At 40.2% G+C, this 67,225-nt stretch overlaps 1 protein-coding gene across 1 annotated transcript; it reads left to right on the top strand.

The window, feature by feature from the left end:
- Positions 1–29,523: 29,523 nt before the first annotated feature.
- Positions 29,524–51,915, top strand: PTCHD3 (patched domain containing 3). Its single transcript, XM_075211232.1, has 4 exons — positions 29,524–30,276; positions 39,940–40,061; positions 40,668–40,813; positions 50,199–51,915. The coding sequence occupies exons 1-4, from the start codon at positions 29,524–29,526 to the stop codon at positions 51,902–51,904; spliced, it is 2,727 nt and encodes a 908-aa protein (XP_075067333.1). The 3' UTR covers positions 51,905–51,915.
- Positions 51,916–67,225: the final 15,310 nt, after the last annotated feature.

Here is a 67,225-nt window from a genome sequence, read left to right as displayed (position 1 = left end):
TCAAACATAATAAAATGGGTACAGACAGGATAGAATAACAAATGTTTGGATAAAGTTAATAGAAAAAAATTGCATGGCATATAGAAACATGACAGGGACTACAAGGAAGACATCAGTGTGGACAGGCATGAGACATGGGAAAAGGGCTCTAACCATGAGAGCTTACATTCTATGGGGACGGGGGGTGATGATCAATAATAGGGGCAGATATGAAATTAGGCTCAGTGGTTGGTCAAGTTGGGTAATAGAGAAGTTGTAGGAGGGTAGAGTGATGGGTGATGGAGGACTGGGGTAGGTATAACGGACAGGTGGGATGTGGAAGAAGTGGGGACATGGAAGGTGAGGTAGGATAGGAGGGAGTCGAGGATGAGACAAAGTAGAGGATATAGAAGAAATGGGGGGATCTGAGGAACTGGGGCACATAAATAAGCATTTCATGTGGACACATTTTGCAGTTCATCAAATACCCTTCATGTAGGAAGTATTTAACAGGGGTTGATGTATTAGCATAGCAAACATTGTTACAAATACTGCATATAGCCAGAAATGACAAAATACTAATAATATTGACTTCCTGGTAAGCTTATGTTACTTAGTTACAGACAACATACAGGGTATAATGAAAACACCTAACCAATATCCTAGCCACTTTCAGGGACTGCTGTCTATCCATTCAAGCTTCTCCCCCTTTAGTATTTAAAGGCAGAAATGAACTTCCTTTGTGTTCCAGGACGTGCCTGATTGATCTGTTTCTGTGTTTACCTTTTCACAGATAGCAGATGATTTGCTCTTGATACAATTAGGGACAGGTATTGTTCTGTGGCTATACAGCAGAAGTTGTTGAAACAAGTAATGTTACAATCCAGAGACATTGCATTTAAATATATAATGTGGTCAACTATGTGTTGACCTTTTCCCTATGGTAGCACACACACAGACACACAGCTAAACAAAGACAAGTGACCCCCCTGGTGTGATGTACATTCATACAGGACTGGTGGGCCTGATTAAGGGTTCCACCAGTGGCCAGTTCATGACCCACCAGCCATTTCATCACACACCAATGGACAAATTATGACTCCCCTGGCAATTTCATCACCCACTTCACAATTTATGTCATCACCTACCCCCCCAGCCAATTCATCATCCACCTTCGCTCACCCCACATACTTTCTACTTAACAATTTATAACATTAGTAAAAAGGATGTATCCATAAATGTTTTTGCACACCCTCTAGCGTCCTAGGCTGCAGCATGATCAGCCTATTGGTTGATCAGGTCCTTTGGCGAGGTTGGTGGATACACTCAGCACACAGACACATAGAGGTACCAATCAGTCAGTCACATCTGTGGGAGAAGTGGTGGTATGGCACACCACCGTATACCGGCCATGTCACACTACATAATCTAAGGTATCATGTCAGATGATATTTTTTTCCATATGCTTTCTATGTAGCTTTGTATCCATTTTACAGATTTTGTACTCAGACATTTTTCCTCTCCAAATAAAGAATTTATATATAAAAACGAACAAACAAAAAACACATGTAGTTACCTGGCGTCCTATGCAATCCCAGATTGTCTTCACTGATCAGCTGCAGCTCATGATTGATCAAAAGGTGATAGTCTGCATATTATTGCAAAATATATGAGTCAATGGCTCTCTTGTACTCTCTATGAGGCACGCCAAATAATATGTATTCCATCCTGGAACTCCTAAACCAAACTGCCAAACCATAAATACACAAAAGTTTTTTCACTATAACAACCAAACTCAGCGATTCCTAGGTGAGTCACTGGGATAGCTGCCTAGCAGCTATGTATTCCTTATGAGTACCTAAGACAAGTACCAATGAGGTACAATAAAGCACCTCCACTATCAAATGCACACTCCGGCACTATACGTTGGAACGCATTAACTTCCGGTATAACATGCGCTTTGATTCCATATTTTCTTGGAAATCATGTTTTTTCCTCATTTTCAGATCCAATTTTGAAGCAAACAAAGAAACAAGTCGTATTTTGTATTTACCCGGAACCCCAAATCTCGGATCTGTCGGATTTCTCAGAATCCAAAATGCTCATCTCTATTTTATACATATAATGTGCATAACCTGTGCCCCTATTTTCAGATGTACTTACAGCTCCTTGTGCTTTGAGTGGTGGTTTGGGATTGTTCATTTTAAAGTGCAGTATAGTAAAGGCATGCAGCACAAGTTAACCACACCATTTCTAATGTGTCCTTTGTTGGTTGACAAGTATTTTTAAATATCCATTCTAGGAGGTGTATTTTTGTATTTTCCTTGCCCATAAACTGGGAGTAAGTTTATGAGTTGATGATGATGACTATGATCTTTGCTACAGATGCATCTATGCACTCTTCTTTATTTAAGCTGCATGTATACCATACATACAACTCTAAATATAGACGTAACAACATAAGTATACAGATGCATACATGGCTGGAGTGGCATCTCCAGCACCACCCTGCCGAAGTTTGAGGGGAATCGGATATTAAGGGGGAAGGTATCAGTGCCAGAAAAAAAAAAATCTCACACAGGTGGGCTGGCATGGTGCCCCGCTATGCGGGCTCCTCCTGTCACTTGTCATGTTCCAAAGACCATGGGTGCATATTTGCTCATAAGCAAAATGTGCATCATTTCATGTAATGAGGATAACAATATCCCCCACACACTTTGTTCTACAGCAGGAGGCTGGCACTTACTCTTCCCATAAAGACTAAACCATCAGTCTTTGTCTTCATTAATCCCCACCCCAGGAAACCTAGATAACATGCCATTATAAAGTAATTCATGTTTATTTGTTTTAAAATCACTAACATTTAACAACTCTCTTCTGAAAAAAATGGGTATCTCTGAAAAGGTCAAAGTCCAAGCCATAAAAATATGAACAACTCCCTAGATACTTGTCTGTTTTACATAGGACATTTTACAGTTAGGGTCTGATTCAATAAGGAAAGTTAAGCAATAAATTGAGTAAGTTTTCTTACTTAACTTTTCTGGACAAAACCATGTTATAAAGCAAGGGGTGCAAATTAGTTTATTATTTTGCACATAAGGAAAATTCTGGCTGTTTTTCATGTAGCACACAAATACTGGATAGCTTATTTGTACCCTGAAATTTAAAGTTGATCTAGGAAAAAAAGGCAGTATTTTCCTTATGTGTGAAATAATAAACTAAAATGCACCCCTTGACTTGTAACATGGTTTTGTCCAGGAGAAAACTGAAGTAAAAAAAATGAGTACTTTCCTTAATGAATCAGGAATTTAGGGCTAGATTTGCTAAACTGTGGGTTTGAAAAATTAGAGATGTTGCCTATAGCAAACAATCAGATTCTAGTTATCATTTATTTAGTTCATTCTACAAAATGACAGTTAGGCCTAGATTTACTAAGCTGCGGGTTTGAAAAAGTGGGGATGTTGCCTATAGCAACCAATCAGATTCTAGCTTTCATTTATTTAGTATTATTTAGTAGTTTATATTCTACAAAATGACAGCTAGAATCTGATTGGTTGCTATTGGCAACATCCCCACTTTTTCAAACCCGCAGCTTAGCAAATATACCCCTTAGTCTTTATAATTTCTGCTTTTACTTCCTTATACAATTAGTCTTTAAACTTTCTACTTTTACTTCCTTATCTAAATATATTTGTTCATAGTTTAACTTTTTACATGGCAATGACAATGTTGGGTTTTTCTTTCATGTCTTTCATTTGTGAGATAACACGGAATCGATAATGTCACAGAGTCTCACAGACTGTGTACAGATGTTCACTGACCCCCGTGTTCTGGTTTTGGTTCTGGATCTGGATTAACTTTGTGTTTTGGTTTTGGTTTTTTCAAAAACGACCTTGTGTGTTTTGGTTTTGGATCCCTATTTTTTTTCTAAAATCCCTATTTTTTTAAAAATCACATAATTTTTCTTTTATTCCCCTACATTATTATTAACCTTAATAACATTAATTTCAAGTCATTTGCAGTCAATTTGGACCATCTCATAGGTCACAATACTATTTTCATATACTCTCAAACAAAGACTGCAGCGACCTGGCTGGATGCTAAGCGACAGAGCAATGACTCAAACACACGGCAGTTTCTAGCACCTCTAGGAAACATTGCCACACAGCAGTATCAGTAAATAAAACTGGTGCAAGATGGAATTGTCCTTGGATTGTAAATCAGTTATGGTTCATTTGATCGCTCCACCCGTTCCTTGGATAACTGTGGTAATTCTACAGCTAATACATGGCGACGAGCGCTGACCCCCCGGGATGCGTGCTTTTATCAGACCCAGACCAATCCAGGGTGTCAGACAATGCACTAAAAAAAGTCATTGTAATTCACAGCAAAAAGCAAGTTCATCACTGAGCTTCGAATCAGCCCCAATTCACAAAAAATTATAATATAGTTAGGTACCTTTGATGTGAAGTGCAGATTACAAACACTATGTGCAATACTGATGAAACAGCAGCAAAGTGGAAGGTAATACATATACACATCTATTTAAACATCCATGCTTACATTACTTCTGCAAGCAACATTGTTCTTTGTTAATAAAACTGTTGTCTTTATAACATTCAAAAAAATTAAAAATAATCCTCCACCATTCTTTGGATGTTGATAGTTGATAGTAGGATCAGGTGGAGTTACAGCAGAGGTGTCACTAATTCTGATCAATTCTTTTACAGTAGACAAGACCAGATGTCAAAATGTTGTGCTGAGTCACCTGCATCATCAATGGGTGTCTAAGACTTTTGCAAAGCACACAACAGTGTATAGCACATGTAGGTAACATTGACACACAGTGGTAGCTGAAGGGAAGAGTGATGCAATATGGAATTGTGCTTGGGCCCTCCCACCCACCCTTATGTTGGATCTTAAAAAGGACATGCACACTTTAACAAACCAAGCACTTCAGCGACAAGGAGTGCCAATTTTGAGGCTGATGTGCTTGGTTTCTGGGCGATTGTAGTGCGTGTGCGCCATCCTTCAACAGCATCTCACAGAGGGACTGACGAGAACATCTACCCGGAGCAGGGCAAGTAACCAGATCCCAAACTGTAGGAGAAGGACACCCTGGGCTGACGGAACCACCGACCGACCCAAATGTGAGTGTACTTTACAACTTTTTGGTTCTACGAAACTATAATCACTCCACTCGTTGGACGTGTTTGGAACCTATACGGACTTGTGAATACTTTTTCTTTCATCATTGGAGCTACCAAAGCACATTTGGATTAATCCTAGTGTATAATCCATATGGATCTGTTATTTCTTTCCACCCCTGTTTATGACTCTATTCAGTCACTCCACACAACATTGGAGTTACTAGAAACACTATTGCTCTGTGATTTCTTTGCAATTATTACAAGCTATACCATACTGCAGTTGAATATATATATTTTTGCAAATTGCACATTATGTATATATATAATATATATATATATATATATATATATATATATATATATATATATATATATGCACTGTCTCGGAATTTATGTTTTTAATTGTTCTGGTCAGAATATGTGTATAGCACATTATTGAATAAAACTATAATCTTTGATATTTACACATTGATATGCGCCCAGGTACCTAATATACTTTTGTATTTATTATCATCTCCTTCCTCGGAGGGTGGGGACTCCCACAGAATTTTAGGTCTGTTTGTGGCAGCATCCACACATACCAGGAAGCGCGACCTCACTCATCTTTTTAATTCTTTTAGACCAGACCAGGGGGTAAATGTATCAATATGCGGGTTCTTCAACACCCGCGTGTTCAGCCTCTTCTGCGATTAAATTTCAAGCGGCGCTGCATTGTAAAGGGTTAACTTCCCTTTACAATGCAGCGCCGCTTGAAATTTAATCGCGGAAGAGGCTGAACACGCGGGTGTTGAAGAACCCGTATATTGATACATTTACCCCCAGATGTCAAAATGTTGTGCTGAGTCATCTTATCATCCCTGGGTCTCTTGGGAAAGCTAAGTTTTTTCCTAGCAGCAGTTGAGTGAGAAACTGATGAGGAGACGCTGTCCTGTCGTGTAACACTTGAGCTGTCACCTTGCTCACCAGGACTTCCTTGCATCTCTTCAGATCTGGGCCAGTTGGAAACAAAGAGAAGACAAAATGTGGTGATCCGATTTCAAGATTTTGATAACTCTTTGATCCTGGCAAAGCGAATAAAGTACTTGATCTACAAGTCCAACATATTTAGCATAATTTCTTTGTTTAATCTCCTCCTTCAGTTTCTTAAGCTGCTTTTCCAAAAGTATAATTAAGGGAATCACTTCACTCAAGCTAGCAGTGTCTGAATTCGTTTCCCAGGTGACTACTTCGAATGGTTTCAGCACCCTGCATAACATGGAAAGAATTCTCCACTGCGCTTGAGTAAACTACATCCACCCTACTTTCCCAATGTCATGGCTTGTAGAGTAAGGGTTCCTCCATCCGCTGAAGTCTATACAGGGTGGAATTCCACCTTGTCACCACCTCTCGCTTCAGTTGATGACAGGGCAAATTAAATTACTCTTGTAGCTGTTGCAATCTCCTACATGCTGTTGCTGAATGACGTAAATGTCCAGATATTTTATGCACGTCCCTGTCATTTTTTAAAAAGCTCTGCACCAACCTGTAATTCTCTCACAATACTGGTGGCGTTATCAGAAATGAAAGTCCAAGCAGGATAAGCCATGTTGCAATGACATTCTTTCGTTTTTGTAACAGATTGTCAGCTGTATGCCTCTTAGTGAAGCCAGTGATACACAGAGTAGCCTGCCTCTGAAATATGTGAAGCACTTGGGTACATGCTGCTGCTGTTCCTGCTGGTGAAGGCAAATCACCAACCCAGTGGGCTGTCATAGTCATAAAATCTTTAGTTTGCCCAGTTTCGCTTGTCCACATATCTGTGGTTAACTGTACAGTAAGTAGAATGACATTTTGTAGCCGAATAATTGCATTTTTAGGAACCTTCTGGTAAAGGTGAGGAATAGCTTCTCCAGTAAAATGGTGTCGTGATGGAAATTGGTAACGGGGATACAAGAGCTCAAATAATTGTCTAAAACCAGCTGCATTAATAATGGATATTGGATGCAGATCTAATACTAGCATAGACGCCAAGGCGTGTGTTTTGCTTTGCGACTGGGTGAAAGCTTTCATACTTGCTTCTTCTTGCAAAGGATTGTTTAACAGTCAATTGTTGTAAGCTACTAGTAGTCTTCTTCTTGGTCTGCTTCTGGGATGAAGATTCACCCCCAGTAGCAGCAGCAGTGGGACTAACGTTCAAGAATTCTTCTGAAGAATCCAGAATAGTGGAGGAGTCATCTAGCCTTAGCAACTTGGAAGCAGGACTAACTACGTTCACTTGTGAGGATATTGATGATTAAGGTGTTGGGGGTGTAGATTGCAGGTGCTGGGATGTAGATAAGAGAAGTGAGGCAGCTGATACTGGACTGCTTGTTGTTATTTTTTTAGCATACGTTTCTGATTTTCTCAACAGCTTGCCATGAACTCACTTCAAAAGGCGTAACAAGGATGAGGTTCCTAGATGGTTAAGGACCCTACCTCTACTGACTGTGGCTTTACAAACGCTACAAATGGCTAGATAACTGTTGTCAGGATTTGGATAAAAATAATTCCACACATAAGAGGTGGATTTTTTGGTCTTATGACAATGGCCTTCTTCTTATCACGTGCAAGAACTGCTTTCACTGGTACAGGACTTACACAACAACAACATCCTCATCCACACCCTCATTAGCGCCCTCATCAGCTACACAAATATCCTCCTCATCCTGTTGCAATTCCAAAGTGACATCCTCAATTTTTGTATCACCCGCTACACTTGGGCTGTTCATGCACACATCTGCAGAAATGCTGAAAGGGGCCTTCTTTATGGGTACACTATCAGAAAGGTCAGGATTACACATAGCACTCGTGGATAGACTCTCCTCAGGGATTTGTGTAATTTCTGAATCTGAACATACATATTCCTCTAATGCCTTACTGTTTTCTTCCAACTCAGCTTTTACACGTAAAAGTATTTTGACACTGGTCTTGTTTGGTCATGACTGACCATGCAAAAAGATGCCTCAGTGACAGTTGCAGAACTAGCACTCAGAGAAAGGCGAAAGCCTCATTCTTTCCTTGCCACTGCGTGTGTAGAATGGCATGTTGGCAATTTTATTGCAGAAAACATTGCCTGGATTACAGGTATTTATTTCTTGACAAAGGTAAACGGTGTTTTTTTACATTTTTGTTTCCCTTACTTAAAAACACTATGCACTTTAACTTAAGTGAATCCATTTTGATAACACAGTACAATGTGACTGCAGATTAAGAACAACACTGCCAGCCCTATTATTTCTATTTCAGCAATGAAAATTAGCAATGGAGCAATGGAGCTCTCCTCTTTGTGTTTTACCTATAAAAAAACAGTACAATGTGACTGCAGATTTAGAAGACCAAGCCTACCAAACCTATTATTTTTATTTCAGAAATGACAATTAGCAATGGAGCTCTCCTCCTTGTATGTTACCTATATAACACAGTACAAAGTGACTGAAGATTTAGAAGACCAAGCCTGCCAGACCTATTATTTGTATTTCAGCAATGACAATTAGCAACGGAGCAATGAATTTCTCCTCTTTTTATGTTACCTATATAGCAAAGTACAATGTGACTGCAGATTTAGAAGACCAAGCCTGCTAGCCCTATTATTTCTATTTCAGCCATGACAATTAGAAATGGAGCAATGGAACTCTCCTCCTTGTATGTTACTTATATAACACTGTCACAACTCCGAGTGGTTTTTGTAGATCCCTTGCCTCTGTCTATAGGACTTGCTCAGAAGTGCAGAGTCTAACAGATAGGAGGTATCCACCAGGGATCCCCGCAAGGGGATATGGACTCTGCTACTCCTATTCCGCAGGTCGCGGTCTCCCAGACAAGGACTGACAGAGGATAGTGGAGGCAACACACAATGACACGGTGCATGAGATGACACAGAGTAAAGAGTTCAGGATTCACAGGCTTCAGCAATAATAGTAATAAAACACTGGAGATGGTAGCAATGCTGTAAAATAGTATATTGATTGATGGTACAATGGAGATGGAAGAATATATATAACGGCAGGTATTGAATACACAGAATTAGGACACAAGCAGGATGCAGATCACATTATGCCACTTCATAATTGGTAACTCTTGACAACTGTATGGGATGAGTAAACCATAGTTCAAACATAAGATGACAAATGGAGAATGCGTGGATCCGATAATGTAACACACGGCAGATAGATGTGAATCACTGGTCAATAACAGTTCCGAGAGAACGAAAATGTAGAACTGTTGATCCGGAGATAAAGATGATTCTACGTAGTAGGTGGGTTAAAGGTATCACAATAATTCTTAGAATAGAACAGCAATAATTGTTGAACTAACGTTCTACTAATAACAGTCCCAAAGATATAGTTGAACAGAAGAAACTTCAAACAGTTCATTACCTAGAAGTATCAAGAATGAAGAGTATCCTAGCTGTGTATAGGACTACAGATGACTGATGTCTTCCAATAAACATATGAATGAAGAAAGCAGCACTGTTAGGTCAGTAGGGTAAAAGCAGAAACTTGAACCATAGAACTAGCTGCAGACTGTAGTACTTCCGCGGGTAGATTAATCACAAGGAAAGTCTCAATAGAACCCAGCATTGAAAATACAACAGCAGGTGTGCAGGTTTAACCACAGGTGCAGCAATCAACTCACGGTGAATGTTCAACATGAAGCTTGATAGCAACAGAGGAGTTCAGCAGACCAGCGTGGAACTACAGGTACCAGGTACAGTGATGGTAGATTGCAGAAGTCCAGCGAACAGGTAACAGCAGTGAAAGGTTCAGCGGGACAGCGTGGAACTACAAGTACCAAGTACAATGGTTGTAGATGCAGAAGTCCAGCAAACAGGTAACAGCAATGAGAGGTTCAGCGGGACAGCGTGGAACTATAAGTACCAGGTACAATGGTTGTAGATGCAGAAGTCCAGCAAGCACATAACAGCCGTGAGAGGTTCAGCGGGACAGCGTGGAACTACAAGTACCTGGTACAATGGTTGTAGATGCAAAAGTCCAGCAAACACAGAACAGCTACGAGAGGTTCAGTAGTAGCAGCCAGGACCAAGGCAGGTAGAGTAACACAAAGAACAGGCCATGAGCCAAGGACCATGGATAGTTTAAGTAATACTCTAGAACCAATGAGAATCGAAGGGAGGTCCAAAGAAGTAGTCAGGAACATCTGTGCAAAGGTAGTATCATAGAAACAGGAATAAGCTCAATCACAGTTCCCAGAGGCAAGTCACAGTGCCGGCACCTATCTATGGGACCGGCGTGTGAAAAACACAGTACAATGTGACTGCAGATTTAGAAGAACAAGCCTGCCAGACCTATTATTTGTATTTCAGCAATAACAATTAGCAATGGAGCTCTCCTGAATGTTACTGGAGACTTTGAAGAGCACTGCTACCCCTCTTCTTTCTTTTCTACCTATGACGCTGCCCAACTGCACTAGAGACTGCGAAGAACTGTGCTACCCCTTCCGTGTCCCTCTGTGAAGTGGAGCTGCATCGCCGTGGAAGCCGGTATTTATAGAATCCAAAACTCGCGAGATCCGACGATGTAGCAATGACTGTTTGCCCCGTTTTCAATTCCGAGAGCGCGCGAAAGTACCGAGCCGGCTCGGCTCGGTACTTGGATCTGCTAAGTTCAGGTGTGTTCGGTTCTCTGGGAACCGAGCCTGAGCGTCTCTAGCACAGAGACCTCTCTCCAGTGTATTCTATTTACTTGAAAATTCTAGTGACAATGTACCCCTGATGATGCATATATATTCTTATTACTTTATCTCCTGGGTTGGAAGCTGGCATATATTTTTTTATCTCAGAGATAGATAAATGATATAGAATGTCTATTCATACCAGTTTCAGGTCCAGCTAAATCTGAGTGAGAATTGTAAAGGTGCATTTTACCAGAAATTATTTTCCATCCAAGACCAGTTTTCTGATCAGTGACTGCATACATTAAGATTAACTGTCTCTCTCATCTGTCAGTGTGTTCGAAAATGCTATAGATTTTTACACATTCATGGGCTTATTTATGAAGCATGAATCCTCAGGTAAGTCACTGAAAACTGATGTTTTCGGAGATTAACCGCAAAATTGTGATTTATAATTATTGCATTTTTCTTCGTTTTACTGAGCAGTCCCCATAACAGTGTATAACAGTGTATGGGGACTGCTCAGTAATACTATTTATCAATGTACAAAAATATTTTTGTTTCTCTCTTTTCCCATGAAGCTGGCATACATTTTCGTAGATGTAAAGTTATTATAGTCTCTGTGCACATGCCTGACACTTACGGTCGGAGCATGCGCCGTAGGAGTTCAAGGAAGATGCCGTCATCATCGCAAGTTTCTTCACACTGAAAAGGCAGTTAAAAGGTAAGTGATAAACTTCACAGGGACAGCAGTTTATCGTGACTGCTGTCCCTGCTGAAGTGTTTTGATAAATATGAAAGATAGTTCAATCCTTATCAATGTGATAAGGACTGTGTCAGTCAGTAATGAATACACCTGTACTCCAGCAAGGAGATATGGAAAACATGTACTGCTAGGGGGTCCTGAGGACTGGAGTTGACAAAGACTGTATTATGCGGTGCTACATGAATATGCCCCTTAGAGAGCTGTTGAAGCTGGATGAGGTGGGATGCAGTTTAGGTTGAGTTGTTCTAAGTTGTTTGCCGTCACAAATCTATTACGTGTTATCAACAAATAAATGCAAATATTTTTATATTTTTATTTTGTACAATACTAAACGTCTTTATTGTTAATTACATTTTAGACAATATAATGTATTCAATTTAATTATAAGGAAAAATATTATTCATTTTAAAAAGTGATCCAAATATCAAGAAATAGCACACTCCAGCATACAACATAGCATAGATGCAATTATCTGCTCCTTGTCCACAGATACAACTTGCATTAATATGGCAGGATACATAGAATAATAGCATAGTTCTGAATTTCTCATATTGTCATAGCATGCATGATTCCAAGAAATAGTACTTCTGTTTATCCTTTCTCAATAAAGTATTTACTCTCTCCTGAAGATCGGACAAAGAATGCTTTTTCCTTTGGTGGTACTCCAATGTAATATGGATGCAGAAACACATGCAACACACATAGTTCGATATTTCCTCTCTGACAACTCATAGCTCCTTTGATGATCACCTGTACAACAACCAGGGACTGATTAAGGGTCCTAGGCTAATATACCCGTAGCAACCCCCCGCCCCCAACACACACACGCCCTCAAATCATTAAAGGAAAATTGAGGAGAATTGTCCAGCAAACAAATTTAGATAATCTTACCTGTGCATGCTGTACTTTCTTGCTTGTCCTTGCAGCTTTGTTGTCGTTAAGATGTCTTCTGGAAAGTTGGGGTTCTGTTTTGAAAATGTACAAACATTACAAACCCTCCATGGTTAGGCACTTTAGAGAGTGCCCTCATGAACATGTCACAAGCCACGGGTTTACTACTGAACGCCACGGCTTGCTCTCAGCTGCCTCTCATGTCCCGGCCATCACCATGATGACCGACACGTCATTTCCGCCCACACGTCTCAGCTGCCGCCAGGGCAACAGCCGAGGCGCTTCTCTCCTCCACCACTGCAGCGAGGCTGAGTTGGGCACGTGCGCACCAGCTAGGGATTGATTACAGCCTTATGGGCTGATTAGAACTGCTGTGTATGTTCTTCTCTGATGGGCCCATCTGTGTATATAGGGCAGGGAGGTCTTAGCCTCCCTAGCGGTTATAGCGTCCAGTTTCCAGTTAGCTTGCCTGCTCCTGTTGTGTTGCTGAAACTTTGGATTTCTTCTCTGTGTATGACCCTCAGCTTGTTTTTGGACAGTGATTGTTTGCTTTTTGCCCTGAGCTCTGCTTCATTTCTGGACTTCCTTTGATTGCTTCCAGCAGTGCTGCTGCCACCTGACAACTTGCCTGTTCTTGACCACGATACCTGCTTCAGACCTTAGACCTCGGCCTGTTTCCTGATCACATTTTGCTTCTCATCACTCGCTATTCCGTGCTTTGGTACCTTCATAAGCTTGTAGTACGCTGAATGTAAGACCTAGGGGCATCTGAGTACCTGTGAGCGTAACAAGTTCTATAGGAAAGGCGGTTACTATAGGTGAAGACCTCTACATCTGTTCTACAAGCTCATGATAGTAACCGTTAGCCGTAACATTATAACCGACCAGTGAAGAATTTGGAAGCACTCATTTTCATGGATGAAAGCGGGACGAATCCTTCTCCAGCCCCGGATCTGGCGGGCCAGATTCAAACATTATCCCAGATGGTCCAAGTTTTGTCACATCCATTGTCTGTGCAGGAAGAAGGCTCTAGAACTTCACAAGCTGAGCAACCTTTCCTGGCACCAGCGGTGGAACCCAAACTAAATCTGCCAGAACGGTTCTCTAGGAATAGAGCCTTATTTCGCAACTTTAAAGAAAGTTGTAAACATTATTTTCGTCTGAGGCCTCATTCGTCAGGCTCGGATGTTCAAAGGGTTGACATCATAATATCCCTTCTCCAAGGTGACCCCAGTCTTGGGCATTTAGTCTTGCTCCCACAAGCCCTACGTTACAGTCTGTTGATGCAGTCTTTAATGCACTAGGCCTGCTCTATGATGACCCCGACAGGTTGGCTTGGCTGAATCTCTTCTGAGGGCCCTGAAACAAGGCTGATGCACCACTGAAGAGTATTGTACAGAGTTCACGCATTGGTCCACGGACAGCGAATGAAATGACATGGCACTTCGGAGCTAGTTCTGCCTGGGCCTCTCTGAACAAATTAAAGACTCAGTGATGCAATTTCCCATACCAGCTACCCTGGAAAATCTTATGCAGTTAGTGATCAAAATTGATCGTAGATTCAAAGAGAGAAAATCTGAGAAGGATACATTGGTTTCTTCCTACTCATTACCGGCAGCATCTACTGCACCCTTGGAGGATGCTGAGCTCATGCAGCTATGAACGTTCTTTCCTCAGAAGAACACTCCAGATGATGCACCATGGGTCTTTGCATGTATTGTGGCAACAAGGGTCATCTGCTCCGCGCTTGTCCTAACAATCTGGGAAACGGCAAGACCTAGGAGCTGGAGAAGAGGTGTGCCTAGGTCTCCAAATAATCACTTCAGAAAATTATGTCTTGCTCCCTGCTTGTTTTGTCTTTGGCCTTCAATGCTCTAATGTCTCCGTATTTCTTGACAGTGATGCAGCTGGTAACTTTTTGGATTTCCAGGTGGCTCAGACTCTTGGTATTCCTTCCATTAAGTTGCGGATTGGATGGTAACCTCCTAATTGGGGGGCAGAATTCTCACTAAGACTCCACCTATTAATTTGTCAGTGGGTGCTCTACATACTGAGGTGCTATCCTTCTACTTGATCTCATGTCCTTCTGCTACTTTAATTCTAGGGCATCCTTTGCTTCAGAGCCATACCCCTCACATTAATTGGAAAAAAGGGGAGATCATTAGTCCTGAGTGTTTCTCTACTTGCTTGAATTTGCCTCTCAGAGTTCTGCAGCCTGATCTGGAACCCATTCGTGCACCATATCAAAAATTTTGTGATGTATTTTCTAAAAGGAAGGCAGATTGTTTCCCTCCTCATCGGGAGTATGACTGTGCAATCGACCTTATCCCTAGCTCTAATTTGTCTAAAGGACATTTGTATTCCCTCTCTATCCCCAAGACCCAAGCAATGGAGCAATATGTGAAGGAGAATCTCCAAAAAGGTTACATTCGACCTTCTAAGTTTCCAGTAGGAACCGGTTGTTTCTTCGTAGCTAAAAAAGATGGCAGCTTGAGGCCTTGAATTGACTATCGCAGTCTGATCAAAATCACGCTCAAGAAGACATATCCACTTCCCCTGATTTCTGCACTTTTTGACCAACTCAAATCAGCCACTATCTTTTCTAAAATTAACCTCTGGGGTGCCTATAACTTGGTGCGGATAAGGAAAAGATAAGAATGGAAGACAGCTTTTAATACTCACTCTGGGCACTATGAGTATTTGGTTATGCCATTCGGTCACTGAAATGCTCCAGAGGTGTTTCAGGATCTCATCAATAACGTCCTACGGGAGTTCTTAGGCAAAATGGTCTATCCAGACGACATTTTTATTATTCACAGTCCCTGGCTCAGCATCGTCAGCATGTTCGAGAGGTTCTACAGAAACTGCGCCAACATCAGTTCTATGCAAAACTTGAAAAATGCGAGTTCGAGGTTTCCAGCGTGATCTTTCTGGGATATTTGATCTCCTCCTCAGGAATTCTCCATGGATCCTGACAAAGTCCAGGCAGTTCTGGATTGGGTGCTCCACACCAATTTGAAACCCATCCAGAAATTTTTGGTTTTGCCAACTATTATCGGAGGTTTATATGCTCATTTTCAACCTCAGTGGAACCCATTACTGCTCTCACTCGTAAAGGTGCTGACACGGCTAATTGGTCTCCAGCCACACTGGCAAGTTTCTCAGCTCTAAAAAACGCTTTTACCTCTGCTTCATTACTTAAACATCCAAACCCAGAGCTTCCATTTATAGTTGAAGTGGTTGCCTCAGACGTAGGAGCCGGCGCTATCTTTTCTCAGAAAGACCCGCATACTCAGAAATTGCACCCCTGTGCATATCTCTCCTGGAAATTCTCAACCGCTGAGATCAACTATGATGTGGGTAACCATGAGGTACTGGCCATCATCAAATGGGCCCTCGAAGAATGGCAACACTGGCTGGAAGAAGGTACTCAATAAATTACCATATTCACTGTCTATGGCTTGTCTATGGTCATGTTTTTTTTGGATGTCCAGGATGTTTTGTTATTGTTTGTCGACTTTGGTTTAAGTGCAAGTACCGCCATTGGGGGCCAGCTTGTTGGTTGCATTCCTTTTAACCCAGAGGATTCTGGGATGCCTGGATACAGTCATCCCTAAATTAATGTTAAGGATAAAGGTGAGCCAGGGTGAAAATGTTACCCAGTTTGATTGACATCCAAAGGGCAAATGATCTGCGTGGGGATATCCAGGTTTATGGGCCTAGCCGTACTGCCTACTGTTTTCTCCTCCACCATACAGTGTTTGCTTGGTGCTAAATAAACTCCTTTTATTGCCACAATTATGGCTTGATGTAAGTTATTTATAGTTGAGTTTTAATAGGGTAACAGAGGTTATCTAGGGTAAGAACATCAACCGTTAAACATTTATTATACAATTAGTCTTCAAAATGTCTGCTCTTACATTCTTATCTAAATATATTTGTTATAGTTTAACTTTTTACATGATAAGGACAATGCTGGCTTTTTCCTTTCCTTTCTTCCTACTTTGTGAGATAACAAGGAAATGATAATGTCACAGAGTCTCACAGACTGTGTACAGATGTTCACTGACCCCCTTGTGTAGAGAGACTTCTCCTATATATTCCTATTACTTTATCTCCTGGGCTGGGAGCTGGCATATATTTTTTGCCTCAGAGAGAGATAAATAATATAAAAGGTCTATCCACATCAGTTGGAAGTCCAGCTACATCTGAGGGACACTTTGTAAAGGTGCATTTTCCAACCTATGACTTATACAAAAGGATCATTTGTCTCTGTCATCACTGTCAGTGTGTTCGATAATGCTATAGATCTTGGCACCTTCAGAGAGCCGTTGAAGCTGAATGAGGTGGGATGCAGTTTAGGTCAAGCTGTTCTACATAATACTAAATGTCTGTATTGTTAATTACATTTTAAACACTATAATATATTCAATTTAATTAAAAAGAAAAATAGTATTCATTTAAAAAAAAAGAAATAATATAGTGTGTATCATAAAAATAAATGAATTAATAATGTGCAGAAATTTTGCATTTACATCTGGCAGGTGAAAGATAAGCCTGAAAATCATCAATTTCTGTTCTTCCTAGGTGCAGGAGATTATCATCAATGTAAGTCCACATGAAACAAAAAGAGAGAAACAAATAGTGTTATCTCTTTATATTAAAATCTGCATTTAATGAATTAAATCACATTGCACACACTGATTTCAAAGTGTGGTGAAGAGTTTCTTATATACTGAAACACTTGTCTCCATTAGTGTTTACAAGGAGTGAAAGGGAAAATATTGATCTCTTTTTCAGCTAAGACATCATGGACAATTCATATAAGAAGCACTTAACTTAAGGAGTCAGAATTGCCTTATACACTATATAGAGATGTAACATCCACATGGCCTGTTTATCTAATAGGCTGACTAGTCTGCAGCCTGGGGTGCAAAGTTTGAGGGGGGAGCAAAATTGTGACAGGGGTGAGATGTACACGGACATTCACATTAAAATATAAAATTATATGTGTTCTCCAAAGTCAAAAGGAAACATGAAAGAAAAATGTAATATGGTTTTAATGTTGACGTATTCCCATGGTAAAGGCTGAAGACAATGAATCATCCTTGGACGGGTGCTTGAGGATAAGCGATTGGCAAAAAAGCAAAAATGTCCCCTCCACCTTCACATCTTCAGCAGCGTTCTATAATGCAGTTTTGATTTTAATGTAAACTAAATGAGTGACAAAGATTGCTGTGACCCTTTTAAAAAGCCAACTGGAGCTGACTTTCATACGGGAACATAAACATTGGTAGGTGGATAGGGGGTGAAGGAAGTTGGATTTTAAATTACGGACGAGTTCGCTTTTACCTACCGCATATTAGTCTAGGAGGCAGTGAAGTCTTTTTGTATTTGGAAAAAATACAATAAAAACTCATGGTGCAGTATTTTCCAAATGACTCATGTATAACACATATGCACTTACAAATCACCAGATGATTATAACAGTCTTGTTGAATTAGAACTCCAGCCTATTCAGTATCATTTTATTCACAATTGGTCTGAAACTTGAGTACTCTTTCCATTTGTAAATAGATTGTGAGTTTCTAAGGTAAGGGAAAAAAGCCTATTCTAAGCGTTTGACAGGTTGCCAATCTGCTTCCTTAGTTTCCTGAAAGATTCACATTTTTGCTAGAGATGCTCGGCTGGGTTTTCGGAAAACTGAGCACACCCGAACTTAGCAGATCCGAGTACCGAGACGAGCTGGCTCAGTACTTTCGTGTGCCCTTGGAACTGAAAACGAGGCAAAACATCATTGTTGCGTCATCGGATCTCGTGAGTTTTGGATTCTATAAGTACCGCCCTCCCCAGGAGATCCAGCCCCATTTTTGTAAGATGGGAGGGCATGGTGTTTGACGGGCTACATTTTAATAAAGCTATTAAGCTGAAATTTGGCATGCGAATGGAGAACCGTCCCTAGGTGCCGCATACCAAATTTCAGAAAAAAAATGAATAAAAAATGACAAATTAGGAATAATCTAAAGTTGAAAATCTCACTGTTTTTTTCCACTTCCTGTTTCACAAAAAGTCACCTTTATTCTGTTTTTTTGGGAGAGCGTAACTCAGTGTACAGGGCGTTTTAAAACTTGGGGTTTGTTTTGATAGAAAGCTATTAGAGCTGATATATATCACTTTTTTTCTCATATATATATGTTAACTATGGTTTTTTGGATAATCAGCTATCGTTATTGTTAGTGTATCTTATGTGCGGCCCAAACCAACTCGTCGTCTTCCAATGTGGCCCAGGGAAGCTAAAAGGTTGGACACCCCTGATTTATATGATGCTGTGAGTATGAGCCTAGATTTGGAGTATAGAGCAGTTGGTACAGATAGCAGTGCCTGTACTCCTGAGTTACAGATCAGGTTGTGCAAGGTTGTCTGACAGGCACCTGTGTACAGCTTTACAGCTGTTAGTAATTAATCGCTAAACTACATCTCTTCAGGGAGGTTTTGTTTATTGTCAAGAGAGTGCTCCATGCAACCCCAGTCTTCAACCCAGCACTCTGATTGATGTCCTAAATGACCAGCCCTGTGGCTCCCACCATCTCCCAGTGTAGAAAAAAATCTGGTTTAGAAGTGATGAGTATTGTATTTTGACATCTAAGAACTGTATGGTGATGAATAATGCCTTTTTCAGCTTGATGGATCACCATAACGCAAAAGTGATAACTAAGTGGCTCGGGTATCAAAACATCAAAAATTTTGAGTCCATGGCCAGGAAACTCCCCAGACCTTAATCCCATTGTGAACTTGTGTTCAATCCTCAAGGTGCGGGTGGATAAACAAAAACCCACAAATTCTGACAAACTAAGTATTTATTAGAACTTCAATATATTTGACTTGCCTGGAGCCTCTGAAGTCTTGGTACTACTCGTTTATTGTTCTGTACTGTTATTCCCTGTACTGTCCATTGTTTGTACTGTGAACGGCGCTGCGGAAACCTTGTGGCGCCTTATAAATAAATGATAATAATAATAATAATAATGTATTGTTGAACTGTATTCTTAAATTGTTGTTAAAAGTCAGCTTAGGCCTTATAAAGGAATGAAATGGCAAACAATGCTCACTGAAACCCAAACTAAGCAGAGACTTCTACACCAATTAAGTGTAGTTGAAATATATTGTTACTTTGCTGTTCTACTTTTTCATGAAGTTGCTCTACTGTCTCTTTCTAAGACACCGAGGCCCTAAACTATCATAATGGTAAACTAAGAAAATGTAATAGTGCTGCAGCTCCACCATTTTGTAAGTGACAGCAATCTCACTCCATGATAGTGCTGAATCTGCAGCTAACCACAGGATGTGACAGCATACCATGTCTGTATCGCGAAAGGAACACGTCCATTAAGGTTTGTGTCTTAATCTGTGTAATTTCATTGCTTTTTGAAGATTGAGTGGAAGAGTTTCAAAAGTTTTCTTACATTATAGATGATGTGTAATTGTAAGGAACTTTAATCGGGTTGGGTACGCTTGACCGATGAGTAAAAATCTGACATCGACAAGCCCTACAAATAAAATCCAAAATGATGAAAAAAACCAGACTTACCTTGAACCCGTTGCTGGACATCTCCGATTGGATCTCTATGCTGACAACAAGTTATTCCGATTGGACAAGTGTTCGGCACTGAAGTTTGACTTCATCGCAACGTCTGTCAATTTCAATTTAAAGCGGCAATGTGGGGACCCCTCAGGTTAAGTGTTTAAACACTTAACCCGACATTGCCGCTTTAAATTGACAGACGTTGCAATGACGTCAAGCTGCAGTGCCGAACACTTGTCCAATCGCAATAACTTGTTGTCAGCATGGTGATCCAATCGGAAATCTCCAGCGTCGGGTTGAAGGTAAGTCTGTTTATTTTCCAATCGTCTTTTCATAAATTCGGATTTTATTTGTAGGGCTTGTCGATGTCGGATTAGTGGTAAACTTGAAAATGATTACCACCGCCCTCATCAGACATGTTAAACCGTAAAGGTTTTTTGTTTATGGAATATATATATATATATATATATATATATATATATATATATGTGCGTATATATATATATATATATATATATATGTATATGTATGTATATACATGTATATAAATATATATATATATATATATATATATATATATATATATATATATCACAGTGGCATATTGGTTAGCACTTCTGCCTTACAGCACTGGGTTCATGAGTTCAATTCCCAACCAAGGCCTTATCTGTGAGGAGTTTGTCTGTTCTCCCCGTGTTTGCGTGGGTTTCCTCTGGGTTCTCTGGTTTCATTCCACACTCCAAAAACATACTAGTACAGTGGTTCCCAAACTTTTGCAGTTTGCGGCACCCTTAGAGTCTCCAAATTTTTTCAAGGCACCCCTCCAAAATAATTATTGAGCAGTCCTGTTTTAGAAGTAGTTGGGTCAAAAAATTGTAATAAGTATTTAGGTCAGGACAGATATACTTATTTAGTTGTATGCAAAAATGCCCCCTATGCATCCAGACACTCTGCCCCCTCTTCATCCAGACACACTGCCCCCTCTGCATCCAGACACACTGCCCTCTCTCACACTGCCCCCTCTGCCACACTGTCCCCCCTCCTCTGCTCTGTCATGCTGTCCCCCCTCCTCTGCCCTCTCTCACAATGTCCCCCTCCTCTGCCCTCTCACACGCTGTCCCCTCCTCTGCCCTCTCACGCTGTGTCCCCCTCCACTGCCCCTCTCACGCTGTGTCCCCCTCCTCTGCCCCGCTGTGCCCCTCCTCTGCCCCATTGTGCCCCTCCTCTGCTCTCTGTCCCCCTTCTCTGCCCCGCTGTCCCCATCCTCTGCTCTCTGTCCCCATCCTCTGCTCTCTGTCCCCATCCTCTGCCCCTCTGTCCCCATCCTCTGCTCTCTGTCACCATCCTCTGCCCGTCTGTCACCATCCTCTGCTCCCTGTCCCCCTCCTCTGCCCTGCTGTCACTATCCTCTGCTCTCCTCCTCTGTCCCGCTGTCACCATCCTCTGTCCCGCTGTCACCATCCTGTCCCCCTCCTCTGTCCCACTGTCACCATCCTCTGCTCTCCTCCTCTGTCCCGCTGTCACCATCCTCTGTCACCAACCTCTGCCCCGCTGTCACCAACCTCTGTCACCAACCTCTGTCACCAACCTCTGTCCCGCTGTCACCATCCTCTGCTCTCCTCCTCTGCCCCGCTGTCACCATCCTCTGTCACCAACCTCTGTCCCACTGTCACAATCCTCTGCTCTCCTCCTCTGTCCCGCTGTCACCATCCTCTGTCACCAACCTCTGTCCCACTGTCACCATCCTCTGCTCTCCTCCTCTGTCCCGCTGTCACCATCCTCTGTCACCAACCTCTGTCCCACTGTCACCATCCTCTGCTCTCCTCCTCTGTCCCGCTGTCACCATCCTCTGTCACCAACCTCTGTCCCACTGTCACCATCCTCTGCTCTCCTTCTCTGTCCCGCTGTCACCATCCTCTGTTACCAACCTCTGTCCCACTGTCACCATCCTCTGCTCTCCTCCTCTGTCCTGCTGTCACCATCTTCTGTCACCAACCTCTGTCCCACTGTCACCATCCTCTGCTCTCCTCCTCTGTCCCGCTGTCCCCCTCCTCTGTCCCGCTCTCACCATCCTCTGCTCTCCTCCTCTGCCCCGCTGTCACCATCCTCTGTCCCCCTCTCACCATCCTCTGTCCCCCTCCTCTGTCCCGCTGTCACCATCCTCTGTCCCCCTACTCTGCCACGATCCCTCTCACTCTGCCCCGCGCCAGGCGCCAGCCATAAAAAACAAACAAACACAGAAACTTACCAATCAGTCGGGCACCGGGACCCAGCAGCCTCCTCTCTCCTGCAGCTTGTTACTGATGTCGATATTCAGTGACAGCTGCAGGAGAGAGGAGGCTGCTGGGTCCCGGCGCCCGACAGATTGGTAAGTCTCTGTGTTTTGTTTTTTTTTATGTCTGGCCCGCGGCACCCCAGTGACAGCGCCGCTGCACCCCTGGGAGCCGCAGCGCACATTTTGGGAACCGCCGTACTAGTAGGTTAATTGGCTTCTAACAAGTTGACCCGTGTCTGTGTGTGTCTCTGTGTGTCTGTGTAACTGGGAATTTAGACTGTAAGCCCAAACGGGGCAGGGACTGATGTAAGTTCTCTGTACAGTGCTGCGGAATTAGTGGTGCTATATAAATAAATAGTGATGATGATTTATACATCTGGATCTGTCACGGAAATTTAGGATTCTTCGACCCTGATCTGCCAAATTTGCTAATGTTCTTACCGGAGGCACGGAGTCTATCGTAGCGGCTGATCTTCTCCAGGAACCCTCGCAAGAAGGTATGGTTTTAGCGACTTCCGCTACGCATGTCGCGGCCCTCTAGTGAGTATGGCGAGATCAAAGGAGCTCAGCACAAAACGGTAGTGGGGTGAAGGTAGAGGGATCAGACTATGACTGCAGACTATACCACTGGAATGGTGGAGTGATGATCTGCGGATAGGAAGTTATTACCACTGGAATGGTGGAGCGAGAGAGATCCAGAGCTTGTTCTCACCATGAGAATGATGACCAAGAACAGGCACAGAAGAGGGGAGAACTTAACTAGTGGATGGCAGCCTGAGGGCCAATGAGAGGGCAGAGAAGGTCTTAAAAAGAAATTGGGTCTGCGCATGCACAGACCCGACACTAAGATGGCGCCCAACCGCAGGGAAGGGAGGATGCCAGCGGAGAGGTAAGTGAGCCAGGTCTCGGTTTAGAAGTACCAAAGACCTGGCGTATGACAGGATCAACTTTTTTTTGTTTTGGTCTGGTGCGGATAATAAATGATGTGTTTTGCACCCTCAGTACACAGATGGTTTCATGCGATCAATGATATGCTCATTAATAACTATGAGCACTCAGCTGTACACATCCTCCTTTTATGTTTCAGCCACTGGTTCCTCCTGTGTCCTTGTTATTACCTCCTCTTTTTTGGGCCACTCTTCCCTTTTCTTCCCGTATACAAGCTGTATCCTCCTTCTGTGATCAACCCCTCCTTGTTTATACTAGCACATGTAACTGGGTGCCACCTGATTTCAGGTTGGGCTTTAAGGTATCAAATCAATAATCAAATGGGATGTTGATTTCCGAGCCCTCCAGCATGGGCTAGTTCTACTCATCCTCACACAGCTAGAGGTAGGAAAAGATAACTTAAGCCCATAGGCATATATGCTTGATTTTGATTAGCCAGCCTCAAAATGCTACAAAGTTTAGCCAAGTTGAGTCTTCTCTATGGAGTGGGGGGCTAAATTATTGATTAGTTATTGATGACTTATATTGCAAAAGGAGGACCGGTAACCACAAGCAAAATTTGTAAAGTCATCTGATTGGAGGATCACAACATCTCTCCAATTATGTGCTGCCTTCAATATTAATTTCATTATTTTTGAATATGTTGTCTGTGTGAATGATTATCAGGACTCAGCGCTGGGGCTATGAAACATTGGATCTGAGATAAGGATAATGGCCTAGAAGAGGATATGCCTAAATTGGTTCTCTGTAGGTGGAATTCTCCATTAAGATCATACTAACTATTATATTAATATAGGGTCTCAGTTAGTGTTGTACATAAGTGCATTTTCACATTGTAACTTTGTATTATGCATAAAATGTGCACAACTTGCTTCCCTATTTTCAGTTGCACTTACAGCTCCTTGTGCTTATGAGAGGTGGTTTGGCGGTATTCACGTAAAAGTGCAGTATGCAAGGCAAGAAAATGCAAGCTAAGTACACCCTTCAGATGTGTCCTATTTTGGATTATGAGTATCTTTAGATAAACATTCCAGGAGGTGTATTTCTGCATTCTCATAAACTTGGTGTAATTTACAAGTTGATGAAGACGACTATGATATGTTTGCTCCAGATGCATCTATGCACTCCACTTTAGGTTACATGTATCTAACAATCCATGCAACTCTATATACAGACATAACAAAACAAGTATGCAGGTGTATATTTGCTCATAGGTCATTTTTTAATGAATCGTCAAATGAAGTCCATGATGTCAGAAAATCAGTCCTATCTGATATTTTTAAATATTATTATTAATTTATTATTAAAAATATATATATCCCACTCACTTTGAACAACAGGCTGACACTTACTTTTTCCTCTTACATTAAACCATAAATCTTCATCACTCTTTCCGACTGCAGAAGTCCTAGATGAACATGCCTTTGTAAATTAATTCATATCTGTTTGTTTCAAAATGACTAATATTTAACAACTGTCTTCTGAGGAAAATAGATATCTCTGCAGACGTCAAAGACATTTGCTTAACCATCACAATATCAACAACTCCCTAGATACTAGTCTGTTTTACATCTGTTTATACCTTTAGTCATCAAAATATATGCTGCTTCTTCCATATCTAAATATATTTGTTATAGTTTAACTTTACATGGAATTAGCTGTGCTGGATTTTTCATTTCCTGTTTTCCTAATATGTGAGATTACAAGAAATCCCCAGTACCAGTGTCGCACAGACTGTCTACAGAGACCTTTTTCTTATGTACTCTATTTGCTTGGAGAACCGGGGGGATAAGGTACCCCTGGTGATTCCTTTTTTATTCCTATTACTTTATCTGCTGTGTTGGGAGCTCAGAAGGTCAATTCTCACAAGTTGGAGGTCCAGCTACATCTGAGCGAGACTTTGTAAAGGTGAATTCTCCAACCAATGACTGAGGACAGTTTTCTGCTCAGCGACTGTATACAGAAGGATCATTTGTCTCTGTCATCACTGTCAGTGCGTCAGATAATACTATAGATCTTGACACATTCAGAGAGCTGTTGAAGCTGGACGAGGTGGGATGCGGTTTAGGTCGAGTTGTTCTATTAAGTTCTGTGCAGTCACATATCTGTTGTGTACTATCAACAAATACAGATATTTTTATTTTGTATAATAAAAATCGTATTTATTGTTAATTCCATTTTAAATGCTCTAATGTGTTTGATTCAACTCAAAGGAAAAACTATTTTTCATTTAAAAAAAGCAATGCAGGCTTCCAGAAATCTATTAGAACACTCCAGCACTGAGGGACCCCAAGGAAAATTGTTATAATAAATTAATTAATGATGTTATTAGTCTTTACAAACTGTCATTTGACTATAGCTGTTGATATTATATGAGATTACCTTTTTTCTAATTAATACCCTACATTTATGCACCCTAATAATCATTGACTGAAACAGCTGTCTCAGTTTGTCAGAACACAAAGAATAGGTGGGAATATTTTTATTTTGCACAATGCTAAATCTCTTTATTGTTAAATAAATTGTAATCACTAAAATGCATTTGAATGAACTAAAAAGAAAAATATTATTTTGTACCAAAAATTCATGCAGGCTTTCAGAAATATAATAGAATTCTCCAGCGCACATGGCCCGCAAGGAAAAATAAATAGAATATAGTGTGTATCCTAAAAATAAATGAATTAATAATGAGTAGAATGATTTGCACTTACATCTGGCAGGTGAGAGATACGCCTGAAAAATCATCAATTTCTGTTCATCCTAGGTGCAATTGAGGGTGACATCAGCTCCTGATTGTGTTATTGTTTTTCAATATAAAATTCTTCATGGAATTTAGAAAATTGAGTACTGATCCCATATACGAAGAGATTGTAAATTTCAATGGTTAAGGAAAAAAGCCTATTCTAAGTATTTGACAGGTTACTCATCTCCTTCCTCAGTTTCCTGAGATATTCCCATTTTTACACAAGATTACAAAGAAGAAATAAACAATGTTTGATCATATAAGTATTCTCCACTTTATGATAGACTCAAAAAGGCTGTAGTGTAATAATCTGTCTTCAGAGGTCTAATTATTAGTTATATGGGACTACCTGTGAACAATTAAAGACTCAATTAATGTCAGTAAAAAAGCACCTGTCTGTGAGAGGCCCGACAACAAGATAAGAAGTTTTACAATGTTTTATAATGCTGACTACATTAAATTATATGCAAAATACTATGGCTAAGTGGTTAGCACTTCTCCCTCACAGCGCTGGGGTCATGAGTTCAATTCCCGACCATGGCCTTATCTGTGTGGAGTTTGTATGTTCTCCCTGTGTTTGCGTGGGTTTCCTCCGGGTGCTTCGGTTTCCGCCTACACTCCAAAAACATACTGATAAGTTAATTGGCTGCCAATAAAAATTGACCCTAGTCTCTCTTTCTTTCTCTCTCTGTCTGTGTGTGTTTGTTAGGGAATTTAGACTGTAAGCTCCAATGGGGCAGGGACTGATGTGAATGAGTTCTCTGTACAGCGCTGCGGAATCAGAGGCGCTATATAAATAAATGGTGAGGATGATGATGAAAATATCCAAACTATATCCATTAATAACCATGAGCACTCAGCGGAACACCTCCTCCTGCTATGTCCCAGCCACTGGCTCCTTCTGTGTTCTTGTTATTGCCTCTTCTTCTTTGTGGTCCATTTTTTTCCTTTGTACAAGCTGTAACCTCCTTCTGTGTCCTGGTCACCCTTTTTCTGCTTTAGCTGCTGTATCTGTGTACCATCTGATTGCATGCAGGGTATTGAAGAACCAAACCAACAGCCAAGCGGGAAATTATTCTATTGACACATTAACAAAAATGATTGACTATGCTAGTGAACATCTATGCTAATAAGTAGCGCTTTTAATCTACTCACTTAAGCTGCATTAAGACTGCTCCTAAGAACATGCTGGGTCATTTCTACATTGTTTTATTTTTTCAGACCTGTCAGTTGCTATTTAAATTGCATACAAACTATCTGGCATTCAGTGTGCAATTTTAAATAATACTACAAACCCAATGATGGGTGATATATACACTATATGGACAAAAGTATTTTGCCACATGTGTTAATTATTGAATTGAGGTCTTTCAATCAGACCCGTTGCCAGAGGTGTATAAAATCAAGCACCTAGCCATGCAGCCTTCATTTGCAAACATTTGTGATATAAATTAGGTCATTCAGAAGAGCTCAGTGACTTCAAGCCTGGTACTGTGATAGATGCCACCTTTGCAATAAGACGGTTCGTGAAATTTCATCCCTGCTGGATATTCCACGGTCAACTGTAAGTGATATTATTAGAAAGTGGAAGCATTTAGGAACAACATCAACTCAGCCATGAAGTGGAAGACCACGTAAAATCAGAGAGCGGGGTCAATGACTACAAAGGCGCATGGTGCGTAAAAGTCGCCAACGCTCTGCTTATTCCATAGCTGAAGAGTTCCGAACTTCCACTGGCATTAATGTACGCACAAAAATTCTGCGGCGGGAGCGTAATGGAATAGGTTGCCATGGCCGAGCAGCTGCATGTAGGCCTCACATCACCAAGACCAATGCCAGGCGTCGGATGGAGTGGTGCAAAGCACACCGACACTGGACTGTGGAGCAGTGGAAACGTGTTCTGTGGAGTGATGAATCACGCTTCTCTGTTTAGCAGTCAGATGGGCGAGTCTCGGTTTGGCGGATGTCTGGAGAACATTACCTGCCTGACTGCATTATGCCAACTGTGAAGTTTGGTGTAGGAGGGATAATGGTATGGGGCTGTTTTTCAGAGTTTGGGTTAGGCACCTTATCTCCAGTGAAGGGCAATATTAATGCTTCAGCATACCAAGTCATTTTGGACAATGCTATGCTTCCAGCATTGGGGCAACAGCTTGGGGAAGACCCTTTTCTATTCCAACATGACTGTGCCCCAGTGAACAAATCAAGGACTACAAAGACATGGTTTGATGAGTTTGGTGTGGCCCGCACAGAGCCCTGACCTCAACCCCATTGAACACCTTTGCGATGAACTGGAAAAGAGATAGAGCCAGGCCTTCTCATCCAACATCAGTGACTGACCTCATAATTTCTCTACAGAATGAATGGGCACAAATTCATACAGAAACACTCCAATATCTTGTGGAAAGCCTTCCAAGAACAGTGGAAGCTGTTATCGCTGCAATAGAGGGACCAACTCCAAATTAAAGTATATGTATTTGAATACAATGTCATTACAGTCCCTGTTGGTGTAATGGTCAAACGCCCGAATACTTTTGTCCATTAAAGTGTATTTTATGATTAATAACAAAACAGTGATTTAATTTTACACTGTATCAATTTGGTTTGCATTTGTACTCCAAACAACTCGGCAACAGAGAGGAGAAGCGACCCACTGGATTTGATCCAATGTGAGTACATTCTGTTCCTCGCACATAGAATCATACTATTGGATAAGTCATTATCCTAATTAAAAAATCATCTTTTCTGATTCTTTTGAGGTAAACTACTTTTGGATAAAGTGGACATAAATTAAGGAGACTAATTATTGGAACAACCACATTGAGAAAGACATCTTTCTAAACAATTTAGAGTTTGTACTTTTGGACAGTTGTACATTTATTACCAGGTTCATGATGAATAAGTAACTCGCATGAGCACTAAGAATATCTTTGGAAATCTGGTTATATGGTTCATTGGAAATTTGGTTTGAGGCCAATGAACAATCTCTCTTCACATTGTTTATTTATAACTAATTTAGAAAAGGTGCTGTTCCCTTCTTATGAAACTCCAAGTGATGTCAGGAAACAGGTCTGAAATACTTAATGATTACTGCACTAAAAAGATTAACTTTTTTATATATCCCATACACTGTGTACTACAACAAGAGGATGGGCACTTCTTACCTCATAAATTAAACCTGCAATCTTCTTCCCTCATTAATCCACAATTTTCTTCCCCACCGCAGGAATTTGACATGATTATGTCTTTATAAAGTAATTCATGTTTATTTGTTTTAAAATGGCTAATATTTAACTCTCTTCTGAGGTAAATAGATATCTCTGCAAATGTAAAAGACAATTGCCAAGCCACGAATTTATCAATAACTCCCTAGACACTGGTCTGTTTTATTACTGTTTATTGTACAATTAGTCATCAAAGTAGTTGCTGCTACTTCCTTGCCTAAATATATTTGTTAAAGTTTGACTTTACACACGGTATTGACATGCTGGCTTTTTCCTCTACTGTCTTCATACTCTGTGAGATGACAAGGAATTGATAATGCCCCGGTGTCACACAGACTGTGTACAGAGACCTCTCTCTCGTGTATTCAGTTTGCTAGGAAAACTTGTTGCAAGGTACCCTTGGTGGTTCCTATTGATTCCTTTTATTTTATCTGCTGGGTTGGGAGCTGGCTTTTACTTTTTACCTCAGAGAGAGGCAAGTGATATAGAAGGTCAGTTCACACCAATTGGTGGTCCAGCTAAAACCGAGAGAGATTTTGTAAAGGTGCATTTTCCAACCAATGATTCAGGCCGGTTTTCCGCTCAGCGACTGTATACAGAAGGATCATTTGTCTCTCTCATCGCTGTCAGTGCGTCAGATAATGTTATAAATGTCGACACATTCAGAGAGCTGCTAAAGCTGGATGAGATGGTGCAGAATCTGAACATCACAATAACACAATCAGGAGCTGATGTCACCTACAATTTCCAGCGTCTATGTGCAGAAGCCCAGGGACAAAAATGTGTTACAGCCAATCCGCTCCTATCTGAAGTGCAAGGTAATGTGAGTCTGATAGAGACAGTAAATATAACTTACCCCATGTTTCAGGGCAGAATATTCCTGGGAACATACCTGGGTGGGGTGACATTGAAGTCAGACAATACTGTGGAGAAAGCCCGAGCAATAAGATTAGTATATTACCTGAGAGAAGACAATGAGCAGGACCAAGACAACAGCCTGCAATGGATCGACCACTTTATCAAATCCATCCAGCTGAATATAGACACACTACAACTCAAACAAATTCAGGTAACAAATGTATTTTTTTATATATTAGTGTTATCTTGTGAATATGTTTTGTTTTCATGCATTTTTAAAATATGTTTGATGTGTCAATCAAGAATGTATTTTCAATGGTGCACACAAATGTTTAGTAAATATACCCTTATTTAAGTATATTTATTTACTATATGTATTGCTTTATTGTGCTTGGTATTCCGAAAGATGGTGGTATCCTATTTACTATTTTTCATGAAAGCACAGGTTATCCTTTTTATTTTGCTGCTTCAGGCAGCAATTGAAGTTAGGCTCTACTCATATCTTATAGAAACTAACATAAACATGTGTATAAATACTGCCACTCTATCATTAATTATAATAATAGTAATATATATAACAATTATAATTTAATAAACTGTAATTTAGACTTTTGCTGCAAAGATATTTGAATTTTTTTATTTATTCCCTACATTTATGCACCCTAATAACTACTGCCTGAAACGGCTGTCTCAATTTGTCAGAACACAAGCAATAGGTGGGAACATTACAAACTCTTTTTATTGTTAAATAAATTTGAAACACTAAAATGCATTTGAAAGAACTAAAAGGAAAAATATTATTCCTTTAAAAAATTACATGCTTCCAGAAATATAATCATATTCTCCGGCGCAGATGGACACCTAGGAAAAAGAAAGCATATAGTGTGTATCATAAATATATATTAATTAATAATGTGCAGACTGATTTGCACTTACCTCTGGTCAGTAAGGGCTAAGCCTGAAAAATCATCTATTTGGTTCTTCCAGGTTCAGCGGATTATTCTCAATGTAAGCTCACATAGAAAGAAAGATATTCGTGGTTAGTTGATTAAATCAAATTGTACACACTGATTGCATTATGTAGTGTAGTATTTTTATATGCTGTCTCAGGAATAATTCCAGGGAAGGAAAGAAAAAAAAAAGAGAAATGCTCTATGTATAAGCTAAAGTGAAATGGATAACTCGTATAAGAAACACTCAACATGAGAATGAGTCAAAATCGAATGATTGTATATAGAGATGTAACATTCACCATTGACATGTATTAATAAAAATTATATATTCCTAAAAAAAATACAATGAAAAATCATAGTGCAATATTTTCTTAATTATTGGTGTGAAACATATATGCAATAAAAAATCACCAAATACATAACAGTGTTGAAAATTATATGGCGTATAAAAGTCCTCAATGAATGTAGGTTCTCATGAGAAGAGCTCTCTCTATTTTTTTCTTGCATAATCATGTAATTTTGCCGTTTGCAATTATGTCATTATGTATATTTGTTTTTATTTTTGTCACTTTTGAACTTATGTTATTTTATCAGTTTATTGTATGTTCTAAACCCCTATGTATGGCACTGTGGAACCTTTATGGTTCAATTTAAATAAAATATAGTAATAATAATATTAATACTAATATTATTAATATAATTTAAAAAATCGAGTACTTCTCTGGTCCTGTGTGTGAATAGACTGAATTTCTCAGGAAAAGGAAAACAGCCAATTCTAATTATTTGACTGATAACCAATCTGCTTCCTCAGTTTCATGAAAGATTGACATTTTTACACATAATTACAATGAATGAGCCGCCAATATATGATTACAGATGTATTCACCACCCTTTCATAGACCTAAATAAACCATAGTGCAATCAGTTGTATTCACATTTTTTTTATCTATATGGTTTAGTATATTATATATTTTACTTGTATATTTTTTGATTAATTTTCCATAAACATGACATGAAAAAACAAAACATAAACAAGCAATAGAGAAAAAAACAAAACCGAATTCATCATAAGAAACAATTTGTAGATATGTGTTCATAGATTTTTGATTATATTAAGATTTCATATTATTAATTGTTAGGGGCCACATGTGTACAAATATAGTGCTTCATTTGATTTCATGATAAATGCTCCTCCCTGTGAGAGACCCCACAACAACAGGAGGATAGCAGGTTTTATAATACTTCTCTGCCTAATCTAACTAAATGATATTGCTCCCTTGACAAGAGTTATTAAACACACTCTACCTACATCTACTCTCAGGTAACTCTGTTGGTCCTGCAATGCTGGGGCCGCATTTCAGTCAGATTACAATGCCTGATCAGTGAGGTCATTGTTAGTCGCTCAACCTCAGTCTTATGGCTGTTGTTTAGAAAAGAGATAGTATTTAGCCAAGTAAAGAATGAACATACTAGACCTCCCTCCCCTTTTTCAATGATATGAGCCCCGAGAAGTTATTTTCTGGTGATCAGTGTTATCACCAGAAAATATTTAAAGAAATCATTAAGAAGTACAGGGATGGGGGAGGATCCCTCCTGTACTAGCTTAAAGAAACTCAGATGCACTCTCACTTGAAAGAGGGGCATTCTCTCTTTCAATTGATGTGACGCTTTAGTAGTTATTGTTAGCAAATTACTTATTATAATGTTTGAACGTGACCAGCCAAAAATTGCCAAAATAGGTTCAGCACAGTGGTGAGAGAGGCTTTAGCAGTGAAGGGGTTAAAAATGTTCAATTAGTTTAATGCTAGTGTGTTTGGGATATGTAGTTAGCTAATTTTCTTCATAAAAAGAGATGGGCAGTTCAGATTCGGAGAAATACGACAGATACTAATTTTGGCTGCAATTCTGTGCTATGAAAATCGCTTTTAGAGAGTTGGACAGGGTGCAAATTTATATTACAATTGCTGTGATTTTACTGCAGTTTATTTAGAAATCATTCTGATAGAAATGTGTGTAGATCAATTGGTTGTAAGAGAGTAAATAGAAGACAAGCAATAGCTACTGGTTCTTGTAATAGAATATTATATTATATATACTAAATTATATAGTGTAGACTAATGAACTATTTAATTGAGAAAAAGCAGGGTGCTATATGACACTGAGGAGGATGCTCCAAAAAATATATATATTTCTTGCTATTAAAATTCCAAGTGTTTCAAGCTGAATGCAATTATGTGAGGGACAATATTAGTATCAGTGACATCTTTAGTAAGCCGACTGTGATCACTTATATTGTAGCTGGATAACTTATATTGTAGATATTTATTTTAATTAGGAGTGCAGTCCACCTCTGTATATCATTGCAAATGTACTTATCTGTTTATATTGGTATGTTTTTTGTATGGAAATGTGCTGACTTCTGAGACAGTGTGTCATGTTTGGGTTTTCAAACTGGAGACAGGTAATCTCATCTTGCAATTTTGAATAAAGAAAAGGGACGGTGGCAAGGCAAGCCCAGCCGTTCCCCAGCAACACACAGTGTGTTCTTTGACTCTGAGTAGCACACCCACCAAAAATATACATTTATTTAAGAACTAATTGTCTAAATTTGAATTATATTGTGGAGCAGTGTCAGAAGAATTGTAAAGTAACATTTTCTCCTTTCCCTATCTCATTGGGTATTTACTTGGTGTGGTGGCAGCTACAAGTATCTCCAACCTCAAGTAGCATTATTCCGCTTGTCCACCGTGGATTAGTCTACCGATCAGGAGTATCCCAGTACTAGTACTGGAAGTAGTAGTACTTTTTCTCTACCAGTAAAAAAGTTAATGCCGGAACAAATTATAATAAAGTGTGCTTTATTCAAAATCCAAACACTGTTTGCAGTCTAAAAGAAAACATCAGCTCATGATGTAAGGATTAAGGGAATAGTTTCTGATGATGTGGTATTTTGTCCAAAAAATTTAAAATAGCTAACATGTGATACATCACCTTTTCGCTCAGAGCTTAGGTCTGTCACCTCCAAAACAGCCATATCAGTGCATGAAAAGAACACTGAGGCTGACGAATAACTTACACATCAAACCATGACATATGGAGAGGGGGACATGTTACTTTACTCCAGCACACTGGACAATCCTTTCTGATTTATGCAAGCTACTGAAACCATTTCATTTTTGCAACAAATTAAGTGAGTGCAGACACTGCAAACCTACGTTAAGTCATTCCCCTAATCAAACTACTGAAAAAGCAGCTGGAGAAGCTGGAGGAGGAGATGAAACTTAGTGATTCTTGTTGCCTTGTAGATCAAGTTCTTTATTACTGTGCCAGGACCCAAGGATTTGCAGTATCTTGAAATTGGATCACATTTTGGCAACCATGCTTAATCCTAGGTTTAAGTTATATATAATGTCTTTCTTTCAACTGACACAAATCTTCCCAGATGCAAATAGCTCCCTGTAAGCAAACTGTCAGCTCCCATTTTGCATTATTTTACATTATGGCCTTGGTCTATCATCTTGTGTAAAATGCTATGTGGTCAACAGATATACAGTGAATTGGTCGATATTCAGAAAGTCAACGACATTTGGTCGACAATTCAGGTGTTGACAGTGTTATTAAATCAACAGTTCACATGGTGGACAGTATTATTAGGTTGAAAATGTTAACAGTATTATATGGTAGTGTTAGAGTTGGGAACAGGGATAGCTGTCACGAACGCCCAGCCTGTCCCAGATACAGCAATCTGAACAGCTGGCCATCACTGGCGTCACCTTAGTCATTTAGAAATGAATACACCTTTTCTGCCACCACAAAGGATTTATTATGGTGGTTTTACCTTCACCTGAACCATTTAATAATGTTTTACATTTAAATCACATACACATGTAATATGAGCCTCCATGGGCTTCGTAAGTTCACAAAAAATCACAGAGAATACACTAGATAAAATTTATTTAATCTGAAAAATGTTTCCAAGGCTTAATTACAAAAACTAATAACAAGACATACAATATATTGCACAAGTAAGTTTCAGAAAATAAAATTGAAAATAAAATTCACTAAAAGTCACTACTTACTAGTTAAATCCTGATGTGTGAGGGAACACAATTGAGGAAAATGAGACATTTCAGTCATGATAGACTCCCTCATGAAAATGAACAATCTGATGTCTAAAGCAGAAGATTTTAAACCTTTTTTTCCTCCTAGCCCTCACCCCCCACCTTTGAAGTTTAGCTGTCAATTAAGACAGATTGTGTCAAATGTCAAAGGGCTTTCAAAGTGAGCTATGGATGTCCTGAGATTGGAATGTTCACAGGTCCTTTAGTTCTCATCAGTGCTCTTTCTGCTTGGCTAGATGGTTTACAATTTTGGGCTTTAAACTCCTCCAAGACACTTATCTATCCTTGGTCTGGCTAATTTCAACAGATATTGCCACTTGCATAGATTACAGACTCATGTCATTTAGCAAAGCACACATTGAGATTACATTACAAGGTTAAATAAATTATTTACATTGTCATACATGAATTCAACAGAAAATAACAATCAGTCATTAGATATACTACATAATCGTCACAATTGCATTAAGGATTTTTAAGCGCAAAGAATATGTGATCTTCAACAACTAGAACCACTTTTTGAGATGTTCACCTATAATAGCCCACTCTCAGTCACCCCAAGGATGTAAACTCAGGTAGTAGAAGTTGTTGATTTACAATTGCTTAATGGAATGGACAGAACATTGTAGGAGGTAGTGATTAACCTAGATTTAATAGTGCTGTAAACTGAGAATCAGACTGTCAGGAGTTAATGCAGATAGCAGACAGGTCAGGTCAAGGGTATGAGATGACAGCAATTCCTTTAGACAAGCCACAGGTCAGGGCAGGTAGAGATATATATGTAGAAGAGATACATATGTAGATCCGTTAAATAAGCAGAGGTCAGGTGTAGGGAAAGATAGCAGTTCCCCTAAACAAGCCAGGGGTCAGGGCAGTAAGATATATATATACAAATCTTTTTAGGCAAGCCAGCGACAGGAGTAGAAGAATACAGAGAATCCTTAGAATAATCAGAGTCAAACATAATGTCACGAGAGCCAGATAATGAGAGTGGTCTTGATCTCTGCTCAAGTGACAGCTTACCCCCAGAGAGGTGCGGAGTCGTACGGAGGAGTGGTATTCACCAGGGATTCCCACAAGGGAATATGGTCTTAGCTGCTATCAACCGCAGGTCGTAGACCATTCTCAGTCACCGCAAGGGGCGCAGAGCAGATAATGCACTGAACCATTAAGTAGTTGTAATGCAGAATAGATGTAGCAGTGAGGAGATGAACTGCAGAGAGAAGGAGTACTGAGATTCACATAGGTATTATAACTCTGGAACAGGACCGATGATGAGCGATGCTCTACAGTTAAGCCACAGTTCTTGACTGCAAGATGAGCTGAACAGGTAATGCTGAGAAGCGATGAGCTGCACAGGTAATGCTGAGAAGCGATGAGCTGCACAGGTAATGCTGAGAAGCGATGAGCTGCCCAGGTAATGCTGAGAAGCGATGAGCTGCACAGGTAATGCTGAGAAGCGATGAGCTGCACAGGTAATGCTGAGAAGCGATGAGCTGCACAGGTAATGCTGAGAAGCGATGAGCTGCACAGGTAATGCTGAGAAGCGATGAGCTGCACAGGTAATGCTGAGAAGCGATGAGCTGCACAGGTAATGCTGAGAAGCGATGAGCTGCACCGGTAATGCTGAGAAGCGATGAGCTGCACCGGTAATGCTGAGAAGCGATGAGCTGCACAGGTAATGCTGAGAAGCGATGAGCTGCACAGGTAATGCTGAGAAGCGATGAGCTGCACAGGTAATGCTGAGAAGCGGTGAGCTGCACCAGTAATGCTGAGAAGCAATGAGCTGCCCAGGTAATGCTGAGAAGCGGTGAGCTGCACAGGTAATGCTGAGAAGCGATGAGCTGCACAGGTAATGCTGAGAAGCGATGAGCTGCACAGGTAATGCTGAGAAGCGATGAGCTGCACAGGTAATGCTGAGAAGCGATGAGCTGCACAGGTAATGCTGAGAAGCGATGAGCTGCACAGGTAATGCTGAGAAGCGATGAGCTGCACAGGTAATGCTGAGAAGCGATGAGCTGCCCACGTAATGCTGAGAAGCGATGAGCTGCACAGGTAATGCTGAGAAGCGATGAGCTGCCCACGTAATGCTGAGAAGCGATGAGCTGCACAGGTAATGCTGAGAAGTGATGAGCTGCACAGGTAATGCTGAGAAGCGATGAGCTGCACAGGTAATGCTGAGAAGCGATGAGCTGCACCGGTAATGCTGAGAAGCGATGAGCTGCACAGGTAATGCTGAGAAGCGATGAGCTGCACAGGTAATGCTGAGAAGCGATGAGCTGCACAGGTAATGCTGAGAAGCGATGAGCTGCACAGGTAATGCTGAGAAGCGATGAGCTGCACAGGTAATGCTGAGAAGTGATGAGCTGCACAGGTAATGCTGAGAAGCGATGAGCTGCCCACGTAATGCTGAGTGTGTCTATATTAGGGAATTTAGACTGTAAGCTCCAATGGGGCAGGGACTGATGTGAGTGAGTTCTCTGTACAGCGCTGCGGAATTAGTGGCGCTATATAAATAAATGATGATGATGATGATGATGATGAAGCGATGAGCTGCACAGGTAATGCTGAGAAGCGATGAGCTGCCCACGTAATGCTGAGAAGCGATGAGCTGCACAGGTAATGCTGAGAAGCGATGAGCTGCACAGGTAATGCTGAGAAGTGATGAGCTGCACAGGTAATGCTGAGAAGAGATGAGCTGCACCAGTAATGCTGAGAAGAGATGAGTTGCACAGGTAATGCTGAGAAGCGATGAGCTGCACAGGTAATGCTGAGAAGCGATGAGCTGCACAGGTAATGCTGAGAAGCGATGAGCTGCACAGGTAATGCTGAGAAGCGATGAGCTGCACAGGTAATGCTGAGAAGCGATGAGCTGCCCACGTAATGCTGAGAAGCGATGAGCTGCACCGGTAATGCTGAGAAGCGATGAGCTGCACAGGTAATGCTGAGAAGCGATGAGCTGCACAGGTAATGCTGAGAAGCGATGAGCTGCACAGGTAATGCTGAGAAGCGATGAGCTGCACAGGTAATGCTGAGAAGCGATGAGCTGCACCGGTAATGCTGAGAAGCGATGAGCTGCACAGGTAATGCTGAGAAGCGATGAGCTGCACAGGTAATGCTGAGAAGCGATGAGCTGCACAGGTAATGCTGAGAAGCGATGAGCTGCACCGGTAATGCTGAGAAGCGATGAGCTGCACAGGTAATGCTGAGAAGCGATGAGCTGCACCAGTAATGCTGAGAAGCGATGAGCTGCACAGGTAATGCTGAGAAGCGATGAGCTGCACAGGTAATGCTGAGAAGCGATGAGCTGCATCGGTAACGCTGAGAAGCGATGAGCTGCACAGGTAATGCTGAGAAGCGATGAGCTGCACAGGTAATGCTGAGAAGCGATGAGATACACAGGTAATGCTGAGAAGCGATGAGATACACAGGTAATGCTTAGAAGTGATGAGCTGCAGCGATAATGCTGAGAAGCGGTGAGCTGCACAGGTAATGCTGAGAAGCGATGAGCTGCCCAGGTAATGCTGAGAAGCGATGAGCTGCACAGGTAATGCTGAGAAGCGATGAGATACACAGGTAATGCTTAGAAGTAATGAGCTGCAGCGATAATGCTGAGAAGCGGTGAGCTGCACAATCCACAATGTCAGGAACAACGGAAGTATATGAACAGGAGTCAGAGGAGACGCTTCCTATCAGGTACAGAGACCTGATGATCTGACATCCATTAAACGGAGGAGGGCCTTTATAAAGGGAACTGGCTGAAGATGCTGCAATCACTGCGGAGCAGAGGTCTTAAAGGTTCCCAGGGTAGCGCATGCGCAGAACACTTGGCAAGATGGCGTCCGATGTAGAGCAACACCAGGCTGAACAGCAGATAGCGATAACCAAGGGAAACCAAAGAACACAATGAACAGCACAAAACTAAATGTGTGAGATGCGTGATACACAGGGATCAGTGCAAGTCAGGATATCAGGCACACTAAATCAAGCAGGAACTATCACCAGCATTGGTATGTTGACAGGAAGAGGTTTTGAAAAGCAGCAGCACCAATCAGAAACTGTAGGATGATTAGCTACATGAGTGCAGCAGTAATTGCGCAGCTGATGCTACAAGACTGGTAGCGAAAGGGTTGCTGGTTGCTGTCTTCTTAGCAACCAGCTGAATCACTGAGATGCTAGCTGCATCAGTGGAGAGGAAGCAATGTGATTGATAGGCAACAATTCAGAGTGCAGCAGCGAACGTTCTGCAGGTACACAGAACTTAGAACAAACACTACCGCTTACAAGGGCAATGTTGTATTTGATCGGACATGTGGTGGAGAAGAACTATGCTCAAGTTGCATACTTTTAACTTGGGTGGACATGAATCAAGCCCATTATGTATATAATATAGATGTTTGCTTTTACAACTACAGTATATTCAACAGGAATGCTGATGTTGTACCCTGAAAACTGGTTATGTATTTGTTGTGTGTGGAGTTGTTGTTTGTGGCTACTCAAGTTTGGCAGTAACAGATACCCATCCAAACACAACTGTTTACTGAGTAGACAGGAGCAGCCACAAACCTCAAATGTTTGAGTATTCTACCCATTAATATGAGTCTGAACTGAAAATGGTGAAGCACTCCTAAAATATAGATCAAAAAACTTCAACAAGGCACAACTGTATGGTAAACACATAATAAATAAATAAATGAGGCAGCACACTAAATATATATTGATATTTTGAAAAGTACTTATTGTATTATTGATGTGTCCTCGGCTGAATTGTACAATAACACTCTCCCTTTTTTATGTCAGATATCTTATTTCACATCAGTATCACGACAACAGGAATTTGAAGGCACAACAAAAACTGTGATTCCGCTTTTTTCCATTACATACTTTGTCACCATATTCTTTTCAATTGTGTCGTGTATAAGGTAAGATTATATGTCTTCATACACACAATAGTATATTTTAGTGCAAACCTTATAAATGATATTTAACTTCCAGAGATTTGTTTATGTCTACTTTTTAATTAATCTAATAATTAATTTTAAAAATGTCAGTTTTACTATGTTTAAGTTGAAGTGTTAAAATTAAGTTTAAGTGGGATGAAAAGTTTTTACATAATTTAATTAAAAATACAATATTTATAGTAGATTTGTATTTGTATTTTATATTATTTAAAACAAGAATCATTTATGTAATATAAAAAATTAATAGCACCAAAACAACAGGAAAGTAAGTGTAGTGTTTTAATTTACTTATTGTAGTTTAAAAGGGTGTTCTTAACCTGTCTGACATAATACCATTGATGGTGGGTTCCTTCTGTTTTATAAAAATATACTAAATTACATTAGTGATTCAGAAACACATAAATATGTACAATTTTCATAAAACACAAATTAAATTTCACTCTTGGTTATGTCATTGTGTAATATATGTTTTTTTGCTTTAAATGTATTGGAAAATAAGATAACAATTAAAATGTTTCATTTGATGTTTTTATTATTTACATTTATCTAATGTTTAATTCTTTACAGACTTGATTGCGTGAGAAATAAATGCTGGGTTGCTGCTTTTGGAGTAATTTCTTCCGGATTAGCCGTTCTCTCCAGCTTTGGGCTGTTATTACTTTGTGGCGTGCCCTTTGTCGTTACCGTAGCAAATGCTCCATTTCTTATTCTAGGTAAGTTTACAGATATCAACATGTGACGACAGCACTTTAGGATTAAGCAAATTGGGCCTGAGTCATTAAGGAACGTATCTGCCGGTTTTGTGCATATTGTTCGCAAAACGCATGCCGCGCATGCTCAGAACTGGCTGATGCACAACGGAATGTAGCCACGTCCAAGTCAGCTTCAAGCACGAATGACACTTACTACAGCCTACGATTTAGGGGAGTGAGCCTACAATTTAGATTTACAATTTACAATTTAGTGAGTGGCCTACAATTTAGGGGAGTGAATAGGCGGATTCATGTGGGCAATATACATTAAGGGCGTTCCCGTCCTGCCACGTCCAAGTCAAACTGAGGAGCACACAGAAGTACCCTAGTTTTCTGCCGTATCTGTTGCTCCAAATGGGAGGCTAGTTTAAGTTCTGAATACTAGTGCTGATGGCTGAGTTGTTCATGCAAAAACTTTTTTTTTTTTAAATTTCCATTTATAATCATAAATTACTATACTATTGGCAGATAACATTAATTGTTTAATATATATTTTTTTCTGTACATTCTTTTGAGATTTATGTGTAGTTTAGAACAAACGCACAAACGCACAAAGCGCTCAGCATGCGTGCCTTAATGACTCAGGCCCATTATTTTTAGTTAGTTTAAATTGTATTTCTTCATTGTTCTCAACTTTGCTACTTTGCCTGACTATGATTAACATATTTTTTTCAGTGTCTATTGATTCAGGAGTTGCAACACAACATTCACGTTTCATTGTGAGCTATCTACACTGTTTTGAATATATTTCCAAGTTATATTTACAGTATAATTAATTTGAGGTTATAATATTTTTAGAGCATAGTAAGTGTTTTTGCTAGCATAGAATTTCTACATAGATAAACTGCATTCCCTTTATTAGAACTTATCACTGCATTATAGTGAGAAAAATAATTGAGATGTTCTCACTGTTTCACTTTTACAGTGAGGATATTTTTTAGTAATTTTTGGATGGACAATTGCATGAAAAAAATGCTTTATGACAATAACACATTGCTATTTTAAGTGACACCTACAATCAGGGCTTCAGAAATTGTGGGGCCCAGTACAAACAAACCAATAGGGAACACTTCCCCCCACAGACACACGTGTGTGCACACTCAACCTTTTCTCTCCTGGGCCCAGTGGACACAGGTGTAACGTGGAGCCATGGCGCCTGAAACAAGTACATGCGTCATTGCCCCCTTGTTGGTGGACTGTGTTCAGTGTCGGACTGGGACATGAAGGGCCCACCGGGGGAAATGCAGCGGTAGGGGCCCACTACAATGGGGTGTGGCCAACTGTAAGAGGGGTTGTGGTCAGTCATTAAAGGGGATGGGGTCAGGCCATGGAGGACAACGTATAGCACCTTAGTATGGTCCATAAAGAAAAAGAGGACATTTGCAGTGAGGAGCCGCGAAGGAAAAGACAGAAGAGAAGAAAGAAGTCAATAGGAAAGTAAGTGAAGGGGAGCAAATGCAGCATGGAGGGCACTGTGTGAAACAGGGGAGACAGGGAAAGGGGAGGGATGAATTGAATACAATCAATCATCATCAGCTATTTGTGTGCTGTCCATTCTTTGTGGTTAGTGTTCTCTCCCCTCATAGTGTACACAGAAAACAAATGCTATACTACAGTACTAGAGATCAACCGTTCATCATATGAAAACCACAATATAAGGGTATAGACTAAAAATTAATATATCCATGAAGCACTATGGAGACCACAAAATTATTAGCATAAAAATATATGCACATTTAAAATATTACATAAATCTAATTACACTCTAGACACTGGCAAATAAAAACAGGACTCTAAAAAATGATCTACCCACAAAATGTACACTCAATAATAATCCAATGCCACTACAAAGGACAAAAGCAAAACATTAATATTAAAGCATATAGCAGATGCAATCCTATAAGGACCTAACTGTCTGAATGTGTTTTATTCTGATTAAGATATGCTTCTATAGGGAATAGAGTCCCACAATTGATTGAAAACAAATAAACATGGAACATGATATAAACAGTGAATTTGGTTACTAGTTTATTAGGAATCCATTCATTGGTCAGCTGCAATAGGATCCTTTTATAGAGGCACTGAAGACGTATATTGCAATGAAGCCATTCTAATTTATCTCCCTCCCTCCGAGGTCACACAGTGGAGAGCTCTAGAGAAGTTTGCACGATTTATTACTTACTGATTACACAGACTCACACTGCAGTTAGGATGGCAACTTTATGACTACAGGACGCCTGCAACTACAGCAGAAGGAGTAATCTGAGATCTGTGTCACTGTGAAGCATTTCTGCCTCTCTCTGTCTCAGGAGCAGGAAGTGTTCTCACGTGCTGGCTGTAGGCAGGGATTAGTTTGACAGTCTCCGTTTCATATGTAGACTGACCGCAACTCGGTAATTCTCTGCTCTGCCTCACCAACAAAGAGGGCGGGGTTATCAGGCAACAGGGCCTCCCGGGGGATACCCCGGCTCCCCGGCAGGCCAGTCCGACACTGACTGTGTTGTTCTCTACTTCCTGTTATTGCAGCGGTCACAACCTGCTGCTGTTTTTTTGACTGGATCAGGGAATGTTGGGGCCTGTTTAAAAAAATCTATAGGAATATGACATTTGGAAAGCTGATCAATAAGAGAACACAGTACATAACATAGAACACGCAGTGTATACTACATACAACCAACCTTCAAAAGGTCCCTACATTTTGAGAGTGAAAAAAATCCCAAAAATGAACTTGGCACACCCACACCACATATCCCAAAATGAACCTGCATGCTTCTCAGTTGCTCCAAAATCCACCACATGCCACTCATAATGCCCACATGGTCTAAAATAGCTTCACATGTACTCAGTCTCCGTCAAGCTCTCAGATCCCTCATGTGCTGCTAAACTCCCCCATATGCCCATCAGACCTCCCACATACCCATCAGACCTCCTCACATACCGATTACCTGCCTTTCAGACCTCCACACATACCAGCAGACCTCACCACATGCCCCTTAAATGCCTATCAGACATCCACACATGAAATCAGATCTCCCCATGTGCCCATTTGATCTCCCCACATGCCCTACAATCTCATAATATGCCCGCTACATGCTCCTCAGACCTCCCCATATATCATCAGACCTCCCCACTTGCTCTTTACATGCCCATCAAATCTCAGCATGGGTCCCTTACATGCTCATTAAATGTCCATCAGTCCTCCGCACATGCCATTTACATGCCCCTCAGGCTTTACCACATGCCATCAGATCTCACCATGGGTGCCTTACATGACCATCAGACCTTGCCACATACCCTTTCCGTGCCCACCATACCTCCCCGTATGCCTATTAAATGTTCATCAGTTCTTCCCACATGCCATTTACATGCCCCTCAGACTTCACCATGTTCCTTAAATGACCATCCCCTCAAATTCCACATGCCCATTCAAAATTACCAAGTCCTACACACTGTCAATGAGCTTGACTGCAGCTTTTATTGCAGTACTCTTTCCCCAGTAGCAATAGATGAGTGAGATATCACTTTTCTCTCCCTGTAAGCTGCGGTCAGACGGGCCCCGGCTGTGTACTCTCACAGCTCCAAGATCATGACTGTTGGTGTCGTCCCCCTTCTGTCCCTACACGCTTTACAGCCAGTGTCAGTACAATGAACCTGCGCAGGTTGCTGCTGAGTGTCAGATGTCCATAGCGCGTATGATGCAGACACAGTTATTCTGACATAGTGGATCAAAAGGTGATCCAACTGGCAGGGGCCCCTCTGAGAGAGGGGACCCAGGAGTATCCATGGGCAGCGGGCCACTTAGCGTGTCTGGCCTCTTACTGTGGTACCACCAGTACCTCCTTGATGATGGCCCTGCTGACAATCACCTGGATATGGTTATAAAGTTGCTATCTGCAGTACCTTTTTGAAGTACTCTGACTTGCTTCACAATGAAAATAAATTAATCAGGATGCTGCTTGGCTCACTTCCATTTTTTTTGGCATGTCAAATAGTGTGTAAGGAATCTCTTAAATAGCAGGGTGTAATTGTAACATCTATTAAATACTATATTTGGAATAACATATTTCCCTTCTTACTCAACCAAAGATAAATCACTTGTGAAAACTCCCCATATTGATTGCAGGAAAACCAAAATGATCTGCACACTAAAACTGTTGTATATTTTGTATAATTTACCCAAACGGAACTCTGTAAAATTGTTTTATGAAATATGTGGTATTTACCAATAACTACTTTCTAAAACAGAGGCAAACCAGAATGCTTTTATGCCCTCTACAGAAAAACACAATTTACACTACACAAGGAAAATAGGTTGGCACTAGGCCGGGACTATCCGCATTACTCAGTCATATCAAAAGTACCAACATACTATAAACATATCAACTACAAGACCACAGTTGTAAAGAAATAGGAGGCACTCCAGTCCAAAGCACTATCTTATTTTACAAGTATAAAAACACTTTTATTAATGAGATTAAAAAAATTATATTGGTTCCCAGTTTTACATTTTCCATTGTGGCGAAATATTAAAAATATAGATTCAGAAAGTGAAAGTAGAAAGAATGAAGTGCTCTATTAAAAATGTGTGGATCAATCCTTTATATGGGGCCAAACTCTGAAGTCTGAACGTTTGAAGAACTCATATAGTCGGTTAATAGGCTGTTTATATTCCTATACATTTTGATTATTATCACTCTATTATCTCACTTCTATTGAGATTATAACTAAACTTAAAAAACTTTGTTTTTCTGCATCAACTTACATTTCCAATTGTTGTTCGTAGATGCACACTCCTTTCAAGGACTGTTTAAATAATCATCCATACATTCTCTTTCAATTTTACCAGAGTTCTAAATTGCAATTTGCACAAATTGTAATCCTAAATTTTAAACCTAGCATGTTTTATCTAGAGATGGTCACTGACCCCCGTGTTTTGGTTTTGGATTCGGTTTTGGATCTGGATTACCGTCGTGTTTTGGTTTTGGTTTTGGTTTTGCAAAACTGCCATTGCGTGTTTTGGTTTTGGTTTTGTTTGGTTTTGTTTTGCTATTTTTTTGGAAAATCCATGTTTTTGGGCCTAAATTAACCCAATTTAGTGCTCCAACTGTTTTAGAGACAAGTAATCTAATTGTTGAGGTAATAAATCATCCAAAAAAACAGTTTAATTCTTCGTTGGTAGGCCTATTCTACACACAAAACAGATTGTCTTCCTCTCCATCTATGCATATTGGCAATGCAGCCATCGTCTTTGAATGTATATTACACCCTACACTTATAGTTAAATATGTAAAGAAATGGAAAAAGCCAGTTTGGTTTCTGTCTCTCAAGGCCCCCCTCCACTTGTATAAAATACCAAAAAATTCAGCCATTATAGACTGTACAATATTAATTGACATGGAGAAAGCCAGTTTGGTTTCTGTCTCTCTAGGCCCCCCTCCACGTATAAAATACTAAAAAATTCAGCCATTATAGACTGTACAATATTAATTGACATGGAGAAAGACAGTTTGGTTTCTGTCTCTCTAGGCCCCCCTCCACTTGTATAAAATACTAATAAATTCAGCCGTTATATACTGTACAATATAAATTGAAATGGACAAAGGCAGTTTGGTATCTGTCTGCATCAGATCCTCTCTCCACTAGGAGTAAAATAGAAAACTATTCAGCCGTTATATAATCTAGAATATAAATAGAAATTGAGAAAGGCAATTTGGTATCTGTCTACATCATAATCATCAACATCATCATTAGCGCCCTCGTCGCCTACACAAATCTCCCCCTCATCCTCTTCTAATTCCAAAGTGGCATCCTCAATTTGGGTATCACCGGCTACACTCGGACTATTAAGGCACACATCAGCAGAATGCTCACGATTAGACATCCCACTGTTGGATGGACTCTCCACAGGGATTGTTGTCATTTGTGAATCAGAGCAAATATTCTCCTGTAATGCCTCACTGTTATCTTGCAGCTCGGCTTTGACGCGTAACAGTAGTTGTGCACCAATTGTAGGCTGGGTAACTTTTTGGGATCTGCCACTAATAGCCAAAGGTGAAGGCCTCATTCTCTCTTTGCCACTGCGTGTGTAGAATGGCATGCTTGCAATTTTTTTTTTATCGTCACTTAACTTTTGCTCAGTTACACTTCTTTTTCGCTTCAATACAGTAAAAAAAATTTTGGTTTTTGTTTTTTGCACTAATTTGAAAACACTCTGTTGTTTGACATCGCCTTGGCCAGATGACGTACTGGGAACACTAACATCAGGACTGGTGACAGAACCTGGTTGCTCATTCAGATCATATGTGGACTGCTTTGAATCCATTCTGAGCGCAAACCACTGGGGAGTGCTAAAAATTATTTAGTAGATACTGCTGACAGATATGACTTTTGACAGCCAGAAATATTAATGCACAATTAGGGAGGACACCCCAAAAGCACTGAGGAGTGCTAAAAATTATTTAGTAGATACTGCTGACAGATATGACTTTTGACAGCCAGAAATATTAATGCACAATTAGGGAGGACACCCCAAAAGCACTGAGGAGTGCTAAAAATTATTTAGTAGATACTGCTGACAGATATGACTTTTGACAGCCAGAAATATTAATGCACAATTAGGGAGGACACCCCAAAAGCACTGAGGAGTGCTAAAAATTATTTAGTAGATACTGCTGACAGATATGACTTTTGACAGCCAGAAATATTTATGCACAATTATGGGGGACACCCCAAAAGCGCTGGGGAGTGCCAAATATGAAGAAAAAATAATAAACCTCTATCCTCCTCTCTGCACTAGCGATTTTGGTTAGAGCAATTGCAAGAACAATATTGTATTCTCTGTCCCTGCTCTAATTAGCCTATGACTACACCCTGCTCTCTCCCTCTGTCAAATGGCGATGGATTGCTGTGGAGGCGTGTATTTATAAAGTTGAAGTATCGCGAGAACCGAGCCCCGAGATCCGACGACGTCACAATGACGTTCGGCCTCGATTTGGATTCGGAATGGGCGGGAGAGTACCGAGCTGCTCAGCTCGGTACTCGGATACCCAAAGTTCGGGTGGGTTCGGTTCTCGGAGAACCGGACCCGCCCATCTCTAGTTTTATCTCACACATTTTGTACCTTTTATCACATAATCAGACCTACTCCCATATGTTTATTGATGCATTATATCCTTGTATTCAAAATTTACAATCAAATTTCTTTTTATATCTAAACCAGAGGTATCAAAAAGATGAGATAGACTCACTATTGGGAGACCAAACTGAAATGTATCATACCAGAGACCATTGGGCTAATATGATCACCATTATACTTCATATACCATTACTTCTAAACTGAAAGGGTAGGAGATAGCATATGTATGCACTTTAGTGTATCATATGTATATACTTTAAGAAGGTATCCAAAAAACGTTCCAAAATATTCCAATATAATTGCCTCCAATACTGCCACAGATACATACTTTCAATTATACATTGAAAGATACAATTTGTAACTGCTATTTTATAGTCCAAATTCCATATGCGGCATATGATATCCCCTCTATCCCCAATATTTGGCTCGAGGAGAATATTCTATATAAATATCCTTCATTAGGATAATGCCAGCTGCATATAAAATCATATACCTATGGTTGCTATTAGTTTCACATATCCATGGTTTATTATATGGCTACCCTTGACTATCACTATTGTCTCCGTAAATAAAATGGTATTAAATTCAGTAATTAATATGCAACTGCTTGTTTTATCCTGTCCCCAGTTTTATTGTTAAGTATTTCCATCTGATAAGACAAAGTGTTTGCGCCGAGACCCACTTATGGGTTTGCGACATCACTAATTACGTTTTTACCCAAAAAAACGTTTCACCAGATGCGGCTTTGTCCGTCAAATTCCCTGGGGACAGGATAAAAGTAACAGTGACAAATTAATGATTAATTTAATACCATTTTGGAAACATAAGTTGATGCAGAAAAACAAAGTTTATTAAGTTTAGCAACATTTTTTAATAGAGCACTTAATTCTTTCCGCTTTCACTTTATGAACCTATATTTGTAATATTTCACCGCAGTGGATTTGGTGAATGTAAAACTGTGAACCAATATATATTTTTAATCTCATCATTAATAAAAGTGTTTTTATAATTGTAAAATAAGGTAGTGGTTCTTTGGACTCGATGCCTCCTATTTCTTTACAACTCTAGTCTTTTAGCTGTTATTTTTATGTATGTATGTATGTTGGTACTTTTAATATGACTGGGTAATGGGGATGAGTGAGTAACTGTGAACCAATATATATTTTTTAATCTCATCATTTATAAAAGTGTTTTTATAATTGTAAAATAAGATAAGGATTCCAGCTCTGGTCTTTTAGAGAAAGAAAATTATCAGGAAATGGCAATACCAGATCTATATCCATTTTCCTTGGTGTAAAACTGTAACATATTTCCTACCCATTGCATTATATATGAAGAGATAATTTAGTGGAATCTTTGGAAGGGAGTTATTTTAGGAAACTGCAATCTCACCAAGACATATTACTAATGAATGTTAAGGTCTGGGGCAAAGTACGTAACATGCTCTGCATTTCCCTATGGGGCAATGCTACATACTCAGAAATGGTAGGACTGGAGGGATTGGAGGTATGGGCGTCCCATGGATTAGCTCCAATATACCAAATATTATCTCAAGTAATAGTTCATAGAGTTCACCATACTCCATGTATGATACACCAAGATGGGTTGTGGTCCTCACTAGAATACCTTAAATGTATTTAACTTAGATACATGGGATTTCTTACACCTGAAATGTCTCAAACTAAACAGCTACTGTGGGGCTTAATCAGAACAAAAGTTTGTATTTTTAATATACAGGACATTAGGTCACCAATTCAGAACTTACTATGGTATCCAGAGGATGACACAGATGATAACTATGAGAACACAGAGAAACGTCAGTCTCAATTTCCAAATAGAAAACTGATAATCCAACATTAAATGTCCCGTTTCATTTCATCATTACATAAATGGCATAAGGTTAAAGGCTATAGCAGTAGGCTATAACTATCTATGCAAGATATATATTTGAGATCCATAATAAACTTCATTATTCACTTTGTGTACAGGACATCTGTGTATTGGGTATATGCTTATACTGTTATGATATACCTTTTTATGTAATAAGATTTATCAAGTACATTCTAGAAAATTATAGCTAGGATCTTTAACTTTCTAGAACTACAACTATGAATTCCATATAATAGATGCCAAAACTTTACAAGTATTAGAACTATTGAGCTGAAATATGTTTATGGTAATGAGACATCATAATAATACTCTTTCTTCCAGGTGTTGGAGTGGATGACATGTTCATTATGATTTCCAGCTGGCAACAAACTAAAGTGAAGAGTAAAGTTGAAGATAGAATGGCCGAGACATACGCTGATGCTGCAGTCTCCATAACAATCACAACTCTGACAGATGTTCTGGCTTTCTACATAGGAATTATGACTCCTTTTCAATCAGTGCAATCATTTTGTATTTATGCTGGAACTGCCCTTTTATTCTGTTTCCTGTATAACCTCACTTGCTTTGGGGCATTTTTAGCCCTTAACGGTAGACGAGAAGAGAGTAACAGGCATTGGTTGAGTTGTAAAAGGGTGGTGGATGAAACAGATGATCATCGTTCCACTTCATATAACTTGTGTTGTGTTGGGGGAAAATACAGCCAAATCACTGGTAAAGAGAGTGACCATCCGGTTGCTGATTTTTTCCATTCGCAATATGGGCCATTCCTCACAAACATCTGGGTCAAGTGTCTTGTGCTATTTCTGTATGGTGGGTATCTGGCCAGCAGTATATACGGCTGTTTCCAGGTGCAGGAAGGAATCGATCTACGTAATTTGGCTACTGATAATTCATATGTTAGTTCCTTCTATGACAATGAAGATTTGTATTTTTCAGAGTATGGACCCAGAGTTATGGTTGTGGTTACAGAAGAGATTGCATACTGGGATTTAAATGTACGCCTTAAAATTGACAACTGTATAGAGTCACTTAAAAATGGCCCATATGTTACTGAAGCTCTCTCCGAGTCATGGGTGAATGTCTACATAGGCATTGCTGAACTATCTAAATTCAACATAAGTGATAAAAATCATTTTATTGGAAATTTATTTCAACTGTTTGCTTTAGCTCCAGATTTCAAACAAGATGTGGACATTCACTCAGGAACTATAAGAGCCTCTCGTTTCTTCATCCAGACTGCGAATGTTACTTCTTCAGTGGATGAGAAAGACATGTTAAACCATGTCCGGAACACAGCAATCAGCTGTGACATCCCGGTCCTTGTGTACCATCCAGCATTTATATACTTTGACCAATACGCTGTAATCATCCAGAACACCATCCAGAATGTTGTGGTTGCTGCAGCTGCCATGTTTGTGGTCTCAATACTACTAATTCCAAGACCTCTGTGTTCCTTGTGGGTGACATTCACCATAGCTTCGATTATAGTTGGTGTCACTGGTTTTATGGCTTTCTGGAATGTAAACTTAGACTCCATCTCAATGATCAACCTTGTAATCTGCATTGGGTTCTCAGTTGACTTTTCAGCCCACATATCATATGCCTATGTGTCTAGCCAAAAATCCACCGCAAATGAGAGGATGACTGATGCTTTACACTCTCTTGGTTATCCTATAGTGCAGGGTGCTCTGTCCACCATCCTGGGGGTTATAGCTCTTTCCACATCACAGAGTTACATCTTTAGAACTTTTTTTAAGATCATTTTCCTTGTTATTACATTTGGAATGCTGCATGGGCTGGTATTTCTTCCAGTGTTTCTAACATTGTTTGGAAACTGTGACAGAAAATGGGATGATGCCACAAAAGGAAAAGCATCTAAAAGCGATGTGTGTGCTGGTACCAGAGAAAATCCAGACAGTGATGGTAAATTAGTAGATGATATGGGAGGACATTACTCTAATAAACATGGCAAAGTAATGCAAACATTTTCAAATAAAGTTTTTACTAGTGATCCTGATTGTCCATAAGCCCCTCTCTACATACAATGCATTCTCAACCACAACGTTAATTTACTGTCATAGTAGCACTAATTATTTATTGTGTCTGAAAATGTATTTCATTGGCTCTTGATGGCATTAGGATAAGTTTAAAAAGTGTTTGGGTCCTATAAAGAAGCAGTGGAATAGAAGCATATTTCTGTAGATCAAATTGGGCCTGATTTATTAAGGCACGCAAAACGAACGTATTTGGGCATACACATGTCTGTATTCAACTACAAGTGGATCTGAAGAAATGTCACTTGGCACTCGCCTTATTGAGACAAACATAGCACAAAGCAGGATAAGAACAATACATATGAGCAATATAAAGTCCCAGTAGACAACACAGAAAAAAAAAATATTAAATTATTGTCGACTGGTAATAATATAACCATTAATGAAAAAACATTAAAAGAAAAAGTATTTTTCTTTATGTGAAATATATTTATCAGGATGGTATTAATGTCTAATATGCATAATATGCATTTTTACAGTTGTTCTTGATTACAAACACATGCTCTAGCATGCATTCACGATCGTCATCACTATCACTCTGCACTTACACTTGCCCTGTAGCTGGTATAAGTGACAGAACTGAAAATCACTTACTTCAGATATGCCCAGAGCTTGAATCAGATGGATGTGCGTGCGCTCATTCTTGGCACATCCTTACTGTAAATTGACTATGTCCATAATCCCCTCCCTCCCCGTTTTCTACCCATGAAGTCGTAGGCAATCAGAAGTGTCCTTTGCGAAGATTTGAATTGGTTGCACTTGCGTTCTCATGGCATATAATCCATCTCTGAGCATGCGCAGTGCAGTTTTACGCAAAATACACTATGTATCGGCATTTACGTTCCTTAATGAATCAGGCCCTTTATGTTATATGTTTTTTGCATACACTGATGGCACATGTACTAATGCTTATATATCAGTCTTCCTTGCAATGTGAAACAAAAATAAACTTATTTTCTTTCTGCAACTAAGAAGTTTGAGTGTTATTCTATAGAGGGAACTGTTGGATCAAAAAAAAGTTACATCTAAGGCTTCAGCTCGAGCACTTTAACAAGATCACAGAATGATGAAGTGACATTTTAATTTTGTTTAATTAATATTTATATGTTTATTAACATTTATTTATGTAGAGCTGGCGTTCTCAGCCTGAAGAGGTGAATTTTCAGGAATCGCTTGACGGTTTGCTATATGTGGGGGAGAATACCACAGAGTTGATGTAGACTGAAACAAATAATGCAACCGTGAATTGGAGCAAGGCTGAGGGATGCAGATCTGAGGCAGAGTGGAGAGCTGGGAGATATTGTGAGACAAGTGAAGAGATGTATGTTGGTGCAGTTTTGTTAATGATCTTGTATATTAGTTCATATGGAGGCATAAAGAATCTGTAATGTGCTTTATAGTTCAGTTTAAGTCCATTAATATTCAGCAAGCCAGCTCATAGTAAAGCACAGGCATAATAAGGTGGTAATTACGCTTATTTTACAGAGTTCAAGATGAAGCTCCACGATTGATACACTATAACCTACTACAGGGTAGCTTCTGCCCCTCAAAAAACCCAGTCATCATGGGCTCATAAGATTTGAACAAAATAAGAGAGGGGTCACACAACAGTGTAAATATATCTCCCAACCATCCTGATTTAGGTGGGACAGTGCCAATTTGAGGGCTCTGTCCCACCATTCTGATTGGGACAGCATTGTCCCAATTGTTTGGAAAGTTCGGGGAGATTCTGTCCACTGCTGCTCTGGATGGCAGTGGTGTGCATAGCAATGAAGGGGATTGGAGGGAAACGGAGGACAGAATGGGAGCCTAGCTCTTCAAAAGCACATTGTGCCATTTCCATGCTCCTATCCCACTGATGGAGGGACAATCGTTGGGAGGTGTGGTGTAAACTTTCATTAACTAAAACTGAACCTTAACAGAAATATTCATAACATCGTTAAAAGCATTCAGATGGCTTATCTGTGTACACCACAGATGCAGATGGTCAAGAGGGGGGCATCCACAGGGCCGCTGAGAGGAGGGACAGGTACTATTTACCTGGGCCCGTCACGCCCGACATTCAGTGAGGAGCGGCACAGAGAGGACCGAGGCAGAAGACAGAAGAGAGAAGATAAAGAGATGAAGGAAGCCAATACAAAGGTAAGTAAAGGAACGGTGGCAAGAGGAGTAAAACAGAAAGTCACCAAGTGATGAAGAAGGGGGAGGGGGGAGAGACAGAAAGGCACTGAGTGATGAAGGGGAGGGGGAGCAGCATGGCACAGTGATGAAGGGGAGGGGGGAGCAGCATGGCACAGTGATGAAGGAGAGGGAGAGCACCATTGCATATTGTGATGGAGAGGAGGAGCAGCATGGCACAGTGTGATGGAGAGGGGTGGGAGCAGCATGGTATCGTGTGATGGAGAGGAGGAGCAGCATGGCACAGTGTGATGGAGAGGGGTGGAAGCAGCATGGTATCGTGTGATGGAGAGGAGGAGCAGCATGGCACAGTGTGATGGAGAGGGGTGGGAGCAGCATGGTATCGTGTGATGGAGAGGGGGAGCAGCATGGCACAGTGTGATGGTGAGGGGGAGCAGCATGGCACAAAGTGATGAAGGGGGAGCAGCATGGCACAGTGTGATGGAGAGGGGGAGCAGCATGAAACAGAGTGATGAAGGGGGGGAAACAGAAAGTCACCAAGTGATGAAGGAGAGGGGGAGCAACATGGCACAGTGATGAAGGAGAGGGGGAGCAGCATGGCACAGTGTGATGAAGGAGGGGGAGCAGCATGGCACAGTGTGATGGAGAGGGGTGGGAGCAGCATGGTATCGTGTGATGGAGAGGAGGAGCAGCATGGCACAGTGTGATGGAGAGGGGTGGAAGCAGCATGGTATTGTGTGATGGAGAGGAGGAGCAGCATGGCACAGTGTGATGGAGAGGGGTGGGAGCAGCATGGTATCGTGTGATGGAGAGGGGGAGCAGCATGGCACAGTGTGATGGTGAGGGGGAGCAGCATGGCACAAAGTGATGAAGGGGGAGCAGCATGGCACAGTGTGATGGAGAGGGGGAGCAGCATGAAACAGAGTGATGAAGGGGGGGAAACAGAAAGTCACCAAGTGATGAAGGAGAGGGGGAGCAACATGGCACAGTGATGAAGGAGAGGGGGAGCAGCATGGCACAGTGTGATGAAGGAGGGGGGAGCAGCATGGCACAGTGTGATGGAGGAGGGGGCAGCATGTTACAGTGTGATGGAGAGGGGGAGCAGCATGGCACAGTGTGATGGAGAGGGGGGAGCAGTATAGCACAGTGCGATGGAGAGGGGGGACCATCATGGCACAGTGTGATGGAAAGGAGGGAGCAGCATGGCAAAGAGTGATGAAGAGGGAGCAGCATGGCACAATGTGATAAAGGTGAGGGGGCGCAGCGTAGCACAGTGTGATGAAGGGGGGACAGCATGGAACAGACTGATGAAGGGGGGCAGCATGGCACAGTGATGAAGGGGAGAGGGAGCAGCATGGCACAGAGGGATGAAGGGGGGAAAAACAGCATGGAGAGTGCAGTGTGATCATAAGGAGGCACAGTAATGTGTGTGTGATGGCACAGGGGGCTTGTGGTAATGTATGTGAGATGGCATAGGGGGCTTGTGGTAGTGTATGTGTGTGAGATAAGTGGTGGCTAATTAATGGGTGCTATTTTGTTTGTGGGGTGATGGTGGGGCAATTTAATAGTGGAGACTTATAATTTAAGATGGGGTGGTTTCGTGGCAATTGAATGAGTTTGGGGAGAATGAGGTCTCATTATTAAATGTGACTATGAATTATTTAATGGCAGTGATGGTTGCGGGAAATAGGTATATTTATGAAATGTAAATACTATTAATTTATTGCTGGGGCTGTTTGGAGGGAGGGAAATAGGTTTATTTATTAAATGGGATTACTATTATTTTAATGTTGGGGCTGGAGGAAGTCCTAATTTTTAATCGTGGGTGCTATTGATTTAACACTGGGGCTATTTGGAATTTTCAAAAGTACCCATTTTTTTTTGCAAATAGTGCCCCCAACATTCCAGGATCCAGACAAGCCGCAACTAAAGAAACCTGCAGCCACAGGTGGTGAAAGTGACAAGAACAGTTAGGAGAGAACAGGACAGTCTGTGAAATGTTGTGATTCTAGTGGGATAATCCCAATTTTTGGTGACTTTTCTGCCCAATATAAGGGGCAGACCAAGACTGCGAACTCTTTATGTACACACTGCATTCTTTAAATACTACACTATGGTGCTAGATGTCCTGAAATTCAGGAGAGCTGGGACATATGTCACGCTCCAGTGAGCGGGCACTGCACCCTTGTGCCAAAGGTGTACACAATAATGCAGGTTTTCTTTCTGTAGGAGGGTGGCCTAGCGCTTTTCACCTGCTAGCTATGCCCCAATGATGCATAGCCACGCCCCCAATTGTATGAGCACACCACTACCACAAGTTTTTTCCCATGCTCAACTATAGGGAGGCCCTATAAAGTTGTTGTACCAGGGCTCTGAATACCACTTGGCAGCCCTGGGCATCCATCCAATGCAGCTCTAACTATTAGTTTGGATATAGCAATGTGTATACGGGTTAAAGTGTCAGGATGGCATTGTACTTCGAGATGTCATGTTTAGTCATGTTCCCCTGTATTTCATCACTAAGGGCTAGATTTACTAAACTGCGGGTTTGGAAAAGTGGAGATGTTGCCTATAGCAACCAATCAGATTCTAGCTTTCATTTATTTACTGCATTCTACAAAATGACAGCTAGAATCCACTTTTTCAAACCCGCAGTTTAGTAAATATAACCCTAAGACTTTGTCAAGAAGGTGTAGCATGGCTCAAGGAAAATTGGTTTAAATAGAAAAGTGATCACCTTCTCTGACAATGACTGCTAGTTACAACATATTGGTTTAAATCTGCAAAGTATCTGTACTCCAAAACAACAAGTTGCCTTGTTACACAAGACAACTTCCCCTACAGAATCCTTTTCAAACTCCTCACCACCACTTACAAGGCTCTCTCCAACCGTACTGCCCCTTATATCTCTAACCTACTCTCCATTCACACTCCTGCCCGCTCCCTGCTCTCGGCCAACGACCGCCGCCTCTCCTCCACTCTTATCACCTCTTCCCACTCCGGAATCCAAGACTTTTCCTGTGCAGCCCCCCTTCTCTGGAACGACCTCCCTCGTTCCATCCGTTTCTCTCCTACTCTGTGCTCCTTCAAACGTGCACTCAAAACTCACCTCTTCCTCAAAGCCTACCAACCATCTACTTAACCCCCATCTCCTCCCTTTTTCTAGTCCTCCCTTCTCTCCTCTTGCCTCAACTGGCTCCTCTTGTGCCTGGTCTGTTTACCCTCCCTTAGGATGTAAGCTCGTATGAGCAGGGCCCCCTCCCCTCCTGTCTCTATACCTGTTCTTCCGCTCTGTCTTTACTGCATATGACTGGCCGGAGTTTCTGAAGTATTGGTACTTTTTGTTCATTGTTCTGTATGGTTTCACCCTGTATAGTCTACTGTTAGTATTGTGTGTGGCGCTGCGGATACCTTGTGGCGCCTAACAAATAAATGATAATAATAATAATAATAACAAATGCTAAATAAAATCAATGATTTGCAGTGAGGTTGTTATTCATTGTCCTTAAAATGAAGACAGGAGGGTTATGGGTAGGGATCAGTTTGCAAGTTACTGGAGTGGGAAAACTAATTAGCGTCCATTGTTCTCACCAGGCTAGTCCAGACAGGCCATCTAGCAGGGGAGGTTCTGAGAAAGGACAGCTAATCTTCACTCCCCTCTTCAAACCCCCCTAGTCTAGCACTGACCTATGGTTAAGAAGAATAGACCCAGGGGTTTGCCAGGGAGGGGAAAAGACTGTTGAATTTAAAATTAACTACAAATTCCATGTGGAAGGCAATTCCTGCAATTACATCAAGTACAGAGACTTCTGTAATAGTGGATTCCAATGGGGATGAATTAGTATTGTGTGAGGATGATGTACACACTGATGAGGGTGAAGAAGATGACAGTGTAGATTGCAGGTGTTGGAATCTAGCTGAGAGAAGGGAGCTAGCTGATGCTGGTATGCTTGTTAATATTTTGAGTAGAATGACATGTTGGCAATTTTATGTTTTTCTGTAGTAAAGTTTCACCTCTATTAAAGAGGTGTTTTTTATTCTTTAAAAAGGTACAAGCATTTTTTTACATATTTGTTTCCCTGACTTAAAACCACTATGCACTTGAACATAGGCTTTAGCACATGACATAGAGGGATTAGTATCATCATGACTGAGACTGGAGAGTGACAAGAACAATGTGACTGGAGACTGGAGAGTGACAAGGGCACTGCCACCCCTCCTGTTTCTGTATGAGCTATGGCACAGTAGAATATCACTGGAGACTTTTAAAAACACTGCCAGCCATGATACTTGAATTTCTGTTTCAGCACTAAACACTGTCACCTCTCCTATTTTTGGGTGAGCTATGGCACAGCCCTATGATTTCTATTTCAGCAATGATAATTAGCAATGGTGCAATGCCACATAGACTGGCAACAACACTGGGTCCTCTCCTGTTTCTGTGTGAGCTATAATAACACAGTACAATGTGACTAAAGATTTTGAAGAACACTGACAGCCCTATTATTTTTATTTCAGCAATGACAATTAGCAATGGAACAATGGAGTTCTCCTGTTTGTGTGTGAGCTATATAACACAGTACAATTTGATTGCAGATTTAGACCAAGACTGGCCAAACCTATTACTTCTACTTTTAAGAAAACTGCCACCCTTCTTCTTTCTATTTTAGATATGACGCTGCCCAACTGCACTAGAGACTGCCAAGAACTGTGCTACCCCTTCTGTGTCTCTCTGTGAAATGGTGCTGGATCGCCGTGGAGGGCAGTACTTAGAGAATTCAAAACTCGCAAGATCCAATGACACAACAATGACATTTTGCCTCATTTTCACTTCCAAGGGCGCGCGAAAGTACGGTGCTTGGAGAACTGAGCCCGAGCATCTCTAGTACAAATGGGTCACAAATTTGCACTCTTATAACTTGCGAGACTGCGCATCTTTAATAGCAAGGACTTTAAGGACTTTAATTCTGCAGATGGTGCTCTGAGAGGGCTGCTTTATCCAAAGATCTTTGAATGTGTACTTGATTTCCAAAAGAAAAGTATACAGTGTTATAGTCCTGTGTGTATCTGTAGTTGGAACAATTACTGATTGATGCTCACCCCTTCTGGAGATTATACTAAACATCAGGGCCGTAACTAGGGCTATGCGACAGGGGCGACCTCCCAGGGCGCAACGCTGAAGGGGGCGCAATTTAGGTATATTTTAGGTTAATTTGGTTAAAATTGAGGGCTAGGGGGGTGGCATTTGTCTTTCTCGCCCAGGGCACTAGAATTGTAAGTTACGGCTCTGCTAAACATGTTCTTTTTTTTTTGTCTCTTTGATTGACATATTGGTGCTGTAGTTAGCAGTATTTTTGCAATAACAATGTTTAGTTGCCTGACTTTTTCTCCATCCATGGTATTGCTATTGACTGCACCTATTAATATGTTGTTCTAGTCCATATAGAACTCTGTTCCTTTTCCTACTTCTGACGAAGTGGCAAAGATTTCCTTTTAGTTAACCTCTCCACCCTCATACTGTTTGATGTTGCGCTAATGTACAATAATAAATATTGTCATTCTCTACTATTATTACTTGAAATTGTTATAATTATTTCATACATGCATTATATGCTTTATTTTCACTGTGGTCACGACCAGACCATGCTTTAAACTTTTATTAACGTTTTATTACAATGTTCAGACAACAATGTTATTTCCATTTGTTTTTATTTCTCCCTTTTGTCCTCTCTTAATCCCACATTTTCCAATTCCCTGCCGTTATTTCTATATTGCATTTTTTTCATTCCAGTGCAGAGCTATATCTATTGTTTAAGAACTGGGTGCTCGAGGGGGAGGGGAGGATAAATGGATCCCAACTTTTAATCTCATATTTGTGATGATTTACATCTAAGATATGTTGAATAACTTGAAATTTCGCTCGTGGAATGTTAGGGGTGTCAATTCACTGATTAAACGGTGTCAAAGTAACTTTTTGCGAAATTAACAGAAATACATATAAGCTCGTATATTACTAATATATAGAACTAATCTAAGATTAGGGCCTGTACTTTAAAGAAGGAAAAATACGTTGAACTTTACCCAAGATATTTGTTCAACAACACATTACATAATTGTACTAATGAGACACAGGTTTTTAGTAAGTTTCCAGTATTTCACAATAACCGGACGGTCCAAGGCCAATGTGGCTTAACAAAGGTTGAGATGACCCATCAAACAAAAGACCCTTCCAAGGATATGTCATTTTGTAAGTAGGAATGATGATATAATACCTGTCTTATCATACGCCAAAAAGGTTTGGTTTGGCAAATGACAATTAATGACAAGTAATGTTTTTGATAACAGTAACTATTTTACCCTATAAAAATGTGAACACTAAATATACCTGTTCAGATTGGCTATGATATACGCTGAACGTACCTGCTCCATTCAGTTAATTATATTTCATTATAAATTAATAAAAAACCTATTATTGGAAGAAAATTTGCTCATCCATTTATTACCAACTCAAAGATAACTTAAACAACGGACAAGAATTTGAACTTATATCAATAAATTGAATTCCGATGTCACTTTCCTCTATGAAATCCACCTCACCTTCCGAGCATGAAAAATTCAGTATGTTCAGACAACAGGTATTTGTCTACACATCTAAATCCAGGGGAGTGGCTATATTGATACACAAAGCTATACCAACTGAAATCCACAGAAAACACATTGATGTGGCCAGGTGCTATGTTATTTTAGAATTCTCAATCATGGAATCCGAATATACTTTATGTAACCTCTATGCCCCTAACACGTATCATTAAAACGTTTTTTAGAATTGTAAATAAACTCTACACATATCTAGATTCCCACTTTATGATTTTAATATTTTTGTTTCACAAAAAATGGACATGCGAAGTTCCTCCCGTGGGCAACGGTGCCAGTAAAAAAAATAGGTATTCCATATATCTATAAACAACTGAATGTTATGGACATATGGAGATTACATCACCATATTGATTTAGAATACGCATACTTTTCTTCCATATGTTATGCCCTAACTAGAACTGAATATTTTCTAATATCCTAAAAATTGACTAATCCAACCATTCAGACAGAAATTTAACCTATCAGCCATTCTGATCACGCCCCTATTTGGGTTAAAATAGAGACTGAAAATAAAACTGGGAAATATAGGCAGTGGCGAATTCCTACCACTCTGGCTTCTTCCCAAAATTGCAAACATATGTTCGGATCATCTGACTAATCCTATTTTGTACTGACAAACAGCGAAAGCAGTCCCTGGAGGGGTTATTATATTTTATACCTCTGCAATTAAATGAGATCAATCCAAGATGTACCATATGGCACCACAAGAATTTACTCAGGCTTTTTTTATGAAAAATTAACCTACACCTATAAATAACGCCAAAAATAATGAAAAGAAAATACATTTTTACAATATAGTTACTCAAATAGGGAACAAGCACATTAAAAAAAGGTAGATTTCGCCATGTACCAACCCCTTACCCCCTCTTCTTTCTTTTCTCCCCCTTATTTGTATAATTTAAAACAAAATAACATCTCTATGGTACCATGTTCATATGAAGCTGAATTTGTTTTGTAAAAGCTCTGTGAGAGAGTGTCATACACACACTGTTAAATTTGTATGTGCATTTGTCATCTCACTAATGTACCTTTCAAGAATTTTATATTTTGTAATACTGTTAAGATAAGATGTTACTAATAAAACGTATTTTAAAAAAAAAAGGTAGATTTCTATTTTACAAACATGTCACCTACTTTCTAATTTATTACGCAGTCCTCAATCTGATACATTTATCACATCCTTGTGGGATCATACGGGTCAGGATAGTGACAGGGAGGATATCATACATATTTTAAAAACCTTTTATGAACAACTTTATGCACAAGAACGAATAAATAGTAGAAATACACTGCCCCAACTTAATGACTAATTTCAAGCCTTGTACAACCAGTTACAGAGGAAGAAATATCATAAAACATCTAAAACCTCTGAAATCCCCAGACCCAGATGACCTTACCAGGGATTTTTTCAAGTTACTGCATCCATTGATTGTAGAACCACTGAAAAAAAATGATGACACTATTTTTACAGATAATATTCTTCACCCACATATCAATAATGCCATTATCAAAGTCCTACCGAAGCCAGGGAGGGATGCAGAATTGTCTGCTTCCTATAGACCGATATGTCTCATAAGTTCTGACTACAAAATATTCACAAAGATCCTTGCAGAACAATTAAAACAAATATTGCCATCACTCATACAAAAAGACCAGTCAGGTTTCATTTGGGCAGAAACTTAGTTTCCAACATACAAAAAGTCCTGGCAGTTATCCAGTCATAGAGGGTGTCTAATAATCATGTTTCTAGTGTTTTGCTCTCATTAGATGCTGAAAAGGCTTTTGATTTAGTGGTTTAGGATCATCTTTACGAGACGCCCTATAGATTTGGTTTCCCTCCTCAATATAGTCAACTGATCGCTACTCTATATTTACAGCGTCTACTCTAATCATAGCGAACAGACATATCTCCTCCACTATCCACATCCAAAGAGGGTTGTCCTATATCTCCCCCTATTTTCGCTATTGTGCTAAAACCACTTGCTGTGGCCTTTATGACACAGCCAATTGTTTACTGGGATTCATGCTTCTTTTTATATCCAATCCATTAACTTCTATACTCATGATTCTGAATATTATACACCTTTTTAGTTCAGCTGCAGGATATAAAATTAATATTAACAAATCGGAAATCCTCTATATAAACCGACTGCTTGGCATTTTTATTACGCCAAGATTGTGCAACTTGCATAAACATAATTTTACCCCTATAATATCTGAAATTTCTGCACAATGAAATAACTGGAAACATCTGAAGCTTTCCTTGTTAAGTAAGGTGGCAGTAATAAAACGCGTTATATTCCATAAACTTTCCTATTATATACAAATGCTCCCTATCGGTATCAGAAACATTGGATGCTCTCAAATTACTACTACATTGAGCAGATTTATTTGGCAGCAGAAAAAAACTAAAACAGTGAGAAATAGATTGTCCCTATCTAAACAACAGGGAGGTCTTGGATTTCCCAATTTACTGGTATTCTCAAAATCTGCCATGCTTCAATACATCTCGGGTTGGCTCCTCATTTAGAATGTTTTACCAATAGGGCTATAGAGGAGGAAATCTTTGCCACTTATTCTTTTTCAGCTCTTTTTCTTTTACCTAGAACAGATATACCTCCCCAATTTTCCCAAAATATATTTTTCAAGGATACCTTTAACCCCTGGCTGGCTATTAATAAATAATATAAATGAGACTCTTGATACACTAAATATTTACCTATTTGGGAGAACCTGAACTTTACTCCCTCCCTGTCCAATGCTACCTATAGGATTTGGAAGGAGAAGGGAACCATGGCTGTCAAAGACATTTTTCATCGGGGGGCACTCTTTATAGTTTTTAGCAGTGTCAAAACCTATATAATCTTTCAAACACTCATTTTTACCTTTAATACAAATACGACATTATGCACAAAGTAAACAGCTGTCTTGAGCAATTTCAAACAATCCAAACGTGGATGAATTAGATTCCTTACTAAGTTTTTCACATACCAATACATTTAAAATAAGATTCCTATACTTTGATTTGGTTAGCACCAATTAAGCTCATCTGTGGTATGAATCGTGTGGTGAAAGCATTTTCCAGCTCTCAGGGATCGAGCGATAGTTCTCGGCCATACTGACAGTATTATGAAGACATTAAGTTCTGCCAGATTTAAAAGGTTCATTTAAAAACCACTCTTAGAGTTTATATCTCTCAGGCACAGAGAAAGCATTTAATTGCCTCCAAATTGGGTTTGTGCCTGAAATGTAGGGGATGAGAGGCTATATATATATATATATAATATATATATATATATATATATATATATATATATATATATATATATATATATATATATATATATTATATAACTTCTGGCATAAGAGTATGTTTTTTTATTAATCATACCTTTCATCTGCGCTACGAAGAGATTATGAAGCTCTATTCTTTTTTTCTTTCAGTAATTGGAAATATAATCTCCCTGATGCCAATATTGTCCAGCTTCTTTCCATTATTGTTAAATTAGCAGACAAAGCCATTTTTGAGTAAATGGACCTCATCTACTTCCCCTACAATTTTGGAAATGGAAACTGAGCTATTAGATCTTTTATACTTTGATAGATGGTCCACCATTGCCGATGTTGATAATGGATTTAGACATTTCGATGCTAAATGGGAAGTGCATAATCGAAACGCTTGATGAGTCTACATGAGCTCATGTAATGCGTTTATTTGAATCTACTGAGTGGTTTTTATTGAGACAACTTGAGTGATGTTCTAAATTCCAGGGTCTATAGTGATCTACTGTGTAACAGGATGCTGGTCACAATTGGTTCCTCTTGCAAATGCTTGCTTCACAGACAATTGTTGTTTAAAACTATTCTTACTCTTCTTGCTCCCCTTCTGTATAGAAGTATCACCCCCCGGCAGCAGCAGCTGTAGCGTGCAAGGATGCCTCTTGGGAGTCATGGATTGCATTAGGGAAGTCAGTTTGAATTTGAAAATTGGATGATTAACTACATACTAATGGTGTCTATTCATTCAGATACTAGCCAATGTGGGCTGCTTGTTACTATACACAATTGTCCACCTTTTTATTAACTACTTGATTGAATTCGCTGCAAAAGACGTAACAGGGAGGAGGTGATCAACGTCCCTACCTCTATTTATTGTGGCATCATAAAGACTACAGATTCTTTGACAAATCTTGTCTGCATGGGGATAATAATATTTTCAAACCTAGGAGGTGCTTTTTTGGTTTTATGCTCAGGCATGATAATGTGCTTATCATGGGCATGAGGCGGTACCACTGGTGGCTACCTTACTTCGACACAATCATCATCCTCATTATCTTATTCAAGTACAACACATTCATCATTTTCAGATTCACAATTATCCCTTTCATCTTCTTGAACATTAGCATGTTCTAAAGTAGCATCTTCAATTTCTATGTATAAATCATCATTACTACTCATACTTACATTTCGAGATGATTGAGAAGTTTTAAAATGAGACTGTTCTATAATTATAGTGTCAGAATCTGAAATGTCAGACTCACATATAGCACTCATGGATACTGCTAGACTCTCCTCAGGTTTCTGTGAGTGTCCATGTTGTTTTTTAACCTCAGTGTTCTTTTCATGCACTGATGTGGCTATTTTAGAGGTGACAGACCTAAACTCTGAGCGAGAAGGTGATGCATTGAAAGTTAAGGAAGATGCATGACTGTGTTGGGCACTCTCTTTTGCAATGGGCATTATAGTATGTGCAGGGCCGCCTCCAGGAATCATGGGGCCCAGTACGGGCCCCCCCCATGAGCAAAATAAAGAAAAACATATGAGCATTCCTATGTGCTCGGCGGGTCGGCTACATACCAGGCTGTTTGCACAGATAAATGAGTAGAATGCTTTCTCCTTCATTTAGAACTTCGCAGTAGCCAGGGTAAACGAACAAGCTGGGTGATTTTACCAGCGTCCTCCTGGTTGCCGAGCAACGGACATTTCTGGGGCGGAGCCGCAATTAGGCGTATTTAGGAATGGAAATACAACAGAGAGGTTATAAGTGGCAGCCGCCTCCACCAATAGAACTGCGGCATATTCTGCAGGACCGTCACGGAGGCGGAGCTCCTAGTACGCATGCAGTGTAGTCCTGAGCTGCCACCAAGTCTTGTGAATCAAATTAAGCTAATTTGAAAGGACGTTGACGGTTTTTTATTGTGCGTTTCACTAGCACCTTGTTGTATTCAGTCTTCATCTCCTGCTGGTCAGGGATGGGATAAAACCTATGGACGACTTGTATGTGTTGCGTTGTTGTACCGGGCCCCCTGGTGAGCCCGGGCCCGGTACAACAGTACCCCCCGTACCCCCTTGATGGCTGCCCTGAGTATGTGTACCAGCAGTAGCAGGACCCCTACTAGCAAAAAGTGGGTATAGTCTGAGCTTTTTCTTGACACTGCGGGTGGTGTATTGAATTTTAGCTATTTTCATTGTTTTGAACATATCACTACACTCATCATGAACTTTTCCCTTAATCCTTACATCAAGAGCTAAGATTGATAAGCAGTGTTTGGATTTTGATCACGTTTTATTACACTTTCTTCCTGCATTATTTTTTTTACTAGAAGAGGTTGAAAAAGTAATTCTACTGCCAGTACTAGATCTGGGATGCTCCTGATCTGTAGACTCATGGCTGATAAGAGGAGTAAATCAAAATCAGATAGGCAAATAGCGAACCTTACAATTCTTCTGGCGCTGTTCCAAAATACAATTCAAATGTATTCAATTAGTTCTTGAAATTTTTTAAAATAATTTTTGGGAGGTGTGCTGCTCAGAGTCACATAGCACCCTGTTTTATGACTGCTTAGTACTAAAGATGTCATTGATAGTGCTCCTGACACAATTGCATTCAGATTGAAACACTTAGGATTATAAAAGCAAGAAATACATTTGCTTTTCTTGGCTGTGCTTTTTCTCCACTAAGTAGTTCGGATGTCACTGATACTGACCCTTTTACAACTGCCTTCAGATTCAAACACTTTGATTTTAAAAGCAAGAAAGAATATTTCTTGTCCACTCCTAATTAGTTTACTAATATACTATTACTATCAGTAGCCACTGATTGTCTACTCTACACTCTCACAACCACTTGCTCAGCACACAATTCCAGCAGACTGATCTCTAAATAAACTCTTAACATTTGTACAGTAAAATCACAGCCATTGCAATATAAATGGCCTCTTTCACCCTGTCCAACCCTTGTAATGTTCGTTTTGTCCCTACCAATAAACATTGTCCAATGCAATCACTGTGATTCCAACGCACAAAGAGATTAATAGCAAAAGATAGCAGGATTTACAGCAAGCAATGATGACGCATAAAAGGTATTACATAATACACAGGAAAGTATAAACCGAATACATTACATTACGCAAGCACGTCCTGGGCCCACATCCATGTTCAGCCTTGTAGTCTGTGGTCAGGAAGAGAGAGATGTAACACTGGCCCAGGACTTGCTTA

The sequence above is a fragment of the Mixophyes fleayi genome, chromosome 5 (genome assembly GCF_038048845.1).
Source record: "Mixophyes fleayi isolate aMixFle1 chromosome 5, aMixFle1.hap1, whole genome shotgun sequence".
NCBI classification, from domain to species: Eukaryota; Metazoa; Chordata; class Amphibia; order Anura; family Limnodynastidae; genus Mixophyes; species Mixophyes fleayi.
The sequence above is the reverse complement of the archived record's forward strand: the minus strand, read 5'-3'. Positions and strand labels throughout refer to the sequence as shown.

Coding starts and splice junctions, on each gene's coding strand:
- PTCHD3 (XM_075211232.1), top strand. CDS start 29,524: ATGCCCCGGTGTCACACAGACTGTGTACAGAGACCTCTCTCTCGTGTA. Junction 30,277..39,939: donor TACAACTCAAACAAATTCAG/GTAACAAATGTA, acceptor TTTTTATGTCAG/ATATCTTATTTCACATCAGT. Junction 40,062..40,667: donor TCAATTGTGTCGTGTATAAG/GTAAGATTATAT, acceptor AATTCTTTACAG/ACTTGATTGCGTGAGAAATA.